The sequence below is a fragment of the Lates calcarifer genome, linkage group LG9 (genome assembly GCF_001640805.2).
Source record: "Lates calcarifer isolate ASB-BC8 linkage group LG9, TLL_Latcal_v3, whole genome shotgun sequence".
NCBI lineage: Eukaryota > Metazoa > Chordata > Actinopteri > Centropomidae > Lates > Lates calcarifer.
The window spans coordinates 19946013-20017539 of record NC_066841.1 but is presented as its reverse complement, the minus strand read 5'-3'; the positions used below and the strand labels follow the sequence as shown (position 1 = coordinate 20017539).

Below are 71527 nucleotides of genomic sequence, written 5' to 3'. Positions count from 1 at the left end.
TTATGATGACGGGAGCAAAGGCTGAAGGCTTCAGTTCCTTATATTTTAATGAGTTTGAATTTGAAGAAAAGAAATATTCAGAGAAAGAAAACCTGTCCTGGTCATGAAGGAGAAGGTGAAAATAGGAGGGGGTTTCCACACTGTGTCCTGATGATGAGACTGAATTGCCATTTTATTTCACATCATTGAGTCAACCTGATATTCAGTCTTATCCATTCTTGGCGCTATTTCTGTCACTATTTTAATGGATATAGCGAGGTGGCTAGGAATCTATGTGAGGGGACATCCCCATTCCTGATCTCAACTACAAAGCTCTAACTGAAGGACTGTTCAGCTAATCAAGAGGAACAACTGTGAATACCTATGACAAGCAGACCTGTTTAAGCTGTTGAACAAGTTAGGGTTTCTCGTTTAATGTCAGCTCCAGCACCCTCAACACTATGGAGCTAGATCAGTGACATTAAAATGTTGAAACCGAAAATAAAATTTTTAATCGAAAGCAACTGGACTTAGTTGTAGTCTAGAAGACGTTTCACCTCTCATCCAAGAGGCTTCATCAGTTCGTGTTCGCAGCTGACCAGGCTGGGACTGGTCCAACTGATTTTTTGGTGTGGAAACCCAGGTATTAAACCTCTGTGGGGGCTTTCACAAGACCGATGATGTCATGGATCCTTTGTGTTCTGTGTGTCAACGACAGTCGTTAGGGTGATGGTCGTTGGACATTAGTTTCGACTTCGTTAGTGCCCCATTGTGTTATAACGACAGTCGTTGGAGTCACATGAGGCCATTTGTGAAAAGTTGTTTTTCCTAGCGGCCAAATTGTTGAGACACCTGTTGAGTCCCCCCCCCCCCGTATTAGTAGTAGTATATTACTGGGTAACCAGAATGCATTTACACTGAGTTAACAGTATAAATAAGGACAACAAAACCTTTAATAATTTGTTCTTTTATGACCACAGTCATGCTCATGCTCCATTCATGTCATGCCAGAGATGCTGTTATAACAAAAAAACACCGATTGGGAAAATGTGGATACCTTACGTCAGCCGAAGTCATCATTTAGGGCAAGTGAACCAAAGTTTAATAGACATGATGCTCTCTTATGAGTACACAGGATTTCCAACCCTCCTGTGACCAACTCTCCAGTCAGTAACCACAATGAACTGTCAAATAATGTTAATGCTTGCAAGTCACAAATGTGGGGATATTCACATTGCTGCCTTCCATATAAACCCTGCATCAGTCTGAGTGGCTGACATCCCTGTGTTCTACCTTCTGATTGGTTTGTCTCTTCTCTCATTCCCTTACTTTTTCTCTCTCTTTCTGTTGATGTTGTTGGCCAACTCAAAGAGTTATTGCCTGTTACATAACCACACACACACACACACACACACATAGTTACAGTTTTCAGCTGTGTCTTTGTTTGGTGTTTGGGTTTGATGTTGCTAAGGCAACACTGACTAGAAACAAAAAGAGGTAGAAAATAAAAAGACAAGCCTGACAGGAGACTGTAAAACACATCTGTAAACATTCACAAACTGGACCCATTATTTATTCACCTAATCAGAGTGTTTGTCGTTTGTTGTTTTATGTGTTTGTAACCTTAAACTGAGTGCATGTTGGGGAAAAGGTTTGTTTGTTTTAAAAAATAATAAAAAATCCATATGTGGAAATCAATCATTCAACTAAATGAATGAATGAAAGGAGGAAAGAACAGTCAGATCAAGTGAATGAATAAATGAATCTGTGAAAATGTTAGTGAGGGTCACTGTGTGAAAATGAACTCATCACACTGGTGAAAAGCTGATCTCAGAGCTGTTGTGTTATGTAACCAAATGTTTGTTTGTTCACCAAAAAAAAACAACAATTTTTCTTCAAGTCAAAAACTGATCTAGCAAGAAAAACATTTGGTGAAGATTTAAGAAAATCATTTTGATAATCAGTGTTGTCCTGAAGCTGATGGAGGGATGAGGGAGGAATGATGGAGGTGTGCAGGGATGGAGGGATGGATGGAGGAATGTATTATTGGCTCTGTAGATGTTTGAGGGTGACTCAGATGCTCCGCCCACAGACGCTGAGTCACCATGAACTGCCAAGTACTGTGTGTGTGTGTGTGTGTGTGTGTGTGTGTGTGTGTGATGTACCTGATTTAAATGTCAGTAAAGTGAGAATCTGAGTCTTTCTCACAGTTTTTTTCTCTCGTTCTGATTGGACGATGTGACTCTGAGAGGTTACAGCAGGAATACATGCTTAAATGATCTGACACATAGCGATACACAAACTTGTTTACCTCCATGATGTTTAAGACTACATTTCCCAGAAACCCTGCTGGTTGACTTTGCTTGTTGCTCATTTTCTCAACCTTCTCAATCAATGTTTATTGTCTCCAATAAGGAAATGAAGTTTACAGGTGACATCAGCTGTAAAAACAACGATCAAAAACAAAAACAGTAACTATGGTCAGAAACACCCAAGAGAATCCATTTAAGAAAAAGTATGACAGGAGTTTAACAGGTTTACAGTCACCGAAATAAAAGACGATTGTGTCTTCTGAGACCTTACAGCTGAAACACTAAAGAGAGGAACAGATTAAAAAAAAAAACTCCCTGAACAAAGCACAGCCTGGGATGAGCCAGAGTAACTTCAGCCTTTCCAAGAATGCAGTTATTATAGATGTCAAAGAGCTGAACCTGGCTGATTCCAGTAATTTTACTGGCCAAGACTGTTAAGTCCATTTTGACTGGACAGACTGAAGTTTCCACAACAAACCATGGTGCAAACACATAAAACAGATTCAATGCAACAATGATAAAAAAAAAAAAAAAAGTCATCATGGATCCACAAATATTAAAAAACTAAAAAGACACTGTTTGGCTTTTTTATAAGCCAAATTAACATGTGATTCAAAACTCAGTTTGCCAACTAGTTAGATTGAAGTCAAGATTAAAAAGATAAATGAGTTTTTCCACTTGAAGGTCTGACTGCATGGTATTAGAAGCTGATGAAAAAATCAATAAATAGATGGTATGAGCTCATGAGGTCTCAGGATGTTTAAAAGGAAACAATTAACAAAGTAAGAGAAGCATCCTCCACCCCTCTACTGACCCTTTATGCAATCAGTAAGGGCTCAAAATGTATTTCTGTTAAGTGAAATACTTTTCTGTTTTCCATAACCCTAATCCCTTAACCCATACCAGGGACATAAGGGTTACAGGTCTAATTGAAAGCTAAGAAACAGTGAGAAAATAAAGGAAAATATGCTACACAGCTGTCCAGCACATAAGTCACCCTGCCACTTTATGTTGTAGTATTCATCCATTGGAACAGTCTCCTTACAGTCTGTGTTAATGTCACTGACCTTTGAAACCTTGTCCTTTCCCTTTACATTATTAATTTCAGAGGTAAAAACACTGCTATCAAATCTTATGTAAAAGACATTTAAGTGGATGGCAGGATGTGAGTCAGAGCTCAACTCATTAAGGGCAGCCCTGTGAACCATGTGAACCTTTCGTCATGCCTTGCCAAGCTACCTTTACAATATTGCTGCCAAGTTCAACCTCAGTTTTACAAATTGACAAACACTTCCCTTCCCCCTGTTCGAAGGCTTTTGTTAGCTGCTCCCTGACCTAAAACCATGGTGGTCTTCAACATGATCATGAAATTCATTCTGGACACAACATTGGAGTAGACATTCAGCCACAATGCCTTTTTTAATGTCCAAGACTGAAGTACTGCTAGGAACTCATGTTGTTTGTCTAAGCATGGTGAATCTAATCATAACGTACAGCTGCACTCCGTTCAGTTAGGGCTGCATGATGTGTGAAATGTTTACTGTGTTAAAATGTTACTCCAAAGTGCACAAAAGGTTACTCTAAGTTAAGAAACATAACATACATAGCTGCTATATAATATATATACTATATACAATAGACTTGTAAACTGACATGTTAGTAATAGTAATAATCAAAGTCTACGTGTATCTGTCCTGACTGAATCATCAAGGAACAAATCAAATTGAATAGGAACTGAATTGGATTTAATCAAATCAAACTGAACTGACTCAAAATGTATCAGTTCTGGACTGAACAGGAGATTAGTGCTGTGACAAAGAAAGTAGTTAATATCTGTAATTATAGAGCACAAATTAGGCAATTCTAGCAATGATGAATTACAAATTTGTGCGCTTGATTTAAGGAGAAACTCCACTGATTTTACACAAGTTCAGTTTACTCATGATGACTCAGCCTGTGTAACAGCTGTATAATGTCTTCTGTGCTTTCCAAAGTTTGAAATAATAACTGATAATGTCATCAGGGTTATCTCAGCTTGGGTTAAAAAATTTAACATTAAGCTGGTGTTGGTAACTGGAAGTGTGGAGAAAGAAATGAAAGTCTAATGAAAAAAGCTGCTTGGTTTCATGAATTCATTTAGGAATTAGCAGTTACTGTGCACAACTGAAATAATTCTAGAGCACAAATGATTAAGTAGTGCATTTTTTCCAAGGTATGTTGTCTTTCAGGTGTGGATAAATACAATCAACTGCTACAGACTGTGGCATAATCCACCAATGCATTTAGCTTTCTCCTCAAAAGTAGTCCTGTTTCCTCTTAAGATGGTTTAACTGCACTGTGTTTGGTATCAAGTATATTAATAAACTGGGCATGTGTGGATGGATATGCAGGTTCCTGGGTAAAACCAGCCAGCAAGTTTCCCTGGATAAAGGACAGTTTATTGTTTTGTGTTGAACTGACGAAGTAGCTACGGCATAGGTACGAGCTGCGTATCCTATTCTATAGCCATGAATGTGAGCCATTCACTGAAGAAGACCGTGACCATCGTGAAACATAACAGTTCCCACAGATTGAGAATGAACTTCCACTGTCAGATTTGCTCAAACTTTTTTAAGCTTCCACATGACTTTGTGGTCCTTCAGCCTATATTTAGTTGTTGTTTGTTTCTCCTCATGTTTAATGAGCTCAGACTCTGAGGTTACATAAAGCTTCTGTCTCAGTGAGGCTCTAACAGAGAGGTCCAGACAGGTACGCTCCTCGGCTGTCACAGTTTGTCAGATGCTGCCACAGTGTGATGCCATGACTCGATTTTCTTGCTGTAAAAAGTAACAGCCCTCAAAAGGAAACAGGTTTAAACTTACTGAAGGAGAAAATAAAAGCCTTAGCTGCAACACATTGCAAGCTTAGAATAATAGCTAGTTTCTTATTTTTGTCTTTTTTATTTAAACAAAACTACATTATTTGACAATTATTAACATAATTGAAAAGAGTAACTTTTTTTCTTACCATTAGTTACCATGCAGCTATCGCTAATAGCTAATGTTAATTACACAGCTCATGCTATTGTTGGTTAGTAGGCGTTAACATTACATGATGATTGTTTCAAGAAGCATATCTGTTTTGTCAGACACATATAAGACTGACAACCAAAACACATGGTGGAAATTCATCAACTCTGCTGGGTCTGTTTAGATAAAACTTGTACTGTACCGCAGCAGGCATATATAATGAACCCCTGTGTCCTCAGCCAAAGGCTGCCTCCCCAGATAAAAAAAAATGAAATACAATATTGCAACAATATCTTGCTTGTGGACAATAAAATAATGAGATTACCTCATGTGATTTCATAGAAATTTTATTAACCCTAAAGTAACATCTGTTCAATATGAACAGATGTTACTCATGCATCTTGAGTAAATGTATAAAACTATATGCTTGTGGACAAATCAAGGTGTAACTGTTGTGGAAAAACTGTAGTGAAGTACAGTGAAGCATCTACCAGACCACAGACACACTTTCTGAGCCTCCATTATGTTCCCTTACTGTAAGCTTCAGGAAGAGGCCTGATGTAATGTCATGTGATAGTTCCATTCCCTGTAGAAATGCAGATTTCATATCCATGGAGTGAAGTATCTTTGACAAATCACTGCCACAAGTAGCCAAGGAGACTCTGAGGCACATGTGAGTCCTTTTGCAGCTCTGACACTTCTAACTCCTCAGACGCTCTGGCCCACAAACTGTGCTTTCGCTACTAATCCAGTGAGTGTCTCGTTGAGGGTGCGAACCAGTCTGGTAGAAACACACTTTTGTCTTTCATTCCTCACTTCCTCAAGTATGTTATTATGACTCCAACTCTTTATCACCTTTTGTTCTGCTAAATCAAAGGATACATGTTACAAATACATCCTCACATCTGTAGTGTGCTGCACCCAAGTGGTTTGTCCCATTTGCCTCAACCCTTCAGTGGGTGACATTTTTGTGAACAAAGAGATGCCACATCCCTCTACATCATGTTCTTTACTATTATCAGTCATTTTGAATTGCTCTAAGTTCTAACGTAACTGTCGAAGTTATGCAGCAGTGGTACCTTTTGCCAGTTATTTGGTACCATGACAGAAAGTCATACAATTTTATTTTAATCTGGCCCTCCTTCCAGTAGTCATGCAGACAAGCACAGTGCAGGCCTCAATACTGGATCATCAGGTAAAAACAAAAGAAAACTCATGTAAATTCCTGCTGTGTAACTACTAGTAGTCCCTGTACACACCGTACCAACAACCAACTGAATTAGTTTTGATAAGACCAAAAATCTGTAGTTATGGGGAGTTATTTCTAAATGCATATATGGAAATCTGTCCTTGATTGACATCCTGGCACCACTGTGAAGAGTGAATTTTGTCACTTGTAATAAGGTGTGTATTATGTCTGTGTTTTGTGGTAAAGGGGGCAGTAAAACATTGTGGGGGGTCAATAAGCCTGCAAAAACTCTGATATTTTGTATCTTTGCAGATTATCTGTGCACATCTGAATAATGTATTTGTATTCAGTTACAACTCTGCTATGTATTAAAACCTTTGCAACTGTAAAATGTTTAGGTATGTCAGAATATTCCATGTACAGTACCACTGTTTCTTTAGAAATATTTCCACCATCTATTTCAACATGTGGCTTCAGGTGAGGAAAAGGTAAGCTCTGGGCCACGTCCTCTGAAATGGTGTTCCTAGTTTGGTGTGGAAGAACTTGACTGGCCTGCACAGAGACCTGACCTCAGTCCCATCCACCACCTTTGGGATGAACTGGAACTTCGAGCCAGACCTTATCATCCAACATCACTGACAATCTCTGCAGCCAAGTTGCAAATTCATGTGGAAAGCCCTCCCATCAGCTATGAAGGAAGAACACAAACAGTGAAACTACTGTTGTTACAGCACAAACATCCTAATGAGACTTGTTAGGATGGATATTTTTTACAGTGTGGTATTGAAGGCGTTTCCTCTGCTGAAGAACATCTGACCTGGAGTGACCCAACCTCATGCTGAGACAAGAGGTCAGCGGGTCACAGTGGATCTCGACCCTCCTACTCGCCCCCTCTCTGTCCATATGCATCACTTCCTGCAGGCGTTTAGTCTTTTCTCTCTAAATAACAATAGCAGTGTATTCTTCAGTCTGAGGAGCAGATTTGGGTGCCAGGACGTCATTCTGGATTAAACTGTGCTGAGTTCCAGTCTTGTTTTAGATCTGGCCTCCAGGCTCCAGCACACATCAGACAGTCTGCTTCCAAAACATCCATGTTGGAAGAAGAGTCCACCTAGCAGAGACAGACTTCACCTCAGGCAAACATAACGGCTTGATTCCTCCAGGGTCTTGTGCAAATATTAATGAGATATAAACTGACTTTGCATTTAAAGCTGTGAGCTAAAGTGGACTTACCTGCAGTCCTCAGCTGGTTTCATTCAGATCAACTCATCACTGACTGGTTTTTTGTTGCTGTCTGCTGAAGAGTAGAATATAAATAAAAATGTTGAATGAATAGGACTTAACATTACTACTGGTGGATATTTTTTGAGTAAAAATAGTGACAAACAAAATGTAAAAATTCTCCATTAGAAGTCAGAGTCTGCCCTTCATTTGATATTTTACTTTTGAAAATGCCAAAACATAGTATGATTTAATAAAACTGGAGATGTAAATTATATAAAGTATAATCTTTTCAGGGGGAAAAGGTCACTGGTTGCTCCACTGACATATTTTACCAATACACCTAGAGAGTTGACATACTTCATAATAGTATTGACAGGATGAATTTGAATCAGAGTCAGAGTAATTTATTGTCATATGAACAGTAAGAGGTAATCACTGGACAATAAAATTCTTACTTTGCATGTCTGTTATGTATGTTACAAAAGTTCTAAAATAATAAAAACAAAACATACACAATGTAATTATAAAAGTGCAAATGAAAAATAGCTGCTGTGTGTGTGTGTGTGTGTGTGTGTGTGTGTGTGTGTACAAGTTGTTCACAAGCCTGATTGCCTGTGGAAAGAAACTGTTCGTAAGTCTTATTGTCCATCATTTCACACTTCTGACAAGTTAAAAAATGAAATGTACTTCATTTTATATTGTCCTTTATATTATGGTCTCGCAAGAAAAATGGCTGCATCAATCAAAAAACACTGGAGCGGGAGCATGTGTCCCAGTCTCTGTGCTTTCAGGGACCACCTCACAGGAACTACAGGTTGTAGTCTTGCCTCTTATTGCTCGTAATCACTTATTTCTTTGTGACATCAGAGAAAATGAATAACCTCATCAGAGCAACATGACCGTCTGTCTGTCATTGGAATTTGATTTCTATGTGTGGGTTCTGATGATGCAGGATGCTGCTGTTGAGATTACAAATTGTCACATGTCACTTTTGATTGGTTGAGTGGCATGCTTCAGATAAATTCAAGACAAATCAGCGAAGGACAGTGATTTTTCATGCTAATTTCACATTTTTGTTTGACTAACATATTTATGAAATACATGATAATCCACAACCTAATCTAAGTGGATGTTTTATGTAGTTTTAATTGTAAAATCCCAACTTCATATACAAAATAAAAAACAAGAACAAAGATAAATGTAATAGACTAAAACCAAAAAATGGAGGCATCAAAATTATTCAAAAACAGAGGAGTAAATGATGAAAATAGATAATCCAGTCAAAAATATTTATTATTCATGAAACCTCATTAAATCAGTTAAACCTGTTTAATATACACTGTGTGTGTGTGTGTGTGTGTGTGTGTGTGTGCGCGCGCGCGCATGTGTTCTTCACAGCAGCGTTTGTCGATGCGTTTAGACAGCTGCCGTTTCCTCGCGGCAACACTGGTCACACGGAGTACACACACACACCACACAGCCCACATTCACACTTAAACACAAACACACACCGACATACACATTATGCATGAACACACACATAAACACACATATAGGTACTGGCCTGATAGTGTGTTAGTGTGTGATAATTCTACACTGTAAACACAGTATAAACATATACATAAAGTTTTGATTACAATAGCCAGAGAAGAGAGTGTCTCCATTTTATATGATTTCTTGTGTAAATGTGGTATCTGCATAGTAGATACATAGGATGCACAGGATTACAACAGAAAAACATAAGACTAATAAATCAGACTTGATGATGAGAGTGACACTACTCTCACATCTGCATGCTTAACCATACTATACAACCAGCAGCTGGCTAACTTAGCTTAGCACAGAGACTGTAAAAACCTGCAGACACTGAGCCCTTTTACATTTAGATTTACTATTCGAAGCCGTGCAGTTAATTAACAGAGAGAATGATGCAGTGCAGAGCACGGAGCTTCATGTTAGACCAACAGGTTCAGCCTAAATTGTGTATAATAGCCCTTGATGTTTTGTCATATTTAATTGGAGTTGCTTGGGAAAACTGGCACCCATAGTCTATACATTTTTTTAAAAATATATATTTATCTTTACTGTAATGTTGTTGATGGAGTAACTGAAGGTCAGTCTGAGAGAGATAAAACAGAAATCAAATCCATGTCGAGAAAACTGGAAACATGAACATTCTCCAATGTGGAGATGTAAGGTTTCCGTCTCTGTCATTAGCATTAGTGTCGGTCTGAACGCAGCACATTAGCTACAGGTTTTACTGCGCTATAATTAATCCTCTTCACACTCATCTATAATTCATGGAGGTGTTTTTTTCTTGGATTTGGAAGAGAGAGAGGAGCTTATTTAAATTTAACAGTTAGATGAAAACAAGGTGGTGGTGGTGGTGGTGTGGGGGACTCGGTCTCTGTAATTAAACTATTTTTTTAATGTTTAATTTTATGTTTTAATCTTAATATTTCCCCCGCTGCAAGTCTCTGGCCTGTGGGGAAAAAGTGATTTTCAAACACCAGAGAAAACCCCAGAATATCAGAAAGAACAGGATCAGACTGATGATACTGAGGTTTGAATGATACAAAAACACTAAAATCTACTGTGTTCAGTCCCTCTCATTTTATCCTTATACATTAGCTATTTAACATCAAAAAGGCTTCTTACAGATGACTGTAAAATGAGGCTGGCTTTACAAATATCTGTTACATTCAAAGTGTTTTTTTTATTTTATGAAAATAAAAGGCAAACATTTTCATGAAGGCATGCTAAGATAAGCTAGAAACTGTTGTAACTGTTCACTGCAGGAATCTCCTTCACATGACATCATTTGTCTCTAATTTAATCAGTCAGTTTTGTTTGTAATTTTATTTTGTTAAAACAAGTGGGAAAAAAACAGCTGCAGCCATGCTAGCTGCTCACTGAGGCTGCACAGAGGTGCTTTACGCTAAATGTTAACATCAGCATGCTAATATACTCACAAAGACAAAGAGTTTACCATGCTCTCCATCTTACTTTGGCATTTAGAGCATTTAATTAGCACTAAACACAAAGCACAGCTGGTTACACTGGTTTTGCAGGTATTTGGTCAAAAACCAAAGACACCTGATAACGCTGCGAGATGAAAAGTTATTACAACTGAGGGGAATATGAATGTGTCCATCCATCAAATAGTAGATGACATTTCACTGAGAATCACGAATGTTAACCTCATGGTGGAGCTTTCGGATTTTTAATGGAAACACACTGAAATCCATTTCTTTTAAGCAAATAACTATTTCAGCATTCAAATACAGACTTTTTTTTGTTACTTTTGGTTTCCATAGTGAAATTCTTCTCTAGCATGGATTTTTCACCCTGTAGAAGGCTTGTTTACAGAGTCTAAATAATTATATTTTTTTAATCTTTCGAATTGAAGAAAACACTTCTTGATGTTATCTCTTAAACAGGTTTAATGACCAGAATATGTATTTAAATAATCAAATGAGTAATTCAGAAAATAATCAGATTTTTATATCCTGAAATCTGTGATTACAAACATATTTAATAGTAAACTTCAGGTTAGTAATTGTCTTTTCCTAAATGATGATTTTATAAATTAAACCCTGATGCCTCTTTTTCCTCTGAAGCCCCTGGGAGCAGATCAGAGCCTAATCAACATGGATGTTTAAAAGAATCACTCTCAGAAACGCTCCAACATCCTCCTGCTCGGCGTTACAGAGCCGTGAGTCACTCCACTGAAGGAACCCAGCGAGGGATGAAAGTGGTATTAGTGCCGGTTAATTCATCCTGACAGTTGGAAATGTTAAATCCTGCAGGGGGCTCAGCTTAGCGCGCTCGCTCTCTGCCTAAGTAGGTTAAATACAAACCAGTGTGATCAATCTGCAGACACTAAATAAATATACGCAGCCGAGCCAAACACCGGCTGGAAACTCTTGTGAGGAGGAAACAGAGGGAAAGTGGAGTAGAACTACCAACAATATCACAGAGGAGCCCTGGATTAAGGCACTAAACCACCAGCTGGCCAGAGGCAACCAGCAGAGACAGAGATGGATTACTAACCAGGACAATGGCACCAGTACCCTGGGGACCCAAACCACCAAGAGCCTCTGACAACCAGGGGCCTTTGACCACCAGGACCCTCTGAGCAGCAGGACCGTTTGAGCAGCAGAGAACACAAACAAGGGGGAAAAAACAGATGAGCTCGGAAATGGAAGGGAGAAATGGGAGAGGAAGGAACGCTGATAGAAGAATAGAAGATGGAAGAGGGGATGAAAAAAAAAGAAATACCAAGATGTAAAAAGAAGAGATGGCTGGGCTAAGGAGGAGAAAAAAAGATTTTTACTGTAAACTTCCTGTAAACTTTTTGGTTCACTTGTGAAACAGTCCAAATTATCCATATCAGCTAATTCATTTTCACTTTGAACAAACACAAAAAAACACAAAAGAGCGTTGCAGAGATGAACGTGAGGTCAAAGACTGCATTGATGCTCTTTTTATACACATGTCCCACAAACTTCCTGCTCACTCAAGTCCAGCTCTACTTCTCCACCCTCTTCTACGGCAGGTTTAATACGTCAAAAAGCACAAAAAGCAATCAAAAACTCATTAATCAAAAAAAGCAAGGAGTGTTTCTGTCTTTTTCTTTAGTGGATGACTGTGGTTGTATTTGGAAGCACCCAGCGTGAAAGTGTGGAAACACAAATATGATGCTGGAATCTGGAATATAAAGCAGGTTCATCTTTGTAGACTTGTAAGTTTCCATTCACCTGCTGAAGAGTAGTTGTATGGCTGAAACTATCATGTCCACGGCCAGACCAACATTTACAATGTTAGTCACTCCTTTATGCTGCACTCTAACGGAAAGCTCAACTACATTAAAGTTAAATGTCTCATGTAGACCAGTGATGCACATTCAGCAGTACACATCAACAACTGTTCCTCTGATCAGTGAAATTAAACGTGTTGACTGTGGCTGTTTACAGTTTGCAAAAGTTCCATCAGTCCACAACCTGATCTGAACACACAACTGATCATCTGTTCCCTCACAGTCAAACTGTAAGAGCACATGTCACTTTGGTCACAAAACACCAAACCGACTGTCTGTAAAAGACAAAAGCTTACCAATACAGACATGCCAAAGATGAAATCATGAGTAGTTCTTAGGGGGTCCAACATGCTACATGTGGAGACCCATGTACAGTCTCCTCTGTATGTGGTACGTGTGCAACAATCACTGTGTACATATTTCACACCCTCTTTCTCAACCCAGCCAGTCAAGGCAGACGGCCACCCACCCTGAGTCTGGTTCTGCTGGAGGTTTCTGCCTCCTAAAAGGAAGTTTTTCCTTGCCAGTGTCACCTAGTGCTGCCCATTGTGGGAAATGTTGGGTCCCTCTTTGTAAATATAATAATATAAAGACTCAAGTCTAGACCTGCTCTATAAGAAAAGTGTCTTGACATAACTTTTGCTGTGATTCAGCCTTATATAAATAAAACTGACTTGACTCTCCCTCTCATACACACAAGCATTGTTGTTGCTCTCTGACACAGTAGTCAGCGCTGACTGTTGTCAACAGTATGTCAACATTATATAGCACATGTGCTGGGTTCTATCTGCTTTCATGTTCTGGGCCCACGGATCAACTGCAATTACATAATTGCAGGGGTTCGCAGGCGATTGCAAGTGTTTGTGGAACTCACTGCAAAACTCATGTAGCCCACCTAACCCTTTACAGTGATTCACTGGTACTTGTCGGTGTTGTTTGACTCAGCTATCCATAGGAACATATTTTCTGAGTCTCCACCTGCTGCTCCAAAACACACTTGGTTTAGATTCATTTAGTCTGATTAGTTTGATTATGATGGACAGTGAGACACCCAATCTCAATCTCAGTATTGTCACTGCATGCAATGACTACCAGTACTATACTAATATAGATGCTAATGTTTTAGTATGTCTGTAATGACTGATGAATAAAACTGCTTTTTTGCAGTCAACCTCAATAATGTATCAGCCAGTTAAAAAGTTGCTAAAGGCTATGCTTACTGGGGCTCTCAGATTCAACATGACAATGGAACCAATGTGCTTTCCACATGCTACCTACATGGTCAATAAAGGCATCCAGCCAGGCACAGAATGCAAAATGGAGGAAAAGCTGATAATGTGTGTGTGTGAATTCTATGTTGCACCCACAGCCTCTTCCTCCTTGCTGCTCATCTTCTTCTTTGTCTTCTTCCTATTATTATTATTATTATTATTATTATTATTATTATTATTATTAGCAGGGAAAGTGTGAAAGGGCCATAAAACAAACTAGTTTGTACAACATGTTATGCAATCATGTTTGAAGGTGAAACTGTTCCTAGAGGGGGAGTGTATCAATGTTCCCTGTGTCACCCTGTCCAACATTCTGTTAACACATATTAACCCTCATAATGTGTAAGTATTCAAGTAGCCAAGTCATAAATGTTATGTTTTTTTTTTTTTTTTTTAATTGGAACAATAACCCTAATAAGCTGATACATTCCATGAAGTGTAGGTCTATTATACTGAGAGCCATACAGCAGTGCTAGGGAGCACCTTTGACAGGTTCCCACAGTAACCCATGTCATATTAAGTGAATACAAGCTGGGGACCATAGGAACACAAGCCTGGGAACATAATGGCCACATTTGAAGGATGAGGTAAAAACCCTGTCATTATAGAGAAGGTTGAGGTATAACAATTGTTAAGGTGCTATTAATGGCGCACACTTTCAGACAGTCCCTGCACAAAGACACTCAGAGTGTTAGATGTTTTTACACACAAAATTGAATAGTTCTGTGAAGAATAAAAAAGAGAGGTTGAGAGAGAAGTTCAAAGTTAATCAGGTTTGGTTTCTAACAGTCAGTGTCCAAAGGCACAACATGGCCTTTAGCTACTAAACTATCTTTACAAAGTTGAATTATTTGCTTTCAACAGAACATAGTAATGCAGAGCAACTGTGTTATTTATAACAGTTATTTTGTTGATGTCAGCGCGGGTTGGCTTGAGCTTCATTCTGGATAAACCTCTTGATGTTCATCTTACGACCTGCTCAGCTGGGACTGGAAGCGTGATCAGACAGTCAGACGGACGGACGTTGGAGCAAAAGGCCCTGCAGCTGCTCTGCTGCATGAAATTACAGAAAAAAACACGACGAGGAAATTTATGCTGCTGCTTCTTTGTGTTCACGCTGCGAGAGAGCAAGCTGAGCGGAAACTGATCAGATCTGATCAGAGCCACGTTCAGGACAAGGCCAGCGGTGCAGGGCTGACTCTGGGTGTGTGTGTGTGCGTGTGTGTGTGGCAAAGGGGTGGGGGGGGGGGGGGGCATGGCACATTCACGGAGCCATAAACTAATTTCATCCAGAGTCGTGGTCGCAGCTTGTCTAAAAATAATAACGCCTCACATGTTTTATCTTCAAACTGGAGGTCAGAATCAGAATCAACAACAGCTTTCACTTCTTTACTGCAGCTGTTCTACATTTAGAGTTTTGATTAAAACACAAACAAACAATGTTTAACTGATCTGACTTAATCTCTACTCTTAAATTGATAAATAAATGACTTTAATTAATATCTTTATTATAATTTCATATCTACATTCTACTTCTTATGTCTCTTGTCACATTTTCTTTATTTCTTTATTTTATATATTCATCTTTAAAATCTAATTTCTTCTCTTTTTTTAAATATCGAGTAAGATTTTAGGGAAATATAAATCTGTTTTCATGCTCTGTGTTTCATTCTGGAGGTCAGAAGTCATCACATAGCAGCCTGGCCTGCTGAGCAGCAATTAGTCAGTCAAGGTTGAAAATGATATTTAGACAAAAACTTCAGGCCAAAAGCCAAAAACAGCCAGCTGCTCATCATCACCACAAATGATTAATTAACAAGGTCAAATCAACAAAATTACAAAGACACATCAGTGAAGCTTCAGAGGGAAAGAGACAACGCACGACTGAGAGAGAAAACTGACCAGGCAGCTGCTTTTACATACACATGAACTCCTAATCATTCACATTTTTGCTAAGTAATTTACACATCATACGCTGAGTTCCTACGGACAGCCATTTGTTTCAGTTCACTATGAACAAGTCTGATTTCAAAATAAAAGCGCAATCAGACCATTTTTGCTGTGTCTGATTTACACACATTGTCATACTCTGTAGATCAGTATCTCAGTCTGTATAAAACCACACACACTTCAGTTTTGTCAGTCATCAGACTCACAATATGAAATGACATATTTACAGTGATTGATAAAATATATGTCACAGCCCACCTGCTGCATGACTTTTGTTTACTTAGTTTCTGTTATTTAATATTTTCTTTTATTTTGTTATCCCTGTCCCTTGTGTTCCTTGTTTTTCCTGTTTTTTTCAGTGTTGTTTTTACGTTCTGTCTTTGTCCTGTGTTTCCCTCCATTTTTCTGCCCTCACCTGTGTCCTATGTCTCCCCTGTTTAGTTGTCAGTGGATTGAGTCATGTCCTGTGAGTTCATGTGTTCTTCTATGTTTCCTCCAGTGTTCCTCTGTGTTTGTGGATTTCTTTGTTTTTGGGTTCTTTATGGACTTCTTGTGCTTTTGGAAGTTTTCCTGTGACTGACCAGCCAGTGAGTTTTTGTTGTATTTTTGGTTTGGTTTTTGTTCAAATAAATCCTCTTGGCTGGTACCAGAGCTAACCAGCCAGGAGAGCTATGTATTATGTGACACCCAAGGTCAGGGGCATGGATGTATTAAAAGAGCTGGATATAGTTGCAACCTGCTAATTTGGCCCATACTCCACTATTGTAAAAGAGATGTTACTGGTCTACTACTGGCAAACTTCTCAGAGCCTAGAAACATGATGTCATTCCAAATATGAAGCAGGAGAGCATGGGTGTGGGCAGCAGGGGAAACACTTATTCTCATGACCAGGGAGCTGCACAATGTGAAAGCAAAGCTGGCAGCTAGAAAATGTTTATTTTTCATTCAAGTGAGTGGGTGCCATCTTTGAATCAGGTTTTCTGTTCAGAATAGTGTGGTGTGACCAGATCCAAGTCACAATGTTTTCCCATTTACAGAGTCAGGGTTGTGTAGGAACACCAGATTTCACACAGAGAACAGACAGCTGGTGGAGCTTTAGGAAATGTTTGCTAAATTTTTTTCTTTTGTTTTGAAAAGATTACACCCTGGAACCCAATTTCAAAAGTTTGCGTTTTCAGCCTCCCAAAATGTCACTGTTGTGTGAACAAAAGGCCGAACCGGCCAACCGTTTTATGCAGAAACCGTTGTCATGTAAACAGTCCAATCCAAGCAGATATATACAAGCTAATTTTTTTTACACACAATGGGTCTAATTTACTAAGATCCCAAACAGAGTAATAAATCACACGCTCATTTTAACAGGTAGCATGTTTGGTTTTTGCATGTTTTGCAGGTGATCCACTGAGAATAATTGTATAAATAACAACAGGTTAAAACATGGTGGAGACAGCAATATTTTAATATTTCTGAATTATTTTTGTCTCTGTCATTCCAAAAATGTTAACATGCGAAAACCCATTCTCAATGTATTCTTTCACTGTGTTTATATTCCCTCCTCGCCACAATAACAGCAGCCATCTGCGTGTAACACAGGGCCAGATAGCACCTTACCTTCAAACGTATTTTATACAGACACAGTCACCATTACCTAAATTACTTTCAGGCTTGATAAATCACAATGCGTGTGCCAAATTAATGTATTTACATTTTTCCTCCCTGTATTTTGCACACTTCAGGGCAAATACACTTCATATTGCATATTCATTAAGGCAAACATACAGAATGGACAAGGCGTATTATATTGTATATTTGAAAGATGCAATCCTCAGTGCACCCTGTTAGAAGATCAGCTTGCAGTTGTTTATGGGTGATATCAAGTTTATACATGTTGTTACACACTTAGTTAATCAGGCCCAATACATGTTTTGTTGGAAAAATCAGTTGTATCAACATCATGACCTCAAAAATCTATATGATTATATACTGATCAGCCATAACATCATGACCACTGGTGGATGAAGTGAATAACATTGATCATCTTGTTATAACGCAATGTTCTCCTGAGGAACCTTTGGTCCTGAAATTCAATCGGACGTTACTTTGTCACAAACCACCCACCTAAATATTGTCACAAAACAAAAACAGCTCTGACCTGTTGGGGCTTGGACACGGGATCTCTGAAGATCTCCTGTAGTGTCTGGCACCGGGACATTGGCAGCACATCTTTTGGGCCTTCATGGATCTGACTTGTTCTGGATCATCCCACAGATGCTGGGTCAGATTGGGATCTGGGGAGTCTGGAGGCCAGGTCAACACCTTGGGCTCTTTGTCATGTTCCTCGGAGACATTTCTGAGCAGATTTTGTGGTGTGGTGGGAACATTATCCTGCTGGGGGAGGCCCCTGACACTGGGGAGTGTTGTTTGCCATTGGAAGGGTGTGTGCTTCATCTAAAACAATGTTTAGGTGGGTGGTACATGTCATGGTAACATCCAGATGAATGAAGAACCCATCGTTCCTCAGCAGAACATTTTATTGTAACAAGATGATGAATGTTATTCACTTCAGCTGCCAGTAGTTTTAATGTTATGGCTGATCGGTGTATGTAAATGGACTGTACTTATATAGCGCTTTTCTAGTCTTTTTGACCACTCAAAGCGCTTCACACTACAGATCACATTCATCCCATTCACACACATTCATACAGCACTCCTACACAATAGTGCTTTCTAGCACAGACACACACATTCGCACATTGATGACTAACATCGGAGGCAACTTGGGGTTCAGTATCTTGCCCAAGGATACTTCGGCGTGCGGACTGAAGGAGCCGAATCACCGACCTTCTGATTGGTGGGCGACTGCTCTACCTCCTGAGCCACACCCACCCCATACAGTGCAAATATAATTGTATGGAGGAAAATAGTTGAGAGGAGTTGGTGGTTTTCCCATTCACTTCCATAGAGTTGTCTTGGACCAACATGAAGTAGACATTAGACAAACTGCTCCTCAGCTTTGACTGCAGCACTCAGCTGAGAAGGCTTCAGATTGGTCAGCACTCAAACTGTTGTTTGAGACCAATCTGCAGCCTTAGATTAGCAGTATCAGATCAGATTACTTCCTTATGTTTGCAGTTTGTTCAATTTGTCTTGTAGCGGATTAATGCGCCTGAATTAAAGCTGACAAATCCCTAACAAATGTCTGACTGACACAGATGTGTGTGTGTGTGTGTGTGTGTGTGTGTTGACATTGACATACATTCAGTGTTGATTTGTTACACTGTCTGTACTTCCAGATTATTATTAGCAACAGAACTTAAGGTGACATACACATGTGAGTACACACATGAATTATTCATTATTTTTGTCCACATGACTCCATTATAGAGGACTTCTGCCACAGTTTCTATTATCTGTGTCATTATGGTCTGTGTAACATCTCTTTATTCTATTTTTCCATTAAAATGGAAAATGACAACAACAATAAAGCCAATATTAATTTTTCAATGGTATCAGTTTAAGGTGGTTAGTTCAATTAGCAAGTACAAACTGCCTAATCTATGTTTTTTTCTACTGTATACTTTCTGCAGCAGGACACATACAAATACAGTTTTCTAGTTCTGCTTCCAAAATTGCAACCTGGCTGACCATGTGTCTGATCACATTCACTTCCAGTTAATAGACCATTATAACCTGGAGATTTTCCTTAAAACACAGGGACTAAAGCGTTGTTCAGGCATTGGAATCATTTGTGGCGTCTTCTCTCTCTGAAAGTAGGATCTGTCATTCAAAAAGAGGTGTCACTGCTGCAGAAGAATAGTTGGAGTTGGAGAAATTTTGGAGAATATTGATATGATTGATTGATATGATGAAGAATTTTAAAAAAAAAATTAATCACCTCACACCAAAAAGGCTCTACTTCAGCTTCCTTTTGTTAGGACATGCAGGTTAGGTTAATTGGTGACTCTGAATTGCTCATGTGAGCAACCATTCAGGTGTGAATGGTTGTTACCCGCCTCTCACCGTCAGCTGGGATTGGCTCCAGCCTCTCCGTGACCCTCAAAGGATAAACAGTATACACCAGTCAGCCATAACATTATGACCACTGGTGGATGAAGTGAATAACATCGATCATCTTATTATAACACAATGTTCTGCTGCGGAACCTTTGGTCCTGACATACATTTGGATGTTACTTTTTCACATATCACCCACCTAAATATTGCCACAAACAAAGCACACACCCCTCCAATGGCAAACAGCACTCCCCAATGTCAGGGGCCTCCCCCAGCAGGATTATGTTGCCACCACACCACAAAAACTGCTCAGAAATGTCTTGAGGAACACAACAAAGAGCCAAAGCTGTTGACCTGGGCTCCAGACTCCCCAGATCCCAATCTGATAATGGATGTATGTTTATCTCAGTGGTTTAGCGAAAGGGACAGTCCACTGATTTTACATCTGAACTTCAGTTCACTCAGACTGAAAAAAGTGGACATTTACCAGACAGTGGAAGAAAAAGATGAATGCATTTGAATTATGGTAAATATAGGATATAGTGTTTTTGGAACCTATCCTATACTAGGGACAAAAAGTCAGAATATCTCAACTCCTCCTGGTTCTTTTTTAAACCTGTCTCTTCAAAGACTCCCAACCTTCAGGATTAAATCACTGTAACATTCCTTAAGCTGTTATGTGTAATGTTAAAGTTCTGTATATATCAGAAGTGGTTGTAAATACATGATAATTTTTTGTATGTAAAACAAACAAACAAACAAAAAATCAGTACATGTGTAATTTGAGAATGAAAAAAAGATGTTCTTAGACGCAGTGACTGTATCATTTAATGTTCTGTGTGTGTTACAGTGTTGTGATATTTAGTCTGTGTGTTAAAGTCAGACTTTGCAGCCTGTTTTCTTACAAACTTTCTCATGACATCAGGGAGGAATTAAGTTGTCAGACGTGACTCAAACCAGCAACACACACCTCTGCTGAGTTAATGCTCAGCCACACACACACAGACACACACACACACACAAATAGAGGAGGTGAAACCACGTTGTTATGGTTGCAGTGTGTCACAGAGACGCCCTTTAGCCCCAGAGGAGTGATGTCACATGGTCTCCACCCAGGTGTGCGTCATGGTGACGCCAACAGACAAAAACTCTGACAAAATAACAGGTCTGTGTTTACTGAGTGGATAAATAATCATACTGAAAATCATCATTCATCTGATACTCAGTTTGTCCTCCTGGAATAGAATAATACAACAGAATCTATTGTCCAATCAGGACTAGAAATATGTGAAAAAACAAAACTACTCAGTGAGCTCCAAATAATAACTGTATTCAGCTTGACACTAAAAAAAGAAAAGTTTTGAACTGTAAGCTTTAAGTCCTGATCAGCAATGGATTCATGGGTATGTGCACACGCTCAGTTTAATTATATATGTATATATATATATGTGTGTGTGTGTGTGTGTGTGTGTGTGTGTGTGTGTGTGTGTGTGTGTGTCCTTTGCAAAATAACAACTGACGTCTCTCTTGACTAGCCAACATTCCAAAACCCAAAGATATTCAGTTCCCATAAAACAGTGAAAAGCATCAAATCACATTGGAGAAGCTTTGAAAAAAAAATGACTTAAATGATAGACCAATCATTTAACCCATTATCTTTCAACTCTCATTAGAGGATTAGAAGATTTACATGAGCTTTGTATTTGATGCCATTGAGTTTACCCTGAGATGAAGTGATGCTCTTAAAAATAACATACATCTCAATGTACACTGCCCCAAGACGGAAATCATATTAGCTATATAGAACTTAGAGATGTCTAGCAATTTGTGGCATAAGGTATCATATGGCAAGAGTATCCATATACTGCTCTGATGTACAACATGGTTGGCAGTCAGTTACCAGTCAAGATTCCACGCCAGAAATACATGTTTTGAATGAAATATTTGCATTATTTTTGTATTATCTGGGTTGCGACCAACCTTGCTGGCTTGCTAACTGGTAGTCAACTAGCATTGCAAGCTAGCTGGTGTGGTTTTAGCTGGGTAGCACCATAGTCTGCATGGGTAGCACCAACATGTTACCTACTATGTAGCAACTAGCACCAGCTGCAGCAGCCCTTCAACTGTCCCCACTAGTCAGTTTGTCACAAGGCTTCAAGTCCCACATATTTCCCACACTTCAGTCATTCTGATATTTAGATCGTAAAGTTCAGCAGCGTTCAAAGATCCTCAGTGATGCTTTGTTTCATTTATATATGCATTCAGAAACACTGTGCTGTACTAATGCTGTGCTGAAGGGTTGTAGGGATTTCACCACATATTTTCTAACTGCTCTGTGACATTCATTAACCCGGTCCTCACTCATTTTGCTCTTCACTGGAGGGCTTTGCTGCTGCTGCACAAGTAAAAACAACACAGCAAAAAGAACATCAATTCTTTATCATTCAGTGAACATCAGCTTAATAATATATATATATATATATATATATATATATATATATATATATATATATATATATATATATAGTATATGTGTGTGTGTGTGTGTGTGTGTGTGTGTGTGTGTGTGGAGAGAGAGAGAGAGAGAGAGCATTTATTTGCAGTTTCACTGACTCTGGAAAGTTTGAGCTGTTGTGTTGCTTAACTGTTTTATTATGCTTCATTCCTTTTGTGTTTGCAAAAGGACACCTGTAGTGTCGGATCAAGAGGCAGAAGAGACTAACTGAATAAAGAAGTTGTATGATAGATTCAATGTGGGATTTGTTGACTGCAGAGCTTAACGAATCCAAGTATGTTACCAATTTGGTAACATAGATGACATCAGCTTTTGGAACCCATCCCTAATCTCAGGAGGTTAAGTCAGGCCTCAATCTGAACTTAAGATGAACGTTTGTGACTTTTGGCAGACAAATAAAATACTTCCATCCCCTGAAACACAAACAGCAGCATGAAGTCACACTTTCATCCTCATCCTCCTCCACTCCTCCCTCCACTCTTGTTCATCTCACAGCTTCTTCTCTCTGAGTCATTTTCCTTCCCTGCCTTCAGATCCACTCAGTAGCTGTAAAGAGAATAAAATGAGCCTAGAAAACAAATGACTAATTAGTGTGGACTAATGTACACACTTTCTATTACATGGATTAAGTAATTGTACAGCACAAGTAAAGTAGTTGTATTGCACATTCATACATATTATAATTCTTGTGCAATTTCAGAGCACAAATTGTGCTAATTACCAAATACAGATTAAATAATTTCAGATTATGCACTGAGAGTACATTTACTAATTTGTGCACATGCATAATGCATGATGAATTATGTAATTCTACAGCATGAAATACTAATTGGTGCACACAAATTATGTTATTCTAGAGCACAAATTACTAGTTAGTAACATTCATCTGAAATTATTAGCTAGTAACCTGTTTGCACATTTTATGTAATTCTAGTAGGGCACTCATGATGTAACAATGTATAAATTATAGGTCATCAAAGTGCATGCAAGTTATAAATATATAGGAAATATAGGGAACAAATTAGTAATTCTAGTACATTAATTCAGTTATTCCAAAGCATAAACAAATAATTAATTAACACATTAATTTAAAAAAATTGATACAGTAATTAATGCAAACATTAGGTAACTCAAGTACTAATAAGAATTTGTGTACATGATTGAAATTGAGAACATATATTTTTGTATGCAGGAGTTTTAAAAACTGTACTCCTGACACCTGCTGATCTCTGCAAGAGTCTGAGATCATGAAATGAAAGATATTTTAATGTTTCATAAATGGGATAGAATAAAAAATAATGTCATTCATCTCCTTTTCTTTTAATTTCAATCATATGTTGGAGTTGAACATCCAGTGTCTGTATCCTCAGCAGCTGCTTTGCTCAGCAGCACTTTGGCACCTTGTTTCATTCACCCACTCCCTCTGATCTTTTTTTTTCTCTCTGGGATTTGAACCTACAGCTTTCTGCTCACAGTTACAGCAGGATTCCTCCCTCCTCCCCCTTGTTTTCCTCCCCCACTCTGTTTCCTCCCTCAAGGCATTTTTCAGTGTTTTTGAGGAAGCAGCAGATTATTGGCAAAGAGATCAGACAGTGTTATAGATCTGATGGACGCTGCCGGGCAGATTTGAGATTTATGGCAGTGTTTATATTTATATACATCACCATCATTATCGTCATTATGTTCATCCTGCTAACCTCCATTTACTCTGCATCCTCAGCTCAGTGCTCCAGGTTACATACTGTGAGTCCAGACTGAAGAGAATGAAAAGTGAAGCTGTGTAGTTTCTATCTGGGTCAGAGGATGAACAGATTCATCAGTAGCAGAGTCTGAACAGAAGAAAACGATCTGATAGATGGAGAAACTCTGATGTGTACACACTGTTCATTTAACCTCTGAGATACTAACTGACCACTTAAATGTACCCTGAAATGGCATTAAGTCTTCCATGTCATGAACATCCTGTACAAATAATGAACAAATAATGTATGTGTGTATATATATATGTGCAATACACTCACACTTATACCTCATTGTATATAGAGTTGCACTGTTTTTTTTATCTTCTTTATATATTTGTTCCTGTATATTTTGTATGTTTGCGCTGAAAAGGAGAAGCTCTCCAATCTCGTTGTACTTTTAGTATAATGACAATAAAGAGCATTCTACATATATATATATATATATATATATATATATATATATATATATATGATATTATTGAAATGATAACTGATAATTATTTTAGAAATAATTCATCCATTTTGTTTTGTTTTCCTGGTAAGATGTGTTCCTGTATTCAAAACACTTTGTTATTCATATTTTTTTTTCGTTATTATTCCTATTATCTATTTTTCTTATATATGTGAGCAGTTTACTGCTAAAACATTAAGCAAATTGTAATATGAATTAGCTTTGTTGATATTAGTAAAGACAGGAAAAAAAATCTAAATCTCTTCTATAGATGTATAACCTGTATGCATAAATTAATTAATTAAACTCATTACAAACTAAGTTCTTACTATATTAAAAGTACTCTATATAAAACATTATCAACATTACCTTTGTTTTTGGTTGCTGGTGGCAGCAGCAGCTGCAGAGCATGCTGGGAGCAGAAGGTGATCCAGGTGTTCTCTAATCAGAGCAGTCACACTGCAGCCTGAGGACCGTTACAGTTCAGACAGGATGACCTTGATGCTGCGCCGGGGGGGTGGAACTTCATACCAAACACGTCGACCTGGATCAGATTCAGCCCCACAGAGGTCTGTTCACCTGAGGAGGGTCGAGGGGCTGAAGTCTGTGTCCAAACTGAAACTCAGTTGGGAAACAGACTTAAGTCCTGCTAGTGTCCCCTAAAGGCTGCAGTGTTCATTACAGCCATATTATCAGAGTGTTGGACAGAACAAATACACCAACGCACTGTAGCTACTGTTACCAGTGGAACTGATGATGATGTAAAGTTTGTCCTGAGTTCAGTGTTAGGTGAAAGGTCATGGGGTCATTCAAATCTACAGGGTTCATCCTCTCAGGAAATGTACTGTTTGTTAATTTGGATTCCCATTATTTCTTCATTGTTGCATCAGCAAGAATTAGTCCTAGACTCCATATAAAATTTACAGTATATTCTACAAATCATATCAATAATTCCCAGCCTGAGGGTTGGGAACCTTCAAAGGGTTTCAGGAAAAATCTGGAGTCACAAGGTGATCGAATGGACAGAAAATTAAATTAAACACAAATCACTGATTCTTTAAACTGTCCAGGCCTCTAAAAATAGCCAACATGGCGGGAGACCACTGTTACATATGTAAACATATGACACCAAATATCAACTTCATCCATGTAGCACATTTCATGTAGGTCAGTGAGGAGAGCATCTCACGATAGTATTCACAGATAAACATGTATCCAGTGTGCACTGTTTAAGTGCACTGCATGTCAGGGAACACTTTCCACTTATCTGGTGCACAGTGTCATCAGTGATCACAAGACCTCAAGAGAGAATACTAAGACCAAACCCACTGTTTTCCAACATATGACTCTGTAGCACCACCTGCTGGCCTGCTGTTTGTCTTACCCCACCAAACTAAAAGCTCACATAAATTGACTAAGCTGAAACAAACTGACATAAATGGAGTGATACCACGTAAAGTAAAACGTAAAACTAAAGACGTAGATGCAGTCATCGGACGATGTCACAGTCTTCCTGTATTTTCACAAAGTGAATTGGATTTAACAAATGTTACAGAGCCTGAATTTTTTTTCTTTTTACTAAATGTATCTGGTAGAACGGGGTGAGGTGAGGTGTGTAGGGGGACTGGGACTGAGCAGATCTTGCACCCCGTAGACCCTGTTGTTTGGAGTGCTTTGTGGAGCTATCTCACCACCATCTGCAGTTTCTTTTGAAATGTTTCAGTTGTGAACAGCTCATGCATTTCCTTTGTGCACTGCATGGTGGAACAATGGTGTTGATAAACTGCACTCTTATCAAGTGTTTCTTAGTCTGCACACTGAGGCCATCATAGATACAGTGATGTCTTCACCACCATCACATCAAGTCTGTGAGGCTGATGAAATTTGCTGTGAGACAGGATGTAAAAACCTCACGTGTTTTCCATAGAGTTGAACTGAAATTTGTGACTCTAACTCTTTTTAAAAATGTTTCTGAACAGTTCGTTGTGATACAGATATTTGCAATTTATGCAGGATTTGCACAGGTCTGCTGCGTGATATGCAGCAGGCATAAAACATATGACAAAAAATAACAAGTAGATTATAACAAATTCTAATTCAGCCTGAATACATATACATACATATCCTATATGCACAATATGAGATTTACTACATCAATAAACCTATACAAAAATGAAAAAGCAAATGTCTTCAAAAGAAAATATAGTTTGTTTTTTTTTTACATTGTTGCATTAATTTTTCTGGAAGTTCATTTGAGCCCCATACTGACTTGCTACAGTGTGGGTTTGGACAGTAATCAGAACTCGTGGACTCCCCAGAAATGTGCCAGTTGAGGTCCACGAGTCTGCTCATGCAATAATTCAGCCTGACTTTCTGGAGTATACTTGATTTTTTTTTTTTTTTTAACCTTTCCAGTGTAATGACACTGCAGACTGACTGGAGGCTGCAGCCAGTGTGTACTCTGCAGCTGGAAAAGAGCAAGACACTGCAGTGTGTAATCTCAGTGAGAGGAGCAGACAGAGGGGCTGATATGGCTTCAATGTGTTTCAAATTTATTGCACACAAGCAGCTGTTCAGTGATTCTGCATGTATAAGCAAGCAAGCACACACACACACACACACACTGGACCTTGGGTCTGATTGTTTTGAGACCTATTTTCTGTTTATGAAAGACAAACAACACAAATTAGACAGAGGTTTAAGACATATGTGTTTTTTGTTATAGTGTCCAACTGCATCCCCAAACACACCAGGAATAGTTTGACATTTTCTAAAATATTACCTTGCTTTCTCTCTCAGAGTTATATGAGGATTAATTTCATATTGATCTCATGTCTGTGTGTTAAGTAGAAAGCAGAAGTCAGGATGTGGTGAGCCTAGCATTGCATAAAGACTGGAAGCAGGTGTAAACAACTAGCATAGCTCTGTCTGAAATGAAAAGTTCATTTCCCAGCACTGCTAAAGCTCACTAATTAATATGCTGTATCTCTGTATTTGTTCAATCCTTAAACAAACACTAATGCAAAAACAGGAGTTTGTAGTTCCATGGGGGAGTCACATGCTGGAATGTTGCCTTCACCAACAACAGTTAATCCATCTGCCCAGCACTACTGTGCAGCATCTCAGTCACTGCACGCAGCTAGTCAAGAAATAGTTTCAGCACTCAACTCTCTCTAAAGCCAAACCCAAAATGTTTTCATTTAATGTGGGTTCACTTTAAGTCATTTTCACTGCAGCCTAATCAGAGAACACAAAGAAATTTAAAAAATTGATATGTAAGGCGTTTGTGGTATCCACCAAACACACTGAAGTTTTCCACATCCCAAACGAGTCCTACAGCTCTCAGCTCTGGAGTTGCTGCCTTGGTCAGCAGCAACAATCTGCCTGGCTGCTGCTGACCAATATAAAATGGAAACCTGTAGCAGAATGTAATTTGCTGGTCAGTTTGACCACAAGAGTTTTCTCCTTCCTCTCCTCCTCATCACTCGATACCTTTGAGTGTGTGGTAGATTTGTTTGGGTAAAATCACATATCCCTCGCCGAATGCTGCAGGTTGCTCACGACCGGCCCTGGGCACCTCACAGGCAGCCTTCAGCCTCTTGAGCTGCCTCTCCTGCCGCCGACACCTCTGCTGCGTCGTCTTCAGCTTCTTCCTCAGACGCTCCAGCTGCTCCTCCAGCTGCTCTATTCGCTTCTTCTGCCATGCAGAGTCCTCCGCTGTATAGTTGTGGTCACAGGAGACTGCCACCGTGTCACTGCGGGCGTCAGGCAGGCCCCTCCCAGGCTCTGGCTCCTCCTCTACCTCCACCACTGGATCAGAGGTCAGAGGCAGAGAGAGTGGGAAGTGGATCTCTGAGGGGAAGGGATGCTCCAGGGACTCCGACTGTCAGACAGATAACAAAAGAGTTCTAATGCTGCTTCCTATTATCAACAAACTGAACATGAGTTAAGGATTTTAGTTGGAATTGTCTTTGATGGCACTGTGCTCTGATTTGACAATGCGGTCTGGCGCTTGTCCTGACTAGACACAACAACTGGACCAAGAACACCTGAAAAGAAGTCCATCCCAGTCCACTGGGGTGGACGCAGTCAGACTGGGATGCAGTTTGTTTGTGGAGTAAGAGCAAAAAAACTGACCAAACACTAAAAATAGTAAACATTTAAATTCAAATGATAAACTAGTATTAAATTTAATAATTCAATCAATAAGTTTCTGATCAAATATTTAGACCGTTTTCATTCTTCTTGCTGCAGCCACACATCAGTCAGAACTCAATGAGTGTGTGCACTCTGGCTTAAAAGGAAATGCTCTGAGCTGTTTCACCTTGATGCTGAGGCTGAAGGTGAAAAGTGACGGCACGGCGTTCTCCTTCAGCACTCGGTTGTTGCACTCCCTCTTAAAACAGTCTTTGGTGAAGTGCTGCGAGCAGATGTTGCTGTACTTTGTCGGCTTGAAGTTGTTCCTTCTCATTGCTGCCACCCATTTACCACAAACATCTGGGCGTGCTAGAGGAAACCTGGGAAAGTCAATCAATTCATCAGCAAACAAAGAGAGATAACATACGCTGGTCGTGTCAGGATTAGTTTTTCTCAGCAGGATTTGTTTTTTCGTCATCAGTGGGATATAAATCAATTCTTAGGAATATGGCTAGGTGGTAATATGAGGAGTGGAAGTAACAAAAATCAACTCATTGAAACTGAGGTTAAGAAAATGCATGTGAATTGAAAAAATGTTGCTGTAACAATGGATGTGAAATTAAAATGGAGTGATAAATTACCAAGTAATTTGATTAATTTAAGGCAGAAATGATGAAAATGTTTATGAATTAATAATTATGGAAGTGATGAAAAGTATACTGCGTGCATTCAGAAAATACTCAGGCACTTTTTACACATTTTGTGAATGCAATGCAGCAGGGCGTGGATATACTGTGTGTATTATATATAGATATACATATATAGTTTCTAATAGGGATGTGCATGAATCATCGATTAGTTGATTAATCGACACTGTAAACATAGTCATTTTTTAAGCCAGCTACTGTGGAAAACACTGTAGATTTATAGTACTGAAATGCTCATGTGACAGCAAACGACAGGAACAAATAGCTCTGGTGACTTAAATGATTTCAGATGATATGCAGCTACAGCTCTGAAAAAGAATCTCATGGAAGCCAATAAAGTAACAATAACAGCTGATGCATGGACAGCAGCTCATGTTGGATTGTTTTTTGGTCACTGTCATCTGCCGTTACATGGACGGTGACTGGAACATTTCAGGTTCTGTGCTTTAGACTCAGCACAGATGACACACACTGCTGACAACGAGTCTGAGGTGCGTTCATGATGACTGGAGCTTGGGAGGTAAACTTAAAGCATCTGTACACTGCAGTGCAAAAAACATGACTGGACATGACAACATACTGTTATTTTGGTTTGAGTGAAGGGCACGTGTTAATTAATCGACTAAAATTGGCTTGGTTAATCGACTTCAAAAAGTAATTAAAATGCACATCCCTAGTTTCTAATGTTTGAATTTATGTGTATCAGCACCTTGATCACCATGCATGTGAACATGTTACATTGGCGAAGGCGGAATATGCGACTGGTGAACTTAATACAAGACTTTACATTTGTTATAAAGAGAAATTGTGCTTGGTGAGTTGTCTGTGAACCGATTTTGCTGACAAAATCTACCGACACAAGAAACGTCTGGTGACAACTTCTACTAGTCGTATACAGCTGACAATGAGCGACAATGCATTAAAAAGACAGCACAGTAAACGCATGCTGGTTAACTCTCTGTACTGTTCTACAGTACAACACAGTGCTTATCCACCATGTCTGGACAGCTAATGCTAACTGGCTCACACTCACGGTCTGGAATAACTTACTTGTGGAAGGAGATGTCTTTGTCTTTGTGGTAGCGGTTCTTACATCCATACGCTGAGCACGTCTGAACCATGACTTCTGCCCGAAGACCACTCGCTGAGACCCCGACTGACACTTTACGAAGCTCCGCTAGTGGTTCGCCCTAACAGAGGCTTCAATGCCACTAACAATGATGGCGGCGGACATCGAGTCACATGACCTGCGTTTTCGGGTATGATTGGCTGAGCTCGTTCCAGTAACTTTCCGCCGCATCCACTAGATGGAGACACGCTTCTTTTGTCGCCTCGTGATATTTAGCTTGCGAAAGTCTAGGGCTGATGGGAAATGGTGTTCACACGGAGCCCCTACAGGTCACACGGAAGGAAACATGTTTTAATACATATCATCTTATGCTTGCTCATCAGTGATGATAAATGACATCAGTAAGTATATCAGCGTTTAGAATCATCAGTGTCTAAGAAGCAAGATGTCTTTGATGTGATTATTCTGAATCCCAGTCCTCAAATACCACATACACTGTGCTTATTAACATATTTACAGCCACACACTGAAGAATTGTGTTTGAGCTAACAAGCGTTAGCATAGGTAACAGAAGAAGCGTGGATGGGGAAACAATAACCTATAGTTTGCCACAGTTTTTGGTTCGCAAATCAAAGAAATACCACGCAAATACCAAAATATTTTAATTTCCAGTTTTCTGGAGAAAGAAGTATTAGTTGTAGTAGTAGGAGTAGCATTATTTGAAAAACAACAGAGGTGCTAATATTTTTGTGACTGCATGAAATCCCAATCAGCTCTGTCAAAGCATCATGGGAGCTGTAATTATTGCCAGACAAATGCTGTCATACATCAAGTGACTCAGACGTTATTGCCCTGCGGCTTCAACTCTCTGTATGTCACTCAGGTCATATCAAAAATAAAAAAGCTATTTTACAGCTAGGGCGTGCTGATGCCTGGAAATGTAGTTATATGCTACCAAAGTTTAACATGTAATGACTTTCAACAAATTATCTGTCAAAAAAGAAACTTTATTAATAAAACAGGTGTTTTCAACAGGGCAAGTTGGTCTGAAGAGCTTTATACAGCAACAAGAGACCACAAATACACTGGAAAACAAGTAAATACACAGCACTGATATGTAACTATGTGTGTGTATCATGTGTGTGTATCATCATGATATTGTATAACATACTGAGTCCAGTACTTGAGTGAAAAGCAGAAATGGCCATGAGGCTTTTGAGCACTCCGTAGGTTCAGTTTCAGTGGCTGCACACTGAAGACCGTGCTGCAGCTGGCAGCTTATTTGTGGTCTTTTATCCATTTGGTATGAGTGCTCTTAAACACACCTTCACAGAGAGAGGAACAAAGGAAGAAAGGGAAGACTAAAGGAAGCAAGGAAAGCAGGGAAGGAAACATGAAATGAAAGTAATATTTAAAAAGAGCAAACTTCTGATTAGGGACATTATTTGTCCAATTTATACATTAGCACACGAATGCATCACTGTAACAGGCTTTAGAAAGGAAGAAATAAATAGAGGTAAAAGAAGTTTTTGTCGTCCCCCATCCCCCCCCCCCAATTCTATACACAAGAAACTTCGACTGCAGTCACATTTGTATGTTAACAAATATTACAAAAATGTTTGAAAAAATTAAATTTAATAAATTTTATAGTGTGCAAAAGTAAATTGCAGTTTTCTGCATTTAGGAGAAATACTCAGTCTCTCTGATTCAACATTTATGAATGTAACAGAAAAAAGAACTTTTCTTATTTCTTTCACAGTCAGAAATCTAATTTTGATAGTCCAGTCCATCTGTCCTGTCAGCTGCAATAACATTTCACTGGAGAATATTCTGTTCAGTAATGTAGATACAAAGAGAGGCCTTTGTGATGTTTGTTGGGACACAACTTTTCCTCATACATACCAACAGGTGTGTCCAAAGTGATCTCCAAATGTCTCGTTTTATCCAGCCAACGGTCAGACATTCAGTTTACTATGATATAAAACAGAAAAGAAGCAAATCCTCACATTGGTGAAGGTGTAATCAGAGACTGGCTGCAAGGTCAAATGAAAAACTCATAGCAGAGATGGACAAAACTATCAAAAGATATCTGCAAACACTGCCTTTAAACTATGACAGATAAAAAGCTACTGTACAAGACATTGTACAAGTCTTTGACTTCATTCAATTTAAATCCTCTCCAGACAGAAAATTCAAAGAAATACACCTGCTTTGCAGGTACCGCGTCCGATTAAAACAGTAAATGAAAAAGAAAATGAAAAGGAAGGAAAGTGCAACAAAGAACGATCTGAATGCTGTCAGTTGAGTATGTCTCTAAATACTACAGTACCCACAAGCCTCAGCAGCCATTGTCCACCCCAACTTGGTCACTGCAGTCAGGAACAAAGCAGGAGCCTGAAGCTCTGATTGGAGGTTTCTTACAGCAGTGCTGTCTGGGACAAAGTCTATTAATGGTGACTTGCTCTTTGTCAGTAAAGGAAAATTTCTTTACACTCAAGAGTTTCAACATGGGTCACTGAGCTGCTCTCCCTTCCTCCTGCTCCAGCTGAAGCTGCAGCAACGCTGACATCCTCTGCATGCGTTGTTTACTGTTGGTATGCTGCTGGTGATCTACTGCCTTAATACTGGATATAGTGTTATACTATCACTGCATAGTATTTTTAACCCTCACTTGACCAACACTGTAATCATACAACCATCTTAAGGTGTCCGACAACATGAAGGTTTGCAGGTAAACATGGGATGGTTCCCCATCTCTACCATCCATCCCACATCATGTGAGGGAAAGTTTACATGACACCTGCCAGTGGAAAGTGGCAGCTGTCAGTGGAACATGAGTGACATGAAGTCTGTTTGGGATCAACAACTGGGATTAGTGACTGTGAGTAAAACTGCATTCGACTTGACAAATGTCTGTGGATCAGCAGCAGCAGACACGATGAGTGACACAACTGACTTGATTCATATAGGAGTGACATATCCATCAGGCACGTTTCATTGTCAGTATCTATCTGCAGCTCTGTCAAATTTCAGACTCAACTTCTTCACAGTCGACATTTTATCACTTCACTGAGGCTGTTCAAATCCTCTGGACATCTTTCTGGATGTTGTTTGCTTTAAAAACATGATATGACCATGAAATCCTTGAAATGGAAGTTTTTTTGTGTTTTTGTTTTCCACTGTGAGTTCTGAACGGGAAAAAATTTACAATTATGAGTCACTTTCAGATGGCTAAAGTTTTTAGTTCTTCACATTCTAAGTCCTCCTCTGTTCACCATGACTGTGTGGATCTATTTCTTCTCCTCCTCCTCCTCCTCCTGCTCCTCTTTGTCCTCCTCCTCTCTGCTGCCTCCATCATCACCTCCTGGAGCCTCTTTCTTGCTGCTGTTTTCTCCTCTATCCCCATCTTCATTACCACCAGCCTCATCCTCCCCTTCTTTGGACTCTTCCTCATCGCCCTCACCGGCGCCCTGAGAATACAAACACATTTTAAGTTTTGCTTGATGGTGTGCAGCTGAAGTGTCACATTAGTGAGATGTTTTCAGAAAATCAAACACATCAAAACTTTAACAGCTGTGGTTTTAGCTTATTCTAATCTCAGTCAGAGCAACTCAGTCATAATAAATATTCTGGCGGGTCTGAACTGGCGATTTTAAGTCAGGTGTGTGATATGGGCTCAGAGGTGTACCTGCTTCAAGCGGCTCCTCCTCCGGCTCGGGACCCGGGCCTTCATCCTCCGGGACAGCGCCAGCAGCTTGTTGTGTCTCTGCCTCCTCTTCGCCTTCTCAGCCTCCTCTTTCCGCTTCTCCTCCGCATGGTCCGAGTCCGATTCGTCCTGCCGCTGCAACCTGCTCCGCTTCCTGGGCTGCACCATCCTCTTCGGCTGGCTCCTGTCATCCTCCTCATCGTCCTCCTCATCATCATCATCCTCCTCTCCGGTGCTGGAGGACGAGGAGCTGTCATCGCCTCCCAGGAACGAGCGCTTCCGCCGGGTCACAGGAGCGGCTGTCGTCGCTGGAAGTCGCCCCGGACTCACTCCGGTCCCGGTAATCTTGCTCGCTGTCCTCCTCCGGGGAGCTCTGGAAGTCAGACTGGGATCCGGAGGAGGAGGAGGAGAAGGAGCCTTCGTCACTGTCGTCTAGTATGGAGGCGGGCAGGCCGATCTGCCGCTTCTTCGATGCAGCCACCTTGGTTTTCCGCATGGACGCGAACATTTTCCGCTTGTACAAACTCTCCATGTCTGCACGCGGTACCGGAGACCAGTGACATTAAACAAAAAACTAGAACCGAACGGATTGTAAATAAGCTAACGGTGCAGCTAGCTGGCTAGACCGTCTGCGCGTCACAACAAAAACAGCAAATGTCTGCGTCAAAAACAACACATAATACCGGAATTATCTTCCGTTTGTTTTTATCCTTGGCCTCTTTCCACGGAAAGCTTCTGTCTGCATGTGTTAATGCGAGACTGGCGGCCTAAAACTTGGACATTTTGGGAGATTTTCACCTCAGTCCTGTTAAGCTATGTTTGATGTCTCCTGCTTCTTCTTCTTCTTTACTGGAAGTAATTACGGCACATATTGTCAGAGCGCCCCCACCCCCTGCCCGGCAGAGATGAGAAACTGCTTCTGTAAACTGAAAGATGACAGAAACCGAGATCTATCTTTATGGGGCAACACTGACAGATAATAATATAGTAAAAGTCATTAAAACGACCTGAGACTAAACAAAAAATAACTGACTAAAAGAAAAGAGAACATAACTGAAATAGTAACAACACAACTATAACTAAATATACCAAAAAACTGCTTCAGTTCCAGGGTCCTAGTTTGGTGCATTGCGACTCATTACCACAGCTTGCTGGGACACTTGAATAAAACAGAGCCACTGTTAATGTTAGTAGTAACATTTGTGCTTTTCCTACAATGATTAAGTTAAAATGTCTGTTATGATAAAGGTCTAGTCAAACTAAGATTTTAGAAAAAAATGAGGACAGAAGTGCAAATTCCCCCACCTGCCTATAAAGAAAGTTTGATTAGTCACAAAGGCCTGGTTAGGAAATCAAAACTGTCCCTACAGTGTCAGCTTTGTAATCCTAATGGAGAAAAGTTGTAGACAGATAAGCAGGTAATTTGTAACACCACTTTCATATTTGTCACTTCATTACTATGTTGGCATGATCAGAACCATGTTTTATATGTACTCTGTTAACCTGTATTTCATCAGAAAAATACATTTAGTCTAGTTTCAAGCAGCCAGCTGGTTTCAATTAAAAAAGCTCTAATAAAACCACTGTACTCTACCCCCTCAGCAGCAAACAAACACAGACACAGAGACTAGCTGGTGAACACAGTGGAGCATTTAGCAGCTGAGGAGCTGGTGAAGACCAAGATAGAGCTAAAAGATTCATTAGGTGACAAGAGACATGACTGAGTGGATTCATTGCTCAGCTGGCTGTGCAAGTAGGCAGCTACTTGCTCACGTTAGCCACAACTTTATAAGGTGATAAAATGTCAGGGCTGTGAGTCTGTCAGACTGCTGTGAAGCTCCTCTGCCCTTTAGAAGGTTAGAAAAAATCTCTCAATTTTAAGAAACAGAGCAGCTCTCAACTTTGACAGGATTTTAATGTTAGTCTAAATTTATAACAGATTGGTGAGTTTTCCTTGTTTGTATGAGATCATGAAAATGTTACATGTATCAGATGATTCTAGAATAATCTTCATCAGCAGATGGGCGAATGAAGTGAATATTTGATGATGTCTGAAGCGTCAGATGTCCTCTATCAGGTCCTCAGTCAGGACTTCTGTGCCAGGAGCGTGCTCAGTTTGATCTTCCCATCCATAGAGGCAGTCAGGCAGGTGCCACAGTCCACTGCTGAGCACCAATCAACTGTCACTACCGGTGCTTTGTGACCGCTCAGCGACAGCACACTCTCTAAAGCCTGCTCCCCATTGCTCAGCTGAAACACAGAGACACGGGAAAGATGGAAAGCAGGATAGTTTAGCAAATCAAAATACAAAACATGTATGTATTTATATGTATAAATATGTATTTTGATTCAGCAAGAAGAAACACCGTCATCTTAGGTGTTAAATAAAAATAAATACATAATTTAAAATACTTGAAGAATAATAATTAAATAAATATGAAGAGATATAACAATTTTACAAATGGAAAAGTTGATTTAACAAGTAAAAACTTAACTATTACTTACTATTAGATTTAAAAAATATATATAAAAAATATTAAACTTAAAAAGCTAATTACTATTAATATGATATTAAAATGTATGGATGTATGGATGAGAAAATGATTGTTAATGATGAAGGTTAGGATCAAGGTTATTTACTCTGTATATGAGTCCTCCGGAGTTGGAACAGGTCAGGACATGTTGTCCTTCAGAGTCAAAGGCAAAGAGTCGACCTCGAGGAACCTGAACCTGAACAAGAGTTCATTCACAAATTTAGACATCAGTGAGTCATTACATTCATTTTGTTTGATCTATGTCAGTCTTTTACCTAATTTAACATCAGCAGGATTTACTAAGTCAGGTTTAGTCCTGTTCACTTATAATGTTTGAAAACTTTGTCATCCTGTCTCTCTAGTGCTGTAGAGGTCTAGCAAAGGGTTCACATCAAATGCCACAATATGTTTCAATAAAACAAAATAATGCTGAGGCAGTCTTTGAAGTGAACCAGTTATTTCCATGGTAACACTGCATACCTGTTTGTATCCGCTGTAACCTGATAGGACAAAGGGCCCGGTGGCGTCCTGAGGTAAAACCTGCTCCGACTGTTTCACCCCACACCGATGGATGTTCCACTGGATGAACTGAACACACACACACACGTTATAATTATATAGTATAGTATTATATAGTATATATAATATAGTGTGAGGTCACTCACTGACATAATACCTTACCCTACTTAACTTAACCACCTCAAATAAATGCCTAACCCAAACCTTTACCCTAAACCTAATTCTAACCTGAACATTAAAAGATAACTGGCAGTGTTTTAAAATTTGGGCCTTATTTTCCCATATTTTTCAGAGTAAATGGTCAATAGGGAAAAAAAATCTTTGTAATCAGTGCAGTGTAGAGCAAGAACAGTGTACCTGGCAACTGCAAACATCTGCCACAAGGCAATTCAATGGGTAACTGTCCATGTCAAAGTACATCCACTTAAGTACTTGATTGTTATTTTCCACTTTCAAGAGCCTCCTCCACTAGCCAGCCCTCTTTAGGCTGATGAACTGCATCCTTCTTTACTAACAAGATAACAGCCATTAGTGGCCAGTTTACAGAAGAACCTAACTCAAATACATTTCCTTATGGCAGTGTCACTTATGGCATTTCTCCCTGTGGAAGATATCTCCAAACTTATTCTTTCAAGTTGTCCCACCAGTTGCTCTGATCCTATTCTATCCTAACCTACTTCAAGCTCTTTCCAGCCATCAAATCACGCCTGTTTCCACTTAACATGATAAATGATTTTCTGGTTTTGGGTACAATCCCCATAAAGTTTAAACGAACCAAAGTTACCCCGCTGTTGAGAAAGCCAACCCCAAATCCATCTCAATTTGAAAGCCATCGACCGATCTCACTACAGTCCTTTCTATTGAAAGTTCTTGAGTATGAGGTTTTCAGCAAGTCTCAGACCTCTGCTCTCTGTAATAATCTACTTCAGGGGTGTCAAACTCAAATACACAGTGGGCCGAAATTAAAAAATTGCTACAAGTCAACGGCCGGATGGGTTCAACGTTTATTGAAAACTTATTTAAACAACCTTTTGCACATATTGTACCTGGAACTAAGAGGGCCTATAGATTATTGCCTATAAAACAACATTAATTATGAAATAAATAAAATAAAAACAATAACTAATAAATAAAAATAAAAGAAATAAAACCAGTTTCATTGATTCCTTATGGCTCTATCTGCAGTTTTTTCAGAGTAATTTCAAGTGAAAACATTTTCTACAGTGAACATAGCTTGCTGTGAAACCAGACTTCTTTTTAACTCTTCTACCTTCTGTAGCCTTTGTGTCACGTCCAGATGCTTGTATCTGTCGTGGTGCTTCGTTTCATAGTGTCTTCTTATGTTGTATTCCTTCATTATAGCTACACTGTCTCCGCACAGAAGACACACAGCTTTGCCCTTTACATCCGCGAACATATACTGTGCCTCCCACCTGTCTTGAAAACCCCTGTTTTCAAAGTCCACTTTTCGTTGAGCCATTTTTTGGGGAGATAGTTGAAAGTTGACACAAGCGGTGTGTAATACCGTAAGACTGCTGATGAGTGAGTGGGGCTCGCTTTCCCAGCCTGTGATTGACGTGCCGATGCACGGGCAGTGCATTGTGGGCCAAAGATAATTCAAAGATAATTCATTAACAGGCCAAATGTGGCCCGTGGGCCTTGAGTTTGACACATGTGATCTACTTCATCTAAACCAGTCTGGTTTCAAAAGCGGTCATTCCACTGCTCAGCTGTCAGTGATAAGCCTTTTATACAGCCTGGTTGTGTAACTCAATCTTAACACACACATTATGGATTCTGAATACGTAGTGGCCCACCACTTCCTAAGCATGCAAATGAAAGAGTCATTTCCATCAGATGGGGTGGACAATTAAACAAGCGATCAACCAGCTTCAGAAGAATGTCTCTAGAATGCTTCATCAGTGCAAGACCAGTTCAATTCAGATGTTGACACTGGCATTCATTTGAGAAAAATGTCACAAAAAAGTTCAGGGATGAGTAGAGGGACAGCTTTTTAACAAGATTTCACTTGGCCTAACAACGCTGCCTGCTGCTCTGCTAATGCTGAGAGCCTATTGGCGGTTTCATTTTTAAACTCACTGCTAGGCATGTACTATACAGCACAGTACTTTGGCTTCATGTGCAAATAAATAAATGTAAATGTAACACACATTCACTTCACTGCAACATTTAAATATGCTTTTAAAGGTAAAGTTTTAAAAGGCATTTTGGGGTTTACACAAAATGAACACACACCTTGCCATCCTCTCCAATGCTGAAGACGGTGTTCTCATCGTAGCTGAACTCCACACTGTAAACTTCACCATCGTGAGCTCTCCAGCTCATAGCGCTCTCGTAGCGCTGCATATCTACATCAGAGACAGGCAGAGAATTCAGTGGACTGTGTTGATTGTTTAATGTGTAAATGTTCAAGAAATTGCCCCCCAATCACAACTAGACTAATGTTTACACAGATAACATACATTTTCTATGACTGCACACTTGTTTGTTTGCATTAGTTTGCATTAGCAGGGAGATCTGCTGCTTCTTTTCCCCCCTAAGCCATTACAACAAATGACAGAACTGTGTCACATCAGTTATGTTATGTTATGTGTGAAATAAAAAGCAAAATGAGTCAGGTAGATCATGATATGCCTCTGCTATGTGCAACTTATCAACAGTTTGTCACTCATATTTTATTGTCCAGGCATACTGTTGGCAGTCTGGGGGAAGAATAAATAAAATAGACAACAGATGAAATGAATCATCAGTTGTGTCTCTGCTAAAAACTGACCAAACAGTCTGATGACTCCATCAGCGGCTCCAGTCACCAGCAGGTTTCCGTTGTGGTTGAAGGCAGTGCAATTAATGGCAACTGGCTCAGGTTCTAAAGAGAACTGGAGCTGAGAGACAGATTGAACAGACATTATAATACAGCCACGGGAACTATATACACTAGAGCTAATGCTAAACATGCTAACCCTGAGACTACAATAAACATCAAAAGATTATAGTTACATTAAGTGTACATGTTAACATTATGATTAGCATGAATGATCTATCATTTTTGTGCGATATACATTAGCATGGCAAATCTTAGCATTTTAACATGATAAAATACTAACATGATAGGGTGTCTTTTCACTCCTTCTTTAGCAGGTTTAGTTCTAAAGGTTTGATATCCTGATGATCTGTAATCACTTTGATGATCCATTAACTTCCATCACCTGGACATTTCAATTTGTCCAGTACATTTATTATTACTTGCAAAACTAATAACATTCCCATCAGTCTCAGCTACACTTTGTTTAATGCTAATAAGCAAATGGAGGATAGTAGAATTCCACCTGACAGACATCAGCCAATGGATAGGGCATCTCCACTTTCTCCCACTGTCCCTCTCAAGTTTATGGTACTTCAACATAGAAGTGTGTCAGGCCTATGAGACAGGCGACTGAAGGCCACCAAAAATGTTTCAAAAAACACACTGCTTATAGTTTGGCCTTTGGTCTTTTGGTCTTCTGGAATTTAGGAATTATTATTAATTTGTAAGACAAATTTAAATTTGAGAATTATTTTTCTTATCTTGACGTTAATATATTTTTGTCGTAGAGCACTGTTGTTGTTTCTAGTTTGTATTGAGTGATCATTTAATTTCCATAACTATTTTATGACCAGTGGATCTTTGGAGTACTCTTAACTCTGCATCAGTGTTCTGATGCACTACCTCATTAGCTAAATAACTGTTGCTGAACTAGCTGATTAGTTACCTGCTGTTTGACAGTCTTGGTGTCCCAAAGCAGCAACTGTCCAGACACTGGTATAGGAAGTCGAGGAACAGAATCGATATTTCCAGATCGACTGAGCGCTGCCGCCGAACATACAAATGATGAGCCACTAGGACTGCAGGCTAAGGACAAGATACTGAGAGACAGAGAAGTGTCATATTATTATCAGAATCATAGCAATATTATCATCAGCTAGCACCACCATTCAAACCTCAAAGTTTTGTATTTGTTCAAACTGTGGTTTATGAACAAATATCTTCAAAACTAATGACATCTCCATCAGGCTCAACTCTGCTTTCTGTTTATTACAAATTAAGCTAATGATCTAAATCAAAAGGGTTAACATGGTAAACATTACACCTGAGACTTGCATTTCAGTATTGTTAGTATGTATGTTAGCATGCTACAATTAGAATTTATGTTAGCATGCTGACATTTGACACAAATACAGAATGATAATTAGTTAACTTTAGAGATGATGATGGAGGTGCATTTTTTGACAGAGCCAGGCTAGCTGTTTCTCTCTGCCTCCAGTCTTTATGCTAAGCTAGGCTAACCAGGTTCTGACCCCAGCAGTGTGCTCATGGCACATTTGCGTGGCATATAGTTTGAATGTAGATTAAAGTGTCATTACAAGCAGCTGAATGGGAAAAAGTGATCGTGTCAGCCTCCAACTTGTAATTCTGAGGCAGAAATATCAGGAATTTCTGACACCAACAATATCTTTCACTTGGTGAAAAGAATTTTGTCAACAAACTGTTGGCAGAATGACTGCAAATGCACCACCAATGGTAATTACATAGAATAAAATCCAATATTAACACTAGTACAATCCATTCAGGATCATTTTATAAGAGCTACATGCTGTTTGTATCTGGTTTTACCTATCACAAATACGCAACACCACAAAACTAGCTAATTTAGGCTGTTTATCTGGTGTGTGACAACAAAGTTATCTCTAGTGCTAACCACCCTGGAGAAATCAAATAAGAGTATTTCCCAAAATGGTTACCTGTTCTTATTAGGTCATGTGTGTGTGGTTTTTTTTTTCCGTGTATTATCAGCTGTAGACATTCACTTTATAGCACTACATGCAGTAGTTATTTTATACAGTACCGTGGATGAGTTTCATCAATGTTCATCTCATAAAGATTCTTCTTGGCGTCTGTATCGTACAGCCGCACTGTGCCAACACCGCTGCCTAGTAACAACTGACCAGACACACATATAGACACATATACACACATTTGTTTTTGTCACTCAGGGGGACATTTCATTGACATACATTCATTCCCTGGAGACTTATGCTAGCCCTCGCTATAACCTATAACCCAAATCTTATGTTGTGCTGTGTTGAATCTGTGTTTTGTGTTGGATTTCCATGTTTACAGTTATACACACTAAAATACGCAACATTTGGACAGGCATGTCATCCAAACTTTGCTTCATAACAGAATAGAGCCAATAAAATAATTTTATTCCATTAATTGTAGAATGTCTCACAGAATCTGCCTGTTAATGTTCATTTTAGTAATCAGGTTATTCACAGGTTATTGTCTGAGTTCAGCATTTTACTGCTGACTGAATGTAATCATGTTAATACTGTTGCCTTTACTGGGTTAAAGTATTAATAGAAACCCCATTATTACTGTTAATGTCTCTGTGCTCAGTTAATGAGCACTCTGTGTCTTTTGTTCCTACCAGTCTGTCAGGTTTGGTGGCCCACTCCAGAGACAGTAGAGGAGACTTGGACATGATGGTGGCTTTAGTCTGTATGATTGGGTTGAATGACCACACCTAGGGAGGAGGAGGAGGAGGAAGAGGACTTTATTATGCATTTCAAATAATTACTCATGTAATTGTAGTGATATATATATTTTTTTCTGTGTTAACATAACCCCATCATAAAATGAACAGATTTACCTTGATGACTCCATCTACATCCAAACTAGCAACTCTGCGACCAGAGCAGTCAACCCTGGAAAACAGAAGGACAGATGGATGGATGAAAAGAGGAAAGGGTTTTGTCCAAGCAGGCTCATAGTTGTTTGAGATATTGTGAGAAGGAAGGGGTGAGGCCCAGTTCGACCACTTAAACTGAACTGGGGGTGGTGCTAAAAGCAGACCTGCAGTGCATGATGGAGGAGTGGTGTTCTCCGTATTCCTCCTGGCTGAGTTTGATGAAAGGCTGTTCTGCTGACAGACCCTGCCCCTCTGTGCCACCTCCACAGCTCCTGCTGTTCAACGAGGAGGAGTCAGTTGGTTCATTGGAGGTCTCGGCAGGAGGCTCTACCTCCCCTGTCTCCCCTCTCTTCTCTGGCGTCTGAGAACAACACATGAAAGGAGGCAATTAGTGTAAACGAAGTCAGCAACCAGTCATAGTAGCATTTACAGTAGCATTTACATTTTTGCGGAACATGTGAATCAGCTATGGCGTAGCATATGGTGTAACCTTGGAGCACTATGTACAGCAAAACCCCCAAACACAAGTATAAATCCAGCTTCAGCAAACATTCGTAGGAGTGGCATTGATCTTCTCATCTAACTTGGCAAGAAAACAAATAACTTAACAAATAGCTAAACGTCACCAAAATCATTCTTCAGGTACCTGTGGTGGTGGTTTAGAGAAAAGCTCCTTCCTTTCTTTCTCATGTTCCTGGATTCTCTTGTGTCTGGGATGTGTTGGCTGGTTTGTTGCCTGGTTTGTTGACTGTTGGGACTGCAAGCTTGCAGGTTCACTACTTGATGTCTGGCTGGCAACTGTTTTTATGTCCTTTGTTTGGACCGTCTCTTTTGACCTTGTGGGCTAGAAAAGACAAATTAATTTTAGATTTAAATAAATGATCTCAGGTCAGAATTCTAGCAGCCACTCACAGTGGTGTGGACACTCACAACAGGAGATTACAAACATAAATGTAGAAAAAAACAACAGAAACATCAGTATTGCGCCCAGTCAGACCAGCCAGTGGGATATAGCCAGTTGAGTACTTGCACAGTACTTGCACAGATTAAGGGGTTTTCAACATTGGTTTTCTCTTTGTGATTTCCTTAAAATGGATGGATGGTAGCTCTCAAAATCTCCCTTTACATCAGAATAAGGTAAATTATCTCCTTAGAGCTGAACTTGTGTAAAATCTTTCTAGACTATTTAATTGTAGAGAGAAGTTGGGGATTTTCCCGTTCACTTCAATACAGTGTTTTCTTGGAGCAGTATGTAGTGAACTGCAGCTAAAAACACTAGCACTCTGAAAACTAGTTTGTCAAACTTCCCATCAAGTGGTTTTGATATTTGAGAATTTAGAAGCTGGTGTGGTCCACTTTCAGAGAAGTTCAGTTTACGGTTATGCTGAGCTTTTACTTCCCCAACTTTCTTTCACCTGACTGCTTGGTGGGTCCTTCCTGTTCACTGCTACCTGGCTTGGTGAAGACCCAGTGGTGACTTGAGGTGGTTTCCCTGGAGTGCGTCGGCCCTGTGGTAGGAATGTAGAGAAGAAGTTTCTAGAGGGAGTGGTCACGGTGCTGACTGCTCGTTGGCTTGACACCAAGTCTCTAAGAGGGTGGAAGAAGACAACAAGAGTGAAAATGTATAACATTAAAATTATTGAGTGAGTACAAACAAATCCAAACTATAATGAAGACAAGATTTAGAAACATGCAGAGACTGACTGGTCAGAGCTGGAAAAACTTTGTCCCAGTTCTACCAATGAGCACCTCCCCTCATTTTGATTTGGAGTAACCTTCCAAAAGCAGAGCACTACAAATCAGCATAGTGAAGTAACTCCACTGTAGAACAAGGACCCAACAGCAGTACAGAAATTCAAACTGAGCCATAAATCAGCTGTTGTGCATTTGCCTTGTTATTAGCAAGATTACCATCCAAATCTAGCACAAATTCTAATTCCTATTCCATCCACTTCAGTGAATATTATGAGTTGTTTCAACAAAATAAACATCTGGTGGTGCTATCTCCAACAAGTTATTGTTAAACCATTGTAGAAGAAAAAAGCACTATCAGATTAGTAATTAGAGAAGCGCCAGTCAAACCTCAGATGGTGTAAAACCATGTAGTAATTGGAGTAACTTTATGATCTTGTCATTGATTTGATTTTTAAGTCTACTATTTCTGCTATTTTTTGTCTCCTCAGTGGTGTTGAAGCTTTAGTGGATGTTCGAGGCTTCATGTACAGTAAGTCATTAGTTTGCTTAGTCTGTTTCCATTTGCTTTCATCAATGCATTTTCTTCTCCAAACCTTTTTGTGATATTTCAAATATTTTGTTTTTTATGCACAAAATGAAAATATGCATAAAAACAGGTGGGTGAAACAACTACTCATGTTATCTTTCTCCTTTTGTACTCACAGTCATGACAGAGAGACCGCTAGCAGTGCTAGTTACTACTACTGTAGCTGGCATGTTAGCACACTAGCCAGCTGGAAATATGCTAGTGCTGGTCAGTCACAGGAACAACCTCAACAGCATCAAAGTTACAAAATTTGAACTGGAATGCAAAAGATTTGCACAGATGTGCTGCACTGCCATGGGCTTATTCACTATTTGCTTTTTTAAATGCTGGTGCCACTGAGTCTTAAATGTTTCCTTGTAGAGGAAATAGGAAGTGAAAAGAAAATTTAACGTTTACGATTTGTTGGTGGCCTTAAGGGTTTAAGGAGCCAACTAGGAACTGACAATGTTCCTGCTTGAAGTTCAGCTGGGGAGCTTTGTTGCATGTCAATCCCTATCTGTCTTTGTTTTGTTTTTGGTTTTGCTCAGTAGCAGTAGATTTTAAAATGTATTTTTTAAACGTGAAATTTGTAATGCTTCTGCTGTAGGTGACCACGTGCAGTTGTCAGAACCTGTGATACAGCAAGGTGAAAGTAATCTTCCATGGCAGGACCGACAGATAATATGTCACTTACCTCAGTGACGTATATTAGATTTGATGTTAGCCAAACAACTCTTCATCTCATTAGCTCACAGCAGCTCATTCTTTTTATATATTTCAACCTCATCTGCTGACAGAAAACTGCTTACAGGACCATATCTTCTTAGACTTATTTTAATTTATAAAGGAATTAGGGGTTGCTGATGCAACAACAGAAAGAGTAATGTCTGCAGTAACAACAACTTCAACTTCTGTTTTGTTATGTATAGAAGATTACCACTGAATGTATGTGAATTTTAGTCTTAGGCAATTTTCATGTTGCTACATAATCAGGTCAATATTTGTGGTTAAGGGTAAAATGTCCCAACAACTCTTGGATGGATATGCAAAATTTCTATTTGTCCAATACTTTGGTTTATCTATCAAAATAGCACTTTTAACAAGTTCACAATTCACAAATAGGACCTTATATTGTTGTTTCTTCTTCTTGTCTATTTTAGCAGACACTGGTGTACAATTTAATGTCTTACAATTCCTGCCATATACCAACCTGATACCATGCTTTATGTTGTTGAAAACCCATGGAAATCTGTCTTTTTACACGTGTTACATATGTGTAAAATATTTGTAGATCAAAAATGTTTTGGTTGCTGCTTCACATGAAAAAACTTGGGTTTCTGATATTTCTTCTGAGAAACAAGATTAAGAAAGATTGTGATTGAGATTGAAGATTGTGTAAGATTGTGATTTTTCAGTTTATTCTGAAGGCCGGTTAAATTTGTCTAAAGCCTTGAAGAACTGTCTGCACATGTAACAACTACAGGTCATTACTTTCAAGCATTGTATTAATTTAAATGCTATGCTGATGACACCAAACTCTATATGTGTATTAATCCTGACAGGAATGTAAACAACTGCCATGTTAATTTTCAATGCTGGTATCTTTGTCCTCTCTAATATATTATCCCGTGCTTCAGAATTTTTACTCAACACTCAAAGTGATCAAAGAGCATCAGACCTCCATGACTTCAGAGATGCACAAACTAAACTCCAAAATCACTTTCGTCTACAGTAAAACTATGACCGCCATACGTTCTGCCTCCCACCATGGCTCACACAAACTGCCCAAACAGCACAGCTGCTCTCTCATTGAAAATAATGGCCTTACTTTTCACAATGTCTAATTTGCATTTCTGGGATAAATATAAAAGCTGTAACACTATACTATCTGTCTCTGGTAGATAATATCAGCAAGGTCATCCATCTACTGCAATGTTATTTTAAAACCAGACAGTGCAGAAGGTTTAAAATACCTAAAAGAAAACAAAGGAACAAAGTAAAACACAACACACATTGTTGTATTTGCATTTCCTTTTGATGTGCGCATTTACCACGTCAAAATTGAATGAAAATATTTGTTCAAAGGACATATATTTGGCTTTTTGTTTTTAATAACTGAATGAATTGTTATTCATTGAGAAATGAATTTTACATGCCACATTAAAATAAAATCACAACACCAAAAACAAATTCATTCAGTTATTGAAGATGACAAAAAGCTGAATAGCTGTCAGTTTTAAAATGTTTTCATTTAATTATGACACAGTAAATTAACATATATAAAAGGAAATATACAGTATATTACAATGGGTATTGTGTTTCACTTTTTTCCCTTGTTTCCATTTAGTCATTTTAAATCTTCCATAAGAAAGCATACAACTGGCTCCCGCCAAGTGGAAAAGCTGCAACACTTTTACCTAAGCTGCTTTTAGCCTTACTACAATGGTTACCATTTGTTCTATTTGAATTTACATTGCAGAGTTTCTCTCCCCTCATCAACCTCTGGCCAACCTAAGGTCCTCAGACAAGAACCTGCTTGTTTCCTTGAACACAACAGATTTAAGAATAGAAACTACATTTGAAATTAGAGGGTACTGTGGCTTAGCTGTCAGCACTCCTCACCTCCAGGAAGACCTGCCTAAATAGCTTGGGCTTTCCAACTCACTGTGTTCCTTCAAACGCTTCATAATTTTTATCTAATACTACTAATTTTCATGTTTTATGCTCAATATCTCATGTTTTAAAATGTATTGTGCTATCAATATTAGAGTGTTCTGTATTTGACAGCCCACTCTACATCTCTCTGTCAGCATGTGAAAACCCTAAGTAAATTTAAAAAATGGACCGTACTGACAAAAAACAACAATTCATCAGGTGAATTGTTTATTTGGCAACATCAACTGCATCACAGCACACAGTGTAAAACAACATAAATATTGTATCATTAACAATAAAATAGTTAAAAGCCTTTTAAATATATATTTTATATGAACGAACACATAATAAACGAGCAGTTTTGTCTGCTTTAAAGTGCCTGAAAAGTCTTCTAAAAGTGCCTCTAGGATGAAGAGGTTTTCGAATGACAGCCTGTTACAACTTCACACATCTTTAAAAAAAAAAATTAAAAATTCCTCAAATTCTGCCCCACTCTCACCATCATGCTTTCTTGTCATGATGCTGCTGTTTCTACGGAACAAGATAAACGCCAAAAACAAAAACAGTAATTACCTTAATTTAACAATGAATTCTTATTTCAGTTTTACACATCTGACCTCTCTGGCTTTACCCCTGATTTCCTAACTTTATTCTCTAATTTTCTACTTTGTTCTCAAAATTCAGAGAGAACTCAAATGATATTTGTAACTTCTCATTAGCTTTAGCTAAGAACTTTACCACTCTTCACTCAGCAGGAGCTCAGCCATGTTAAGGTCTAAAATTCAGGTAACAAAGAGTTCTATTCCATGCGGTCAACATTAAGTTTTTGAAATAAAACAGTCAGTCAGGAGTGAGGTAAAACTGAAAAACAACAGCTAAAATGCCAACGCCAGGAACCTGTGTGTCCTGTTATTGATGGTAAAAAAAAAAAAATGTTTTTTTTAAACATCAGGATGAAAAGCATTAAACTGCAATAGATAGAAATAAATTGAAAGATAATTTAGGTAGAAGATTTAAGATGGCTGCCTTCTGCATACAATACATCATACACTTTCTGGAGGGTTTTATATGTAAGTACTTAAACTGATAGAAAATCAGAACTTAATTTATATCTAATAAGCTTTGTTTTGCACTGTTCTTATCCAGAGATTCTAATATATCAGAAAAATAATACTTCCATTTCATTTGAAGCATGGCAGCCATCTTGGATGCACAGAGGGAGGACCAATTCTATGGAGTCAATGGGATCAGGCATGTTACAAACATACCAACTCCTGGTCCAATAAATAGGTTTGGCATCTTGTCGACTGTCTTTTAAATCAAGACTCAACACACTGAACATTTAAAAAACTGACAGAATGGCAGCCACCTTAGTTGTAGTCAGTCATCAGTAAATACAGTGATGTTAGTGTCTCACAGCTCAGTGTCTCCAAGACGGTCCATGTTCTGGACATACGCCGGCAGTTTGTGGTGGACCATTTCGTCTCCTTCCCTCTGGTCCCGACTTTCGGTCTGCAGGGCGAACAGCTGGAAGAGATACGACACAACAGACAGGTCAGATTTAACATTATGCATCTACCCCATCATCATCTAACTAACAAGGGCTGCACGATTCTAGAAAAAATGAGAATCATGATTTTATTTGCTGAGAAGTGAAATCACGATTCTCTCTCACGATTTTTTTCCAACATGTTTTTTGCACCAATTTACCCGATACACAAGGAAGCGGAAAAAAATGTGTATGTGGTAATTGATTGAGTCTGTAATTTCCTTATGTCTATGGGAGCTAGTCAGGTATGGTAACTGTGTAAGGTTCTAAGGCTGCCCCCGAAATGTCGACTATTTGATACATTAGTCAGGAGTACCCTGATGAGGACTGAATATCGTTCAAAAATTTTCCAATACCAGTACCGATTCCTTGACTTCGGTTTGGTTCCTGAATGATACTTTTTTCAATACTAATTTCATAAAATCAATTCTAACAAAGAAAATTACATTACATATTATGGTACAAATCTTGAGTTTTATTTTTCAGCTTTGGCATTTTTCCATTCAAAGCAGTTTTCTAACATAAAAGATATACAACAAATATTTTTCAGTGTTGCAAACAAGTGACAAGTCAGTGTCTAATGCTCACTGCTGCATACTAAGGACCTTTAAATCTTCGTGCAGTTGAACAGGGAGCAACTTTCTGCTCATAAATTGTTTCCATACAAGTTCAAATGCTTGATCAAATTGGTCGGGTTGCCTTAGCAACGATGTCCTTTTTGCAAATATTGCATAGTGCACTATTGGCATCAATCTTGCTAAAATGGAGCCACACTTTTGATCTCAGTGGCATTTTTTTAACCGCTTCGAGACACACACACACACACACACACACACACACACACACACACACACACACACACACACTGTAGTTCACAACACAGATTCACGTGAACCGCGTCTGTGGGCGTAACCACGTAAGTATATTTCCTGCATGCCTCTACCGCGTGTAACGTTACAGCCAATCACCGGCAGTATTATCAGATCTCGTGTTTAACTCCTTGGTACCGAAACACAACGCATCTTTCAATACCGGGTGGTATTGAATTGGTGGTAATTGTGGTATTTCGGTCGGTGCCATAAAAGAACAGAAATTCGGTACCGAGGCTTAACCCTGATCTGACTCACAGAATGTCAGTGGACGTTACTCTTTTTTTTTAGCTGCCTCAGAATTCACACACAGCACTGCAGGAGCAACGGTGTGACAGGCTGTAAACTTTACAACCACATCTTGTCTTAAAATAACCAAAGCACAAAACTAAATTTAGAGTTACTTATTGAAAATGGAGCGCGATACAGGCAGTGCTCTGATTCTCTCCGCTCCAGTGTCAGGTGAGTTCTACCTGCCTGCTGACAGCTGCATGCCCGCCGCGAGAATCCGCACATCAAAAGCGGAAACTACCGGTGGTAAGACGAGTTAAAACCGGCTGACAGAGTCTGTCTGCGGTGTTTTCGCTTCATACATTTTGTAGCGGCGGCCCGCCACGGGAATATTACTGCCGCTGCTGAAATATTATGAAGTTGCAGTATACCCGGTTGAGCCAAGGGGGAGAGAGAGAAAGAATTGAAAAAGGGAAAATGGTAGAATTAACAAGCGGCGGAGTTTTTCTGGCCTCACACTGTCATTAGCCGCTGCCACTCACTCGTTCTCGCCGGGTTTATTTGAGTTTCTGCTGCTCTGAATCACATGGTATAATGGCACATTGTCATTGGCTGAGGGAAATAGCTGCGTTTGTTTTGATGCAGCGGGTGTCCCTGATGAAAATGAAGCAGAATCGTTGTCATTTAGAAATGAGATCGCATAGAACTCTGAATCGAGATCGCGATTTTAATATAATTAATCGTGCAGCCCTAGTACAAACTCAATAAAATTATTTAACCTCGGGACTGGACTGTTCTTAAAAATCTGTCAAAACATTCGTTAAATGTCACTATGGGCTAGTTACATCGTGTTGAATCTCATGAAGCTCACAAATACTGGGACTTTTCATTAATTTACAAAACTTACATATACTGTATAATAAACAATGTGAGGTTTTTTTTAAACCAAATTATAGAGAATTTTAAAATAAATGATCAGACATTTTTAGACCAATATATATGACTTTTCCCAACATAACTTTTTTAACCATATGATGTGACTTTAGGGAAATTTGAATTTACTTTTTGAATTATATGTTCTATTAAAAATGTATTTAAATATTTCCTATAGAACTGGAAACACTGTTTGGAGTTTATTTTATGGTTTTCTTCTCACCAGCTGCCGGAGCTGTTCGTTCTCCTCTGTCAGGCTGGTTGTCCTCTGGACTTCAGCATCAAAACTCAGCAGGACAGGCTGGGGTGGAAAACAGTTAAGGACTGGAAAGCAGGAAATCCAGAGTTTAAATTACACACAGACACAGTGGATCAGCATCCCATCCTCTAGAGGCTCAGACATAAATGACAACATCTTCACTATTACATCTAATCTACAGTAAAACTAGATCAATTGTGATCTTTTTTTGTAACTTCACAGCTGAAGGATATGCATACACTGGAAAAGAACCGACAGGAAGTTGTGCAGAGAAACCAGGAAGGTGTCGGCCCACTGCCGGGAGAAATACGGTGAAAAGGCGGGGTTCTGCTCAGGGGCAGGGATGAATGGTAGGATGAACCAATCGCGCCACTCAGCCTGACCCTGCAGCTCCAACGCCTGTTTCTGGAAAAACTCCTGAGTCTTCTCCAGGTTTCCTTTCTAGAATGAACGAATGGACGAGTTGTTGGAGATGTTTAACTGTTGTTCTAGTTCAGAAATATACTTTGTGATTTGGTTAATTTCTCAGCAGAATTTTACCTGGATGGTGTTGATGACGTAGTATCTGTACAGGCTGGTTCTCAGTTTGTTGACGGTGGATCTGTAAACATCCTCCAGTCTGCAGAACAGACGTCTGTCCAGGTAAAGCCAGTACTCCTTCAGACCAAACAGGTCGAAGCTCTGAATGAACAGCTGCAGCTGATCGATGATCTTATCCACCTGCGGGAAAGATGATTTTAAAATCCAAAAATCATTCCTTCTGGAAAGAATCTCTCTCTCAAACATCCCATTCTTAGATTAGGAATAATAACCATTAAACAACTCTTTCAACCAAAACTATATTCATCCAAATTTCCATCAGTTGTACCCTGAAGCCTTTCTCCTTGTCGGCTTTGATCTCACTGTCCAGGTGTTTCAGAGTGCTGGTAAAGCCACGGTAGATCAGATACTCCCTCACATGTTCATCTGTCCTCTCCACCGCTGACCCCATGGTGACCTCTGACCCTGCAAGATACAATATAATACAGTGTTTTCTTGTTTATTTACAACCACTAAGAAAACCTGATCTGTTTGTCTGTCTTCTGCAGTTTGTCAGGTAAACTATTCTGACCATATACAGTCAGTGTCTGCCATGTGCTGTGATTGTTGGCTTGTGAAGCAAAACAACTTTAAGAGGAATCAGAAAAAAAACCCCACCTTGCATAAAACACAACAGCAGTCAAGCACAGGAGAACATATTATTCTCAAGAGAGATACAGTGGCTTCAGAAAGTATTTAGACCTCTTCATTTTTTGCACAATTTATTGTGTCATAGATTTATTTCTATATTGTCCATCAGTCTACACTTCAGTTTGGTGAATGCCAATTAAGGTCTAAACACATCTCAAGGATAATTAAAGCAAACAGGACACACCTGAGCACAATTTGGAGTGCCACAGCAAAGGGTCTGAATATTCTGCAAATGAGAAGTTTTAGGTGATTTTTAAGAAATTTGCCAACCCAGCATATACCATATATTCCATTTTGTTCTGCCTACTGTGCACCACCCTAAGTCTGTTTGTTTGCTCCCTCAAGCATTCGAGCTTCCAGGCTGTGTGCAGTCTGGCACAGCAAAAGGTCTGAATATTTCTGTAAACGAGATTTCATTTTTTGATTTTTGTAAGGATTTTACCGACAATTCTTTCACTTTGTCATTCTGGGTTGCGTGTAGACTGGTGGGCAAAAATGGCAAACAACACACGTAAGTGTGCAAAAGGTGAAGGGGTCTGAATACTTTCTGAGGCCACTGCACGTCTAGGGATCTCAAAGTACCGTACACTTTATGCACAGCAGAGTTAGAACAGCATTAACAGCTGTATATTGAAAGCTTTGCCTATATGAAACTGCTATATGTAAGTATGTATGTAAGTGTAAAACATAAAACAAACTTTTGTCTGCTAGAATCTCACAGTGAGATGTACTTATTCCAAAATGTCATAAAACGGGACACGTGTAAATAAGCCAACAGTTGCATTCACTCTACACTTTAACTAAACCCAAACTTTGGTAACGTCGCAGTCACATTTCCGCTGCTTGTGTTGAAATTGACCCAAAACTCACTACTACTATTACTACCACTACTACTACCACTACTACTACTACTGCAGAGATGTGGTGTGTAATGAATGTTTTTTATGCTTTGACAATGTTTAATCAGACTTGGTGGATTATATGCGGACAGTTAGCGGGCAGATCGTGTTTGTAAATCATATCTTAAATGTGTACGTACCTCGGCAGGTATCAGGATTATGTTGAGCGAGTTAATTTCCAGCGCACAAAAGCTTCAACTCAAGACGACGGAATGGACGTTATTTAGATCCAAGTAACCTCAGGAGCATAGAGCTGCTCCGCTATCATTTTCTGGATGCGGTAAAATGTAAAATATTTGCAGCAACAAAGAGGATTCCTCTTCCTGTTGTGTTTTCCTCCTGACAGTCATGTGACGAGTTCATGTGACGTCGACAGCTAGTAGCGACCACAGAGCGCCCTCTGACAGCCACCAGACAACAGCATTACAATCACTGGGAATTTAACCATCAACATTTCTAAGTTGTTACATCCTGACAAACTTTGTTCTTAAATTCAGGAGATCACTGATACAAATGCTAATTCTTATTTTTTTTTCCTCAAATTAACTTTTACAGGTATTCATTGAGGATTTCCAATGTAAAAGTCAAAACATATTTACCTGCTTTGTTGCATATGAGTAGTTTCTAATTTAACAGGTGATGGCAACCTCACAGTTTCATCACAACAACAACACATTACAACCTCAGACTGTTCAGAGGTTGAGAAGTCAAGACCTTTTGACTGTAAAATGTCTCAAAAGCTCCAGTTGTTATGGCACATTTTGATACTTTCATTAAATTGTGTCTTTTGCCTCCATTTACTTATTTTTTTTTACTTTCTACTTTCGACTTTTTGCCAGTGTATTGTTGGATGTCACTGTTCACTGACCACAAAAAACAAAACAAAACAAAAAAACAAAAAAAAAAACCGGAGTAGCTGCAGTAACTGGCTGCATCGTAAAACAGAAAGAAATGAAAACACACATTTACAGCACACAATATATAGATATACCATTTAGACAACTTACACATACTCCACATATGATCAATGAGTAAAATTCAGTAATTTCTAGAAAAAGAAATAGGAAAAGAAAAGATCTGGGATGTCACGGTTGCTATGGTATCTCTGAAAGTAGAGCTCAGCTGATCTGTGTGCAGTTACCGTAGCAACAGTAAACAAGAAGCTCAGAGGCAGAGGAGAGAAAATGTCAGCTCAGAGGCAAAGAAACAGCAGAGGAAGAGAAAAAGGAGGTTTTCTCAGAGGAGGAGGAAAACTTTGAGGAAGCACTGAGGGAGGCTGCCTCCACCGCTGCAGCCAGGAGAAGATCTGGACTGCCCAATCCACAAATCATCCGCAACATCCCGGAGGTGGTGGATGACTTCCTGAGGAACTTCCTCCGAAGAGCTGGCCTGAGTCGGACTCTGAACAGCTTTGAGGCCGAGTGGTACAGCTCAGCACAGAAACACCTGACAGAAACCCTGATGCCAGAGACGCCGACGACAGGTGTCTTCTTTCATCCCTGACGCTCTCACACACTCGCAGCTCCTCCAGAGCGAACTGGAGAGGGTCCGCGGAGAGACGGAGCGGCTCAGGCAGGAGCTGCTGGCGGCGGGGGAGAGCCTGGTCAGGACGCAGAGGGAGAGAGGTTTCCACCGGCTGCAGTACCGACAAGTTGCCGAGGATAAAAACAGGCTGATCGAGGACCTCAATCAGCTGAAGAGACACCTGGAGTCCTATGAACCAGCGCTGAGACAGCTGGACGACAAATATCAAGCAGCTCTGAGGCAGAGAATGCTCATCACTTTAGAAAAGGACAGAGTTCAAAACACCTCAGACGCAAGACTGAATCGAGAAAAAGTCGAGAAAGGCAGAGGCATCAAAAGGAGCGACAGCGCCGATAAATCATCAGCAAAAAGTCCCATAACCAGACAGTCCAGGGACTCTCAGTTCCCCATCTACAGCAGGCAGCTGAGCCCTCACCTGGCTCAGGCCAAATCTCAAAAATGGAAAAACCCCGGCTCCTTCAGCCTGTCCTGCTCCATCAGAGCACATAAGATGCCCATCAGCTGCATCAGTCTCCATCCGCGGAAACTGATCCTTGCCTCCGCCAGTGACGACCGCAGCTGGAGGCTGTGGGCGCTGCCAGCCAACGGAGAAAAGGTATGAGAAAGGTCTTAACGTGTGGACACATACCTGTGAGATGAGATGAGATGAGATGAGATGAGCAGGGAAAACACACGTGATAAAATCAGATCAGATATTTTAAGAGAAATAAAGAGATGAGACAAAGTCGAGTAAAGAGACATGAGATGAGAAAAGATGATTTATGTCGTGTCAAAATGAGAAAATACCAGTCACTGGATGAAATAAACTGTTAACATAACACAAGAAAATAATTAACATGAATTACACACCTGATGTAACAACCTGAGAAAAAGATGATCAAAACATGGCTTGGGATGAAATTAAAGAAGATTTTTAAAAATGTTTTTAGCAGAAAAAAAAATCTTATCTTCATGAGATAATAAATAAAATAAGATGTTATGGGACAAACAGGATGTAATTTATCTGTGTGTGATGAGACAAGATGAGATGAGATATGATTATGTAAGAGATTTTTTCTGAGATTAGCTGGGTGAACAATTAAAGTGAGAGTGGCCACTGAACTAAGTGGTTTTCATTAATATTTTTCTGACTGTGGACCAATGAATATCTAAACTCTTTGAAATTACTCCGTAAACCCTTTTAGCTTTTTGAAAATCATCCGTCCTTCATCATCAGCCTTCTGAGATCTTATTTTAATTCAGTTTATTTTTTGATTATTTTATTTGATAGATTTTATTTTTAGAGGATGCTTCCTGTGAATAACAAACTCAAAATGTTCTTTCATATGTTAATGTATTGACATATCTTTTCCAACCTACACTGCGTATGAAGTTTTCAACATGGACAAGAACAAAACACTGATATGTGCGTTATCAGTTCAAATAGATTGTGTTCAGAATTGTACCTTCGGATGAAGATCTGACCATGATTTAAGGCACATTTATGAATACATTCAGATAATTCCAAAGGGTTCGCTTCTTGCCACTGTAGCAATGAAGGAAAACGGGGATAAATTCCATCCCACAGTTAATAGATGTAAAAATAGAAGAGAGACAAAATTGTGAAAAGATGACAAACTATGAAATAATTTATAAGCCGATACAGGATGAAACAAAAAGAGTTCCAAAAACAAAATGAGTTACAATCACGTGTTGAGAAATTAGTGAGATGAGATGGTAATAAAGGAGACAAAATGTGGAATTCATGTAGATACTTTAATGACTTACATACACAGGCAAAGTGAGATGAAAGACAAAATGAGGTTAAGCAATATGACATGTGACATTCCAAAACAAAATAATGGACAATAAGGCAGTAAAGGACAGACTTATAAAATAGGAAAAAATATACAAATTAATAAAATTACATTTTGTTGACAGGTGATAGCTAATGAACTGTAATGTGATGTCATGTATTATGGGTTGCCAGGTTGGTCAGATGATGCTGACAGGGGAGGGTCACTCTGATTGGTTGTCTGGCTGCAGTTTTCACCCTGATGGATCAAAACTGGCAACTACCAGTGGAGACACGACAGTAAGTTCAGCTTCATTACCAGCTCACTGCTGCAACAACACACAAACAGGTGACAGAGCACAGCACCTGACTGTTACCCCGGTCCTCCTGTCCTGTTGTTGATTCTTGAGTCGTTCCTCTTGCAGGTGCGGCTCTGGGATTTCTCTCGTGGCTGCTGTGTGTTGACACTGTCCGGTCACTGCCAGGTCACCTGGGGGTGCTCCTTCCACTCCTGCGGCCACTTCCTTGCTTCCTGTTCTGCCGACAAAACAGTCAAGCTGTGGGACCTGAAAAGCCAGCTTTGTCTCCTCACGCTGCGTCGCCACACCACCTCCGTCAACAGCGTTTGCTTCCTGCCCTTCTCCAACCTCCTTCTCTCCTGCTCAGCTGACAAAACCCTTGCACTGTGGGACGCCAGGCTGGGCGTCTGCACCACCACCATCCATGGACACTTGCACCCTTGCAACCACGCCTCCTTCAGCCCGGCTGGTAATGTCGTGGCCTCCTGTGACTCCTCTGGTGTCGTCAACCTGTGGGACATAAGGAAGCCTGCGTCTGCAATGGCCACTGTGGATGCTGGGTCGCTGGGTGCCAACCAGGTGGTGTTCAGCCCATTTGGGAAGATGCTGGCGGTTGCTTGCAGCGACAGGTTGGTCAAACTGGTGAAGGTGGATTCCCGTGCAGTGAGCACCCTGTCAGGACACAGCGATGGCGTGCAGAGTGTGACATTTGACCACACGGGGGAGTCTGTGATGTCAGCGGGGAGTGACGGGCTGATAAACATGTGGTCAGAACATGAAGTGAATGAAGAAACGAAAAAGTGAAGTGAAACCAGCTGATGACATCTCACATCAGACCGTCCTGCTGTCACATGGCATGGTCCTGCTCAGCCTGTAGAAACAGTTGTGTCTTCTGGGGCTCTGGAGGACCTTTATCAAGACCTGGAAAATTACCCTGGAGATATCTTGCACCTGTTTCAGCTAAAGAAAAGCACTTTTTAAAAATTCCAACTCTGTTAATATGCAAGACATCCTCAATAAAATTGAATATGAGCTGACACCATGAGGGTAGTGAAGTAAGATGTTTTAATGTGAGCTGAGCTCAGAGCAGCTGAAGACAAGCTGATAAATCTGTTACAACATACATGTTTCTTGGTGCTGTTGTTATCTGTCTGAATATAAGAAACACTGACAGTCGTTGGTTTAGAAGCAAAAAGCAAATAAAAATACTTCTGGGTCAATAATCTGATTTTCTGTTTCCTATCCAAATCATACTGAGACATAAAGTTCAAAATGAAAATGATGACATGTTTAGCTTGGCACAAAGACTGAAAGATAGGGAAACTGCTAGCTTAGCTCCATCACAAGTAAACAAAAACCCCACCTGACCCCTGACTGTTTCTTTCATTGGCCATGTTTGTTATTTTCAGTGTCATTCAACCATCAGAGCAGACAACTGTACTTGAGGTTTTTCACAGCTTCCATCAGTCTGTAACACTTCACTTAACGTCAGCACACATTTTATATATCTCCTGATAAGTCTGCTTCGGTCCATGTGCTTTGTTAGTGTTCAGATGCATGACACCTTTTCATCTAAAATACAAATCCAGAGCAGACTTCATCCAGATTCACTGTCATCTTTGGCTGCCTGACTGACAAAACCAGCAAGAGTACAGTGAGAACACAGGCTGAAGCAAGCGCTGACAGGAATACCCCAGCTCTGATAAACAGGCCTTCAGCTTCAGGAGGGTTTCTGCTGAGTGCAGATGAGTCCGTCAGCAGATGAAGAAGAGAAGCGTCCTTCATCTTCATCCTTCTCTTCTTCTTCTTTTCGGTGTTCTTCCACCAGAAGCTTCAGACGGCTCAGGTGATGCAGAGCTCTAAGGACAGAAATATTAATCAAAAATGAGTTTTCTGCTCTAAGAACTAACCCACCACCCCATAGTTTAGAATGTCTCATTACTGGGTTACCTGGGTTTTCTGAGGGGCTCGTTCTGCTGGTCTGGCCCAGTTAAGTGTGAGTTTAGAGTGGCAGATTCAAATAATCAATGCAGTCGTGTTGGCCAGAGGTTTGTGCCCAATAAACACTGAGTGAAAGTAGTGCTCTATTTTAATTTTTGGTAAAAAGTTGGCTGGCCCTCTGCAGCACCCACAGCATACAGAAAAGTGCCCAAAGTGAAGTAAAGCTAGACAATAAATACAGTGTGCAGGACTGTAAATGCGTCAGTCCAACGTGTCATAAAGGCAACATAAAGCTCAAGAGGCTGATACAGATAAGTCATTCCCTCTGCTGAGAATCTGTATCTCTCATGTACAATACTGCAAGGGAAAGCCAAAGGGGTCTCTGAACACTCTTGCCCTCCTGAAACCCTCTCACGATCTGTGCACTGAGCCCGATGGGATCTTCTACGAATGGTGATGCCATTTTCCAAGAGAACTGACTGGTCAATAGGTGGTGCTTTTACACGCACTGATCTATTAGAAAGATGGCGATGTACTCTCATGAGAAAGCAAATGTATGATGTGTTCAGGGTCAGGTACCTGTGTAGTGACAGTCCACCAGAAATACTCTCAAGCTCTGTTTCACATTCATGCCTCTGCAAGACAAACACAACTCAATATAACAACAGACTTATTAGCATTTTCTTCTATGATACATGAAACAGGCCAGAAGGCAGAGTGAGGGCTGCTCTGTTTGTGACTGACTGACTACCTGCTTTACTGGAGTCTTCTCTGTCTGCAGCCTGTCAGTCAGTGTTGGAGCTACTGATGCTTCTTCTTGTTGCTGAAGCTTTGACTCTACTGCCTGCAGTCTGAATAGCATCTGTTTTAAAGCTTCCACTGGACCAGGCTGCTTCCAGATGCTGTTTCCATGGAGACCGCAGCCCAATGTCTGGGAGGGACTGCTGTGGACACTGTGATCCTGGATCTGTCAAGGGATCATAAGAAACACGTGGGATCCCTGGCTGAGATCTCACTGATCCACCATCTGTATATTATCATATGAAGGAGAAAAATAGACTGACAGCATCTTTCGGGCCCCGAAATTAAAGGTAACAATGAAGAAAGTGCAGCGGATCAGTGAAAGGTGAGGTGTTAAATGGGACAGTAAAATCTACCTGAGCTCCTCTGTCAGTCAGAGCCTCTGTGCTGCCCCGTGCTGCTGCTGCTAATGAGTTCCTGCAGGTTCAACAACAACTACGGTCAGTGTGTTCAGTGTTGGTGCATCAGAACTCAACAAAATGAGTGGAAATAGATCTTACGGAGTGAACGAAGGACAGTGTGACGGTGAACCGTACAGCAGCTCCTCGGTGTTCACTGGACTAACTACAGAGCAACAGTAGCAAAATCAGTTATGGTTGTAGAAAACATGTGAAAATCTCTAATGTAACAATGGTGTTATGAAATTAACATTTTACTGTTACTGTCTCTCTGGTTGTGGCAGACGAATGAACAATAAATGAGACATTTAGACACAAACAAAACTAAACCAACCAACAAGTCTGCAGCTGTTTGACAGTAAAAGTCCCGCTTTTCCTTCACAATAAAAGCCTTCCAGCTATTTCAGCTGCTTAACAGTAAAAAGTCTCCAGCTGCCTCAAAGTGAAGGAGTAAAGGTCCTCTGGTTGCCTCACAGTAAAGGTCCTCAAGGTGCTTCAAAGTAAAAGTAAAGGTGCAGTTGACAGCATCACTGCTACCTCACAGCTGCTGTGTTAACACTCAATACAGATGAACAATAGCAAGGTAGAAGTTGGTTTGCTTTGCTTTTGACCAAAAATGACAAGATTACTGAGCCTTTCCTCAACCTGTTCAATGTTGTTAACTGTTAGCAGTCTCTACCAGCATCAGAAATTTGTATAAGAAAGCAGCTCAGATGATCCAATCAAAATGTTTGTTTTTTTTTTTTCAAAAATCTCCATGGTTGCTTCACAGTGAAAACCACCCACTGACATCACCTTGCTTGATCAGATTACTTGCGCTGGAAGTTTTTATTGTGAGTTAGCAACCAAGAGTTTACCTTTAAAATGTTCTCTTTTTGTCAGAAATAAGTCTTGATTACAGCTGTTCTTTACACACAATGAACAAATCAACTTAAAGCAACAACAAAGAGCTTTTCTTCTGTCAAAACATTTTAATTCAAGGTGATTATAAATTGGGACCAACACCAGATATTATAATTGATATCATCGTCACTATCTTTATTATCATTACCATTATCATCAATAGGTCTGTGGATAACTAAAACTGAACCCTCACACCAAAACTACTTTTTGTATCATATCTTAATTGTGTTTATCGCAAATTTGATCCCAACTCGTCTCACCTGAATCTGCAGGATTGTCTCCTCCTTCACAACTGTGAGACAGAGAGTTCAACACCCGATCTGCTTTCTGGATCAGAGACTCGATCTTGTTGTCTGTCAGAAGGACACACAAACACACACAAATTCAGTTGTCTATAATAACACAAGGAAATGATGTCCTGACCTTGGTTTTTCAACTTTGAGGGGGTTGAAGGTAAGTAATGCTATCCAGAGTGTAGGTTTCAGAGACAGGCCAACAGAGTGAGCACTTCCCTCAAACCCCCCAGGAATGCTGGCCAGCAACACATTTTAAGTCAGTGCCCTGTAAACACCAAGTTTCAAGATAAAAAATCTTAATCTCCTACATGCCACTTAACCAGAACACTGAGTCTGTCACCTTTGACCCTTCAAGCCCCTTCAGTCAAGAACTAGCAACTTCACCATCATAACTAACCTGAGGGAAACAGTCACCCACAAAGAGAAGCTAGTAAAAGTTAAAGTTAAATCATGTAACTGCCCTGGACACTGACTGACACCACCAGGAATCTGTGGACCAAGGATTTATTTTCATTTTTTCTTGTGATTGACCAGGATGCATCTTCCTGCAGCAAAACTCTATACGTTTTTCTACAATAAACAACAAAGGTAAAGATGAACGAATGTAGGACTTTGACGTGATTTGATTCAATTCCAGTTCACATTGTCCTGAATTGTTTCCGTTTGACTCGATTCCTTATGATTCAGTTAAATCAGATAAATACCAATGTTGTGTAAAGAGCTTCTCAGAATTTCTCTTGAGACCTTAAATTTCTTCTGCATTCAACAAGTGAACAACGCTATTGTTTCCTTCAGCGCAAACTACGTAAAGTGCATTTTCTGGTTCCCTGGTTATAAAATTGTGGACCAAGTATTTATTTTCTTTGGAAAATGCATAACAACTAAAACATGACACTTGTATGTTTTTCAGGTCTACATGAGCAAGACAGCTGAGCAAGAACAATAAATAACCTGCCCCACTTACAAGGGCATCAACATTCAGTACATTTTTAAAAATAAAAGCTATCCCATACAGCTACACATGGACTGTCAGTAGCAGATGCTTCAACCACAGACGTCCACTTTATTGATCATTATGAGCACAGACAGGACAGAAACACACTAATTCTTCTGCCCTTATGTTGAGAAGACATCAGGCTGATCTGCAGACAGCTGTTAGCTAGTATTCTCTGCCCAGCAGGGACAAACTAAGTAAAGTAGAACCCACACACTGTTCACTCCATGTTCTTCACGTCTCACAGCTGGTTTACAGACCATTAAAGAAAATCCAGTTTAATCAGAAAGCTTGTGTCTATCGGACTCACTCCTTCCAGGTCCACAATCTGCCATCTGCAATGGTCCAGCAACACAACACAGACATAAGGACTGTTTATTTGATCCCAACTCTGCAACATAAGAAGGGTGCACTCTGTAGGGTGCATGCAAGTAATCCACAAATGTCCAGTCAACTTGTTTATACCCTGGTGATTTCATAATTGATAACTCTAATAGAGAATTCATAAAAACCTTGATGCCAACTTTGTCTGCAGTGTTTCTGCTATATATATTTTATAGCGGCGGCCCGCAGGAAAATTACTGCTGCTGATATTATAAAGTTGCAAAATATCCTGGCTGAGCCGAGAAGGAGAGAGAGGAAGAAGAGAAAGTAATGGTAGATGATAAATAGTAGAATTAACTAGCTAACATTAAGTTAGGTTTGTATCTATATCTTGTATTTTCTGTCTCTACCTGCTCTTTGTGTACCTGTCAGTCTCCTGTCATTCCCCCTCAGTGTATCAGCATTTAAAGAAATCACCACAGGCAGCAGTGTGAGCAATGTAAAGTTACTACAAAGAAGGCAACAGAACGTAGTGCTACTGTTTGTTCTGTCAGAGTTGTTCTATGGTTCACTATGTGTATATTCATTATGTTCTATACCATTTATTACTCATAATATTTTGGATTTGTATATTTTCATTCTCATCCTTGGATTAGTACACAGAGCATTTAACATTTCAATGATCTCTTTAAATGGTAATGCTCTATCACATGTATATAGTGAATCCTGGACTGAAGCTTGACTTTCAAAATTATATTGCAAATGAAATCGCAATCACAACAACTGTTCAAAAAATCATGTTGATTTTTTCAAATCATTCAGCGTAATAGCAGTATATTACTGAAGCATGCTGTTTGTTTTGTGTGCTGAGATGATTCATTTGCATTACAGCGAAATCAGCTGAATAACCCTGACTTACTTTGGTTTTCTGAGGGTTTTATGCTGAGTTGACTTTAATAAGGATTTGTTTGTTTTGGCAGGATTTATAGAAAAGGCATGGCAAATGAGACAGAACACCATCACCACGGAAACTGAATATTCTGAAATTTTCTCTTTTTTTTTAATTTGTAGAACTGTATATTATGATTTGTCACGTAGCCACCCTGGTTGTTTTTGCAGTCTCGTCTGATGAGCCCATATGAGCGGGGCACCACACAGTGCAGGACACTCAAATCAACAAATCAGTGTTTTTTACCCCTAAACAGAGGATCCATGGTGTCAGAGCTTTTTCTCTCAGCAGCGAGCAGCGAAATCTGTTCAGCAAACTGAAGCCTCAGATCTCGGAGAGTCTGCTGACTGTCAACCTGATTACACAAAACACAGAACACACACAAACCATCAGTAACATTTTTGGGCTTGGAAGTTCATTCTTGGCATTGGGTACACTATACAGTTGTATGCAAATGTTTGAGCACCACTGAGCTAATTCCATATTTTCTTGATTTTTGAAGTGAAAAGAAATAAATACAGAAAACAGAGATTAAATGATTCATTCCTCGGATATTAATAACTGAGAGAAAATAGCAGAAAAGGTTCAAATCACAGGACTGTGAAGTGAAAGTGAAAAGAGTCTGGCTTCTACAGTGATATAATGATAAAAAGCAGACCTCAGATTCTACCATGAACTACTTCAAGAAACACGAGCTGAAGCTTTTGGAGCAGCCCCCACAGTCTCCTGACCTGAACAGAAAATCTGTGCATTGATCTTGACAGCCTGAAAATATCTCACAACTCTGTGATCTGCAGGAAGAGTGGCTGAACATTCTTAATTCAAGAACAGAAAGACTCTGCCACAAAAAGTGTTTACCAGCTGTGATATCTTGACTTAATGTTTTTCCCATTTCTTTTAAAGTTGGTCAAATATCAGATTTCAAACAGTGCATTAACGTGTGAGGAAAGGCTCAGTTTAAATGACTTTGCTGAACGGTCCTGTATTTACTTACTCACACTTCAAATATTAACTAAAGATGTCTTTTGCCCAGAGGTGAATATAACTGTATGTGACAAAGTAATCTCTTCTCAAGTCATTCTGCTTCAGATATGTGTTAGACAATTAATCTTATCTCTGTCACTGATCCTTTATGTAGGTCAGGTACATTTTTTAGACAACATAAGTTGCTGGCTGATTTAACTGCTTCTCTCACCTGTGAACATGCCTGGTCAGGGTCATTATCCTCCAGTTCTGCTACCCAAGATGGAGCTCCGGTTCTGGGAGCTGCAGGTGGAAGACCACCTGGAAGAACAACATACAATCTCACCAAAAAGCACAATGGTTGTATAATGATGAAATTGTAAAAATGATAAATAACGATTTATAACCATCTTATACTTGAAATAGACATTCACTGAGCCTTCGTCCTCCTTAGTTGCAATTATAGGTGGCAGATTCCAAACTCATAATTCTAAACGAAATTCATTGCAATCAAAAAATGCTTTCAGATCTTTATCGATTCGATTTTGGTATCTGAAATGACATCTGTCATTAGCAGATTTGATCAAATGAAAGTTCTCAGCAGCAAACTTCCAAATACATTGGAGCACACTGATTGATTTGCAGCTTTAATAATACAAACACTACAGTTACGTTGAAACTGAGATTTCAGGTAGGTAGTTAGACAGCTAGTTGACCTAACATTAGCTCCTTGAATTGGTTCAAAACTCTGCCTCTGGCTGACCTAAATGTTTTCAGTTGACTGATTTAGAAACAAGAATCTTGTGAAGGGGTCCTCAATATGAACTTGATGGCTACACACATGATAACATGCTAAAAGACTAAGGCTAAAGCTGCATGTGCAAAGCAAAAAGTTATCTTCACCAGCTGACGATGCATGTCAGTATTGTTCTTGTTTTACAGTGTACACCTAGTTAGTCCTAGTATAACAACGACTATAAGATGATGAAAATTCAAAAAGTTTGACTGTTTTCATAACAACATGAGCCTGTTCTTTTAGTATTTTAGGTTGAGTATTAACCAATAGCGTGATGCTATCTCAGGTACTGCTGGCTGGATTCGCTGGAGTGTAAATGTCACCAAATCCAACAAAAACCACTGGGACTTTAACTGTGTCATGTGGTTAGTTAATTATATGCACCTTGGCCTTGGAAGTAATGCTCAGTTACTACAGTTGGTGGTATGTTAGTTAGCTGGACGTGTTTACGACTGTAGCTTCCATTATAGCAGCAATATAAGCAGCAGTTTACAATTTTTCATTTTGGAAGGACTTTAAAGACAGACACCATCCTCCAAATTCTTCAGGCACCAAACACCCTTAATACAACATAATGTTTAAACATGGAGAAATACAAAGATTTACAAGCCTTGAATGCCCAGTTACGGTTGCTAAGCTAGCACAGTAAAAACCGTGCTAGTGTCTCACTGCGGTATAATATGACAGATGCTTTCAGTAACATGGAGGAACATGCAGTATGTGTTATGGGGGAACTGAACCATGATCCCTAGCTGCGTCGCAGCAAATGTTTTACCGTGGTCATCCCACAGGTTTGACTCTGGGGATGGTGGCAGCTCACTGCAGTCACAGTGCTGGATCCATGCTGGGTACTTCAGGTCAGGCATGCTGCTTATTCCAGAGCAGTCCATGTCCGCCTTGTTGCTGGTGAACCAGTGAGGGAGGTGGAGCAATGAGGACGGCTCTGCACACGCTGACCCAGCTGCTGTGTCTGTAGACTGACAGATGGAGACAGACAGAGGGAACAATAAGGTTCATTTAGAGCCCCACAAAGACTGAGATCATATAACACAGAATGTTTAGAGCTCAAAGAGAAAAAGTACAAGTGAAAGTCACCTTTAAACTGCTCATGGAGAATATGTCATCAGCTGTTTTAAATGTGGCTGCTCTACGTCGTCCTCTGCACCTGCGCGCGGAGGAGAATGGAATGAAATGATGTAGACCTTTTACATAAGATAACAGAGATCCCAAATGGTGCAGATTAGTGCCAACCTGGAGCTCCTGGGTGTCCTGATTGGGTGGGAGTGGTGGTGGTTCAGTTGGGGAGTGATGTGACTGCTGCTAGCACAGGACCTATGTCCTGGATTGGAGGAGGAGCAGTGGTGCTGGGAGGCTCCAGACTGGGGCAGGAGACCTGGACAAGCAGACACGACACTAGAGGAACTGAGAAACACAGACTTATTCAAAGAACAGAGCTAATCAATGCCATTATAGTTGTTTAAGCTATCCACTTATTTATTCCATCAGATCCATGCATCATTTAGTCAAAATAATGTCTGAAATACAGACAAGCGTCCATCAAAGTTTTGTGTTTCAAGCCCTCAGACAGAGACAAGAGTTGTGGATGATCTTTTTAAAGGCCAAGGCCGTGGTGTTTCAAACACCTCTGCGAGGGTGAGGGTGAGGGTGACATGTTTAAAGACTTTGGATGAAGGTGGAAGTATGAGCGGTGAATTTAAAGCCAAGGATGAAGGCAAAGGTGTGAGTACTGTGTTTTATGATCTTGGATTACAATGCCAGTGTGGGTGATGTGTTCAAAAACAGCTGAAGAAAGACACCAACTTAACAGTATTGTAGAACGCTGCATCTGCAGGGTCACTAACATCATCAGTGACCCCTCCCACTACTCCCATTGCCTGTTTTCATCTATGCAGCCTGGGTGGAGATACAGGAGCATCTGCACCAGAACCACCAGGTTGCTGGACAGTTTCACATCCTGCCCATCCATGCATTCATTCACAACCATGAAGTGCTAATGATGGAGTAAGACCTAGAAGGCACCTAGGTGTCAATAGACACTTAAAGGACATATAAAATAACCACTTTAAATTCTGACCATTACAGATGCTTTCATGTATGGAAGTATATAAGAAATGGCAAATAAAGGATTTCTAACTGTGAATCTGAACCTGAATGACAGGAGACACACATTAATGCATTTAAAGACCTGGGATGAAGGTAGAGATATGGGTGATGCGTTTAAGGACCTGGGGTGAAAGTGGAGGTGTGGGTGATGCAATTACAGACTTCAGATGTGGTTTCCAGGTTTTGGATAAATGCAGATTTGTATGAGGTATGTTTAAAGACCTTGGATGAAGGCAGATGTGTGGGTGACAGGCATCGAGCCGTCATATGGGATAGACAGCAGCTCGTCCGTTGTCATAGAGAGTCTGTCTCGGTTGGCGCTGTGATGGAGAGAGCTAACGGGGAGGTTCAGGAAGTCCAGCTCCCTTTCAGTCAAACTTTCCCTGAGAACTATTGGCAAAAACAAAAAACACAAGGAGAATGAAAGAATCACTGAGGCTGACAGTTAAAAAATAACGTGATAAAAACACACAGAGATACGGCATAAAGAGTTTTAATCATAAAAGGATTTTTTTTAAATCATAGAAATTAAATCATCATATTTTAATCATTAAAATATGTTTTTAAAAAATGCAAATATTCTACGTTCTTACAGTGGTCTTTATCTAGCTCAATAACAGAGAGAACCAGGCCTTTATTTCTAATTTCACAAGTTTTGTTGGCTCATGTTCTAACAGTAAGAAGCCTCTCTGTTTTCAGAAAACAGAAATACTGTTTTCAGTCACTAATTATTCATAGTCACTTTGTCTTCACCATTTTAACTGTTAGTCACTGTTTGGATATTGTCAAACTCATCACATCCTGCAGATATTCCACATTGAAAGCCTTCCAGTTCCTGGTAGGCTTTAATGTATTTAATGGGGAAGAAATGCAACAGATTTAATATTTGTAAGGGGTCTAGTGGAAGCAAATGAGCAGCATCCCTTTTCCTTCAAAAAAGACTTTAACTGGAAATAAGTGAATAAGATTTTCTTTTCCTTTCTTTTTTTAAGAGAAAGAGTTAAAACTCAGGTATTATAACACACCAACTGGCGCTTTCAGCAATACAACAACCAGACCGGAATGAACATAATTTGGACCTGTCTGAGTGGACCAGTGCCTCCATGGTGACTTACCATCTTTGTTTCTGAGTGTGCTCACTCTGGGCCTGCTCAGCGTGAAGGGGAGACTACACGGTCAGAACTAGTTCTCCTGTCAGTGACTTGCTGTTTGTCCTCTCAAAGTCTGCAATGTAGGCATCCAATGCTGCTGAGGCTGAGTCATAGTCCTGCAAAATCAATCAATCAATCAATCAATCAATCAATCAAAGGCTTTAAAGGCTTTATTTTTAATAAGCAGAGCACTGGCAGAAATCTTTATGGCCAGCAGCTTGTCTTAAATTGGGGCAGTACAAAGACAGACATGAAGTCGTGAGGCCACACTATAAGATGTTTAGTGTGGGGCAGTTGGAGGACCTTTAATTTGAAGCACTCAAATCATTTAGAAATGAATGACCCCTATAATGTCCACTTTCTTTATTCAAAAAAAATCTGAACTTCCACTGGCAGATGAGCTAACTTCTGTATTGGACTACAAAAAGTGCTATGAATGAATGGTTGCCAAAACTGGTTCAGTTACTGTAAATTCTACAAAATGAATCCCCAGTAGGAACAGCAGAAGCAGAGTGAACCTTGTCTCTGTATCTGAAGGTGGTGCTGTGCTCAGGAGGCAGCAGGCTGCTCCTCAGATGACCTGAGCTCGATAGCAGGGAAGTCACTGTGGACTCTGGAGAGAGAGGGTCACCAACCGTGCCGCTGTATGCCATGCTGACAAAACAAACAAACAAACAAACAAAAAACAGTCTGTGTCTGTAAATTCTAAATCCATGAAAGGCAGTGTATACCCATGTTTCCACAAGCAGCAAACATAAATAAAACTAAAGTATGGTAGTGAAATCTGTTGCCACATTTGCTTTTAGGCTAAACTGTGATAGCCTATCGGGTCACAACTTCTGAATAACAGCTAACAAAATATGTAATCCTACAGCTGACATTTCTAATCAGGCCTGAGTGTCTGATGACCACAAAGTTCAATTAGGCCGGATAGAGAGAAACGTGTCAGATTTCAGTGAACTGAATGACAAGAGTTGAAATCCAGACAGACACCGACGTTAACCTAGCTAACCACGAATTGCAGCAACTTGGGAATACGTATCCCTGTGTTTTCAAGTGATTTTGCTCAGTTTGCTCGTCTTGTATTCTAAGAAAAGCATGTCGAGCTGACTGACGGTAGTTTTTCTAATTTGGCTTTTGTCTTGCCAACATCCAGCTACCGTAAACTACCGTAGGTAGCTAATCAGCAAAACAAACAGCAAAGCAAATAATACTGTAAAAGGTATAACGGATGCAATGATTATTAAGTATTTAACGTCACGGTTGTTTAACGCATATACACTGCTTTTAATACGGCTGTGCTAATCTCACAAATTCACAAAGTCTCAAAAGTTAGTTAACCGACCTCTGACGTTAAAATTCAACTTAGCAGCACTATTATACTAAAAAGAGAACTTCGAATCCAAATGCTCCAAGCCAAAACCGTGACTGTGTCAAACGAAAAAAAAAAAAAAACCCACTTACATTTTCACTCCTGAATCGTTATTTTTCCGTGTGGTTCGTCTCCAGCCCTCTGAGTGTCTGTGACTCAAAACACAAACTTTAAGGCTCCCGGGTAAGGCTCGCTCAGAGTTAGCTAGTCTAGGATCAGTTCAGACTTGATGGGTTCCGCCAGAGACGTTACGACCAAACACCGCTGAGTCTTTTCAGAGACCCGCCCCCTACACTGTCTCTGGTTGGCTTACCCTGGTTTTCTTACTCTAGCCAATCACCACTCTCATGCCTAAACCTACTAGCCAATCAGAGACATGTGTAGGGGCGGGTCTTCGTATGGATCCCCGGAGGATATTATCTTTTAAGTGTGCTTTTAATATGTTTTATAAAATTTCAAGAGAGGGGGTTTCATGTTTCATGTCTTATATTAAAATGCTATATAGGCCATCTGTGAAATTTCTGTTATCTGTTGATGGTTTAACTTACATGAATTTACATGCAAAATACATACATTCATGGACAGACTATAGATGGCACAGTTGATGAACCAGGTGTGGAAGAGATCGAGGACACAACAGACGAGGAAGAAGACATGCAGAAAGATGGAACACTGAGCAAAAGAGTGCCATAACAACAAAGACTCACAGGCTGACTGACTGGCGCAGGAGCCGAGGACAGTGAAGGATTCATCTGGTTTTAATGTAGAGACTGACACAAGAGACCACACACACACACACACAGACACCACGACAAAAATACATTCAGTTTGAAGCTGCTTATAACTGGGAGACTTGCTGTTCCTTACCAACAACATAAATTAATTCAAAACATTAATCAAATCAAATGTGATCAAAATCTGCAGCCTTGTTGATCATAGCTTCACATCTGCACAGATTTTAAGAATCTTCACATCTCACCAAAAGTTTTTTCTGTTGTTTTACACTTAAAGAATTAAATCAGTAATATTCATATAGTAGACCACAACTATCATAGTTTGCAGTCTGTAAACCATCTGTAATACAAACTGAAGGTATTCAGCCTCTCTGAAAATTTGT

The 71527-nt window shown here is 39.8% G+C and overlaps 5 protein-coding genes across 7 annotated transcripts; 1 reads left to right on the top strand and 4 right to left on the bottom strand.

The window, feature by feature from the left end:
- Window positions 1–26456: 26456 nt before the first annotated feature.
- On the bottom strand, window positions 26457–30555 carry thap1 (THAP domain containing, apoptosis associated protein 1). Its single transcript, XM_018667792.2, has 3 exons — window positions 30368–30555; window positions 28798–28990; window positions 26457–28356 (listed from the first exon to the last, which is right to left on the bottom strand). Exons 1-3 carry the CDS (start codon window positions 30436–30438, stop codon window positions 27955–27957), a joined length of 666 nt encoding a protein of 221 aa, XP_018523308.1. The 5' UTR covers window positions 30439–30555; the 3' UTR covers window positions 26457–27954.
- An 817-nt stretch (window positions 30556–31372) lies between these two features.
- On the bottom strand, window positions 31373–34271 carry LOC127142755 (mitotic apparatus protein p62). Its single transcript, XM_051072621.1, has 2 exons — window positions 34075–34271; window positions 31373–33856 (listed from the first exon to the last, which is right to left on the bottom strand). The coding sequence occupies exons 1-2, from the start codon at window positions 34258–34260 to the stop codon at window positions 33677–33679; spliced, it is 366 nt and encodes a 121-aa protein (XP_050928578.1). The 5' UTR covers window positions 34261–34271; the 3' UTR covers window positions 31373–33676.
- A 1717-nt stretch (window positions 34272–35988) lies between these two features.
- On the bottom strand, window positions 35989–54204 carry wdr91 (WD repeat domain 91). Of its 3 annotated transcripts, none has more exons than XM_051072619.1 (18): window positions 53921–54204; window positions 52520–52656; window positions 52192–52371; window positions 51886–52092; window positions 51616–51699; window positions 49228–49337; window positions 44344–44482; window positions 43542–43739; window positions 43060–43256; window positions 42857–42911; window positions 42635–42730; window positions 42050–42144; window positions 40916–41069; window positions 39940–40048; window positions 39402–39514; window positions 37107–37214; window positions 36733–36822; window positions 35989–36342 (listed from the first exon to the last, which is right to left on the bottom strand). In XM_051072619.1, the coding sequence occupies exons 2-18, from the start codon at window positions 52640–52642 to the stop codon at window positions 36178–36180; spliced, it is 2223 nt and encodes a 740-aa protein (XP_050928576.1). In that variant the 5' UTR covers window positions 52643–52656; window positions 53921–54204; the 3' UTR covers window positions 35989–36177. The 3 variants fall into 3 exon arrangements, with proteins under 3 accessions (XP_050928576.1, XP_050928577.1, XP_050928575.1); XM_051072620.1 differs by having other exon boundaries at window positions 44347–44482; XM_051072618.1 differs by having other exon boundaries at window positions 44311–44482; window positions 53921–54202.
- Window positions 54056–58621, top strand: LOC108877687 (sperm-associated antigen 16 protein-like). Its single transcript, XM_018667795.2, is given in 5 exon segments — window positions 54056–54060; window positions 54944–55259; window positions 55261–55920; window positions 57295–57399; window positions 57525–58621. Coding segments are annotated over 5 exon segments (1764 nt in total). The 3' UTR covers window positions 58203–58621.
- Window positions 58445–70681, bottom strand: lg9h18orf54 (linkage group 9 C18orf54 homolog). Its single transcript, XM_018667815.2, has 15 exons — window positions 70503–70681; window positions 69557–69692; window positions 69003–69154; window positions 68110–68277; window positions 67015–67156; window positions 66859–66928; window positions 66539–66740; window positions 65200–65288; window positions 64251–64359; window positions 61702–61794; window positions 60641–60704; window positions 60497–60557; window positions 60091–60306; window positions 59919–59974; window positions 58445–59257 (listed from the first exon to the last, which is right to left on the bottom strand). The coding sequence occupies exons 4-15, from the start codon at window positions 68183–68185 to the stop codon at window positions 59119–59121; spliced, it is 1317 nt and encodes a 438-aa protein (XP_018523331.1). The 5' UTR covers window positions 68186–68277; window positions 69003–69154; window positions 69557–69692; window positions 70503–70681; the 3' UTR covers window positions 58445–59118.
- Between the last annotated feature and the right edge of the window lie 846 nt (window positions 70682–71527).

Excerpts from the sequence above, each read along its gene's own strand:
- thap1 (XM_018667792.2), bottom strand. The coding sequence starts at position 30,438 with ATGGTTCAGACGTGCTCAGCGTATGGATGTAAGAACCGCTACCACAAA. Across the intron at positions 28,991-30,367 it reads AAAGACATCTCCTTCCACAA|GTTTCCTCTAGCACGCCCAG; the intron begins GTAAGTTATTCC and ends TGACTTTCCCAG. Across the intron at positions 28,357-28,797 it reads CCTTCAGCCTCAGCATCAAG|TCGGAGTCCCTGGAGCATCC; the intron begins GTGAAACAGCTC and ends TCTGTCTGACAG.
- LOC127142755 (XM_051072621.1), bottom strand. The coding sequence starts at position 34,260 with ATGGTGCAGCCCAGGAAGCGGAGCAGGTTGCAGCGGCAGGACGAATCG. Across the intron at positions 33,857-34,074 it reads GGAGGAGCCGCTTGAAGCAG|GGCGCCGGTGAGGGCGATGA; the intron begins GTACACCTCTGA and ends TTGTATTCTCAG.
- wdr91 (XM_051072618.1), bottom strand. The coding sequence starts at position 52,642 with ATGGGGTCAGCGGTGGAGAGGACAGATGAACATGTGAGGGAGTATCTG. Across the intron at positions 52,372-52,519 it reads ACAAGGAGAAAGGCTTCAGG|GTGGATAAGATCATCGATCA; the intron begins GTACAACTGATG and ends TCTTTCCCGCAG. Across the intron at positions 43,257-43,541 it reads TCTCTAAACCACCACCACAG|ACGCCAGAGAAGAGAGGGGA; the intron begins GTACCTGAAGAA and ends TGTTGTTCTCAG.
- lg9h18orf54 (XM_018667815.2), bottom strand. The coding sequence starts at position 68,185 with ATGACAACGGACGAGCTGCTGTCTATCCCATATGACGGCTCGATGCCT. Across the intron at positions 66,929-67,014 it reads AGGACACCCAGGAGCTCCAG|GTGCAGAGGACGACGTAGAG; the intron begins GTTGGCACTAAT and ends CTCCGCGCGCAG. Across the intron at positions 66,741-66,858 it reads TCTCCATGAGCAGTTTAAAG|TCTACAGACACAGCAGCTGG; the intron begins GTGACTTTCACT and ends TCCATCTGTCAG.